We start from the raw sequence: 70,615 nt of genomic DNA, 5'->3' as shown, positions 1-70,615 counted from the left end.
TAAACATATTTTTAAAAAATTTTATTTTAAAAAAGGACTATACAGTTTGGTATTATAATTGGATGGTCCACTCCAATCAATTTTCAATATCTGATTAACTTAATTTTTAATACTTTAAATTACAATATCATTTATTTTTTAAGATACAAATGTGAGTGGATGAAAGGGTTAATGATATTCGATTAACTTAATTTTTTATAGGTATTTTCTAGTCGATATATTCTAAAATGTGAACGGTTCAGATTATCAAAATGGACCTCGAAATAAGCCCATAAGTCTGCACAACAGTGCCTTATGGGTGCACAGTAGGCACCCCAAATCCGTTAAATAAAGGGCCAAATAGAAAATAGGATGACAAGCTGAAAGATAAAGTGGGGAGATAAAGCCAAGCCATATATACATACTAGGTAGAATATAGGAAGCCAAGCTGAAAGATAAAGGCTCCGTTTGGTGTAGCTGTTAAAACAGATTATAGATTATAACTTAATAGATTATAGATTATGACTTTAATCAGAAGCTGTTAATCTGTTTGGTGTAGCTGTTGGATTATAGATTTAAGTTGCTGAGTAGTGTTTGTTAAATAAGTTGTGAAGTTGTTTTTTCAATTAATTTTTTTTTTTTTTGTTATTCACTACTTGTCTACATTTCTCATTAAAAAAAAAATAATAATCTATATTCCATTTGGGTCTTTTTCTATTTTAAAAAAAAATGCAAAATAAAAAATCTAAGAGTATAACCGTAAATTAACATGTCCATAGTAGAAGCTGATAATTAGAAGTAAGGGGTTAGCAGCTTCTTAGAATTTGCTTTTTTAAGTTAAAATAAGTTGTTAGAATCAGAAGCAATTTGAAATAAGTTTAATCAAACAGTCCAAAATAGCTTTTCTAAAGCTAGAAGCTATAAGTTGACTTAGAAAAGTCCAAACAAACACCCCCAAGTGGGGAGATAAAGGCAAGCCATATATACATACATACTAGGAAAAAAAGGCAAGCTAATTGACGAAGGCAATTCTTATATACATACTAGGTAGGTAGGCATGCAAGGCACGGGCGAGTCGATCATTTTTTTATTTGTTTTTATTAAAATTTGTTTTTTATTTTATTTTAAGGTAGTGTTTGTTTGATGAAAAAAATAATAGTGGAATAATCATTTGGTAGAGGTTAAAGAAGAATGATTTTATTTTAATTCAATGAAAGAAGTTAAAAAAGAATGATTATTTGGTGTGTACAATAACATTATCCATATATATACATTTATCTCCCTTCGTCTCAATTTGTTGGTTCCTTTTGGGGATTCTAACTTTATAATCATTACACTTAAATTTAAATTTCAAAATATTTTTTCTCTAATGTCCTTATCTTTTCAAGTTTTTAATATATTTATAATTACTCAAAAGGAGTAGTTTTGAAAAATCTTTTTTTTTTTTTTTGACATTTTTTTCCTAATATGTTTTTTTCCCCCTCTAAGAGTTTGTATGATGTCACATGTAAATAAAATTTCCCATATTTTGTTGGATAAAAAGGCCTCTTATTTTTGAAAAATTGCATGAAGTTCTTTTGAACAATTCAAAGCATATCCGATTAATTAGATTTTTTTTTTAAATGATATGCTCGATGAACCCTACAATATGAACATTTGATTTGTTTAATCTTATACTCTATTCAATTTCGAGAAGAAAAATCTTATTTTGTGATAGTAATCTCAAATAATAGTTAATTAATTGAAATAAAGGCCAAATATCATTAAATTTAGTGAAATAGAACAAAATTATTAATTTTTAGAAGTTTATATCTGAACAGTATTTACGATGTGTACTAAGAGTTTGTACAGTGTGTAAATATAATTATCTAAAAATGATACTTTATGAAAGTTGATATTCCAAAATAATCCCCAAAACTCCACCCAAAAAAAAAAAACAAAACAAAACAAAAAAAAAAAGACACAAAAAACAAAACAAAAAAGAAAGAAAGAAAAAAAAAAAAAGGCAAAATGGAGAATTGAAAAACAAGCCAAGGACAAAATAGAAAATTGAAAACCCTTACATAATTGATCTAAAAATCTTACATAATTTCTAAAAACTCTTCACTCAAATTCAATCCACCAACTAATAAAGGATAAAATAGAAAATAGAAATCGTACAAGCCACCAAAATGAAAGAGATTCTTATATATATATATATATAGAAACAAAAAAAATTGCAAAATGCAGAATTAAAAAAGAAGCCAATGACAAAATAGGAAATTCAGAATTCTTACATAATTGATCTAAAAACCTTACATAATTTCTAAAAACCCTTCACTCAAAGTCATTCCACTAACTAATAAAGGAAAAAATAGAAAATAAAAATACAAGATAAGGGGAAAATAGTACAAACCACCAAAAGATTTATATATATATAGATATAGATATATGGTAGTGTCTACCCAACTTTGCCTTCCAAACTTCATTTTTCAAAAAAAAAAAAAAAAGAGAGAGAAAACCAAAATGAATCGACTTGTGTTTCTCTTTGCTCATATCCTTCTAGCATTGTAGCTTACTTCGGGTGTCATAACTTTGGCTTTCCATAAAAAGGATTCTTATTACGCCAACACAAATCCCATACTGGCTATAATGTTTCTCATCACTTTGTTCTTGATTAACATCATACTGGTATGGGGGTGTCTCCCCGATCCCGGAAATCGAGGCAAGTCCCAACAATCTTTAGCACCATGCCCGCGCCGAAAATGGATCAAGAAGACGACAGTGGATGTAGTCATGCTTCTATATGGGTTTGTGCTGAACAAGGCTTCAGATAACAGTATTCTAAGCTTTGTGATTATAGTTGTATTTAGCGCTTGCACTATGATCTTGCTTTGGCTTGGTGCTCCTTATTTTGAGCTTGGTCTCGGGGTTACTTCTGGAGATTACTGCATACGCTCAACACCCCTTCATGCGAGTGGTTTTGATTTTGATGTTTATGTTTCTTGTTATGCTTTGGGCACTGGTTCATTGGCGTGAAGAGGGCTAAATGAAAAGGTTTATTACTTACTACACATACATACATATATGTATGTATGTATGTATGTATGTATATATATATATATATATAGAGAGAGAGAGAGAGAGAAGGGTATAAACTTGTTAATGCTCATATGGTATGAGGGATGTAAATGCAAGAGTTTAATGCAAAATGAAATAAGTTGTACTTATGTTATTTGTGAATATTGTAGTGTTTTGGAAAGTTGGTAAAAAGTTGACTTTTTTGCTTTTTTAGTTTATTTTGTTTTTTTGTAGGTAAAAAATATGAGAAGTGATATAACCCAAAAAGGTAAAAAGTTAAAAGTTACCTTTTTTTTTTCCCTTCCCAAAACACCCCATTATATGAATTTGGGTTTATTTTAACACATGCAATCATGTCGTGATGCCATCCCAGTTGAGTTATTGGATGATGTTTCATCTATGTATTATCATTGTGTATTAATCAATTTTATTTTTATTATTTTTTATTTATTTGTGTGTGTGTGTGTTTTAAATACTAAAAAATAATTAAAAATAAAAATAAAATATAGGTAAAGAGGTCAAGTGTTTTGATTTTTCAAATGACACTGATTAACCAGCTCCAAATAATTTATATTCTTTTTTTTATAAAGTTACATATCATATATATATATATATATAATAATAATTTTAAGCTTTTGTTAAAAACAATGCTATTAGGTTATTTATTAACAAGATCCAATATCATTGTGTTTGTTGAAAACCAATCAGCATGTGCATAATAATTTGATGTATAAAATTTGAACCAGAATGAAACTAGGAGAAAATTATAGGGGTCTGGCTCTCCTATTTCAGTAAAAAAATTTATTTGTCATAGCATTTTAAAAAATATATGTATCTTGTTTCATAAATAAAATACCCTCTTAGTTTGAAAGGCATCTCATTATTCTCCTATCTTGTGTTTTCTTTTTATTTTTTATAAAAAAAACTTTATTCATCCTATTAAAGATTGTTTGTATGGTATTTGAAATTTTTTTATGTGTATATATTTAATTGATATATTGTATTGTATATATATATATATGTGTGTGTGTGTGTGTATTTGTATATATGGTGAAAAAATATTATTCATTTTCTGACCGCTTTAATGAAATTCTAATTTTGTCTCTGAATTTGAAGATGTGGTTCGAATCTTTTCAATTAATGAGGAAAGTAAAACTTAATAGCTATTTTCATCCAATTAATAGCAATAATTTTATTAAGATCATGAGATCCATAACATACCATATTTGTTAACTCAAATAATTGCGTTTTGTGGTTCGAATCTTCTCTCATAATTGCGTTTCTTATATTCTTTTTTATAATTTTTATCTGTAATGCTACATGCACCAATTAGTGTACTAACTAATTTACCAATTAATAATGTGGCATAATTTAAGATATTTTTGGTATTTGTAATTTGTATAATGAGTGGAGCCAATAATAAGGTCATAACTAGTGTTGGTACACTAGTTAGTACACTAATTGGTGCATGTAGCACCACTCAATTTTTATTGTTTGTCAATTTTTGGTGGTTGAACTACGTATGCAAAACTTATACAAAAATAAAAAAATACTCAAAATATTTAATATATGATCAAGATTTATTTAAAATATAAATTCTATCATCCAAAGTCGAATCTTAATTATCTATTATCTTTCTTGGTACATTTATGTGCATGCGTTCTATGTAAATAACTTTACTATTGGTGGTTACCTCAACTTATGAAAATCTTTTTTTTTTTTTAACTTTCATTTGAAGAAAAAAAAATAAAACAATGAATTCTACAACTTCAAGATGGATGATTCTATTCGCACCTAAATAGTATCTCAGTAAGTCCAATTAAAATCTTATAATTTTAATTCCTATTATTGTTTTTTAGGACATCAGGGCCGATACGGGTAAACCAAGAATGGTTGTTAATTGGATTCTAGTAGTAAAAAGCTTGAGTAAAAGCGTCAATATAGTCCCAATAACTATATCGAGTTTCCTGGTTACGGATGTCAAGTTGACGAGTGGTATGAGGATGAATGCCCCAAGTGGTAATGGGCATAATGTTGCGGATAGTGATTTTACTATACTGAATAGGACTAGCGGTTTTAGAGGGATCATGCAAAGTGTGCTTGATCTCACAACAATAGTTTCCACAAGTATATGTTCATAAACATATCTATACTGGTCAAAATGAGGAGGAAATTGTTGCGTGGTAAGATATCGACACTTGATTTCCCATGGATCTGACATCCACTGTTCATCAGCTGGTTCAATGTAAAGGACTGTCTCCTCAGTGATACTGTTAGTGGTATACTGTTCTTCAGGTTTAAGGAGAATATCCTTAACCGTTTGATTGGATTCACCTTTATTGATAGAGGCTTAAGGCTTGGGAAATTCTTTTTGCTAGGGATTGCAACCCCGACCATGGCCTCTACAGCCTCGGTCTCTGCTGGTCATGAGTTTGCTGGGCCCTGCAAATATTCACGAGTTAGAAAATCGAATAAAGAATTCTGGTCACCTTTCATATATTCTATGTCAAAGTCAAATCCTGATAAAATACTTTGCCAAGTGGCAAATATCTGTTTGGATACTAAATTTAAAAGAACTTTTTTTAAAATCTATTTAGTTGCTGAACAATCAACGCGAATAAGAAAATGTTGATTGAGTAAATCATCCTGAAATTTTAAAACACATTTAACAATGGCTAAACATTCTTGTTTAATAGTTAGATAGTTTAAAGCGGGTCCTCGCCAACTACCAGAGTTAAAATGTAGAAGTTCTTCTGTTGCAGTGGTAAGGTTAACCTATTTTAAAATCCCACCATATCCTTGATTAGAAGCATCTGTTTCAACAATTTTCTTCCATGTTGGATGAGGAAGATTAAGACAAGGAAGTTGTTTAACTTTAGCCTTTATTTTCTGTACAGCTTGGGTATGTTCATCGGACCAAGGGGAAGGATTTTTCTGTAATCTAGTATACAAGATGGATGCATTGTGAGATAACTGATGATAATAGTCACGAATATAATACAGACTACCTAAAAATCTTTGTAATTGAGTTTTGTCTTTAATTTCATCAGGAAATTTAGATGCAAACTCAATACTTCTGTTAATGGGTATAATACTACTATTATGAATATTATGTCCCAAAAATCTTATAGTTGTTTGGAAAAGTTTCATTTTTAGTGTAGAAATAACCAAACCATTTCTGATAATAACATTCTTAAAAATATTAAGATGTTTGATATGTTGATCAATAGATGAGGAAAATATTAAAACATCATCAATATAGCAGATAACAAATTCTGTATAAGGAGTGAATATATCGTTCATAATATGTTGGAATTCTGATGGAGCATCTTTTAAACCAAATGGCATAACAGTCCATTCAAAATGCCCAAAGGGTACTGTAAAAGCAGTTTTATACCGATCTTGTTCAACAATCTAGACTTGCCAATATCCTGGTTTAAGGTCAAATTTAGAAAAGATAATAGCATCTTGTAAATGATCTTAAAGATCTTTTTTATTCGGAATTGGATATCTAATCCATTTTAGAACATCATTACGAGGTTTGTAATTAATTAACAATCTTGGCACACCTCGTTCTATTTCTACATTTTTGTTAACATAAAATGTTGTACAACTCTAAAGTGAGTGGCTAGGTTTGATTAATTATTTCTGGAGAAGAGAATTAATTTCTGTTTTGCAAAGTTCAAGATAGTCTTTTTTCATTTGACTAGGTCGAGCTTTGGTTGGGATGAATTTTTCATCAAAATCGGATTCATAAGGAAGAGAAACAATGCGTCTTTTTCTTTCCCAAAAAGCATTTGGTATATCACTACAGATTTCAGTTTGAAATTATTTTTCAAGAAGCTTAATTTTATTCTGTAAAGAGGGTTGTTGTAGCCTTTGTTCAATTGTAAGAAAATGAGTTTTTGTTTGTAGAAAATTAATTTGTTTTTCTTTAAAAGTAACAAGATCACGAAGTTGATCTAATTCTTTTGTATAGGGTTCTGTTTATAAATTCAAAATTAAGTGGTTGATTACTGATATTTGTGTGAATTCCTATGGGATCAATTTTAGTAATAGGCATTAACAAACATAAAAAAAGAGTTCCTAAAATAATAGTAGGACACATATTTTTGCTAAGGACAAAAGATGTTGATAAACAAGTGCCCTGGTTGTAGATAAGAGCTTCAAGTATTTTATACTTGATATGCATAGAATTACCACTAGCACTGGTAAGTGACTAGGTAGTTTTTTGAAAATATCTGGTTGGAACTAATCCTTCTTGTATACAATTAATGTCAGCACCACTATCAACAAGGGCAACTGCATCTTTGATAATAAAATCAAGTTGAATAACAAAAGTAATACAAATATACCATTTTTGGAATGTAACCTGATTAACAAGTATCAAATACTGGTTATTTTTCTGTTCAAAAATTTTATTATTTTGTTCAGAAGCTTCTGGAGTACTATTTTTATTTTTCTGTTGTGCATTTTTGAGCTGGTGTATATCAGCTTGTATAGCCTGATTGGCAGTCTAGAGATGCCTAATTTCTGTTTTTAAGACATTGATTTTCGTTTTTAAGTCTTGGATAGTGACCGGTTTTTCAATAACAGGTGAGGACTGTATTCTATACAAAATATCCTTCATGTTGTATGATTGAGGAGGAATTAAAGGAGGTTCAGTAGCAGCTTTCTGTTGTTGATAACAAATTTCTAAGAATTTTAATTTCATTGCTGGATCTTTAATTTGGTCAGCCAGATCTAACATAGATTTCTGATCATCTGTTAGAAAATGAATACTGGGACCCACAAGGTCCAAGCCATTCATTTCAACAATAGATTTCCAATAATTGATTTTGGAAATCTGATTCAGATTTGTAGAACAAGAACAATTAGGTTCTGGTGAATCTAACTCATCACTAGAGGTAGATGGAGAGTATAGCTCAGCAAGTCCATCTGACTCAGAGCTAGTGCTGGTTTCATCTTTAGATAAAGTTTGTAATAGCTGTTGAGCTATAGTAGGGTCTAAAGACATTTCATTAATTTTCTGTTTTAATTTCGATCTACATCGATTAGCATAATGTCATGTTGCACCACACATATAACATTTAACATCTTTCTTAGAAGTGCCCTTTTTAGTGGTGGTTTTACGGGTTTGAGGAGAAAACTTTTTCTGATGAGAGGTTGAAAGAATATTTTTGAATTTTTTATAATATTTCTTATACTGTTTAGAGGGTTTTTTGTGATAAGGTTTTTGAGGTTTGGAAGGATACTGTATGTTGGTATCATAGGCAAATTGATCACAAAATTCACCTAATTCTTTTTTACCAGTAATATTATGTTTTTTTCATCTAGTACTGAAGTTTAAGGTCATTACACAAAGAAAGACCTTCTTTTATAATTATGGCAATAAGTTGGCCATAAGAATACTGGTTATAAGAAATAGCCATACGATCATAGCGATCCCTTAGTTTTTCCCAACTTTTTCAGCAAGAGAGTGGGAAGGCCATCAGTAAATTGGGCTTTCCAATGTTCACTGTTAGCATCAGGTCTTTGCATAACTTTCATAAGATACACATCTTTATACCAACGAAAATGGATTAAAGAAGGACATCTAAGATTTTAGAGAAGTTCGCAGTTGCGGTCATTGCTAACATCGCTGGTTTCAATGAAATGATAAATAATGGTTTGGATTAGAGTATAAACTGCATCTTCGTGATGAACAACAGTATGAGTAATCGGGTCAGTTTCTATTTTTATGGCTTGCAAGACTTCCTGTTGTTGAGTGAAAGTGAGAATATTATCCCACCATCCTTTAAGGATTCTGGTAAATCCAGTGACAATGAATTTAACTATCTGATGGTCAGAAGTATTATTCTGTTTACATATTGTGGCGTACATAAGCATTTTATGTATTTAATTCATATATCTGCTATTCAGAATAACCATCTAGATTCCATTCATAGATAGTTTTTCCATGATAAGAGTCTTGAGAGTGAAAGAAATCTTCTTCATAAAGAAGATCATGTGGGGTAGGTCTATGATAATAATACCTACTGGATCCTGTTAAAGTTGTTCTTCTTGTGTGTTTAGAAAAGGCAGTACGGTTAACTAATTACATCTCCTGAAAATTATTCTGAATTTCATAAATTAGTGAAGGGGCAATTTCTGCTTCTTCTGGATTTAATTCTGGAATTTGTTGAGCAGATATCATGTGTATAGAATTAGATCCTGGTTTCCCTATATTTAAATCAGACATTTTTTTTAAAAGGGTATCCACGAATTCATTGCCCTGTTTAGAAGAGCGTAACTTAAAATTAGTTACTTCTAGGGGTGGTTTAATACTTATTGGTTGAAGATGAGAAGCTAGTGATGGAACCAATTAATGATTTTTAAAAGTGTCAATAGTTTCTTCTATTCTAGTCAATTGGTTGCCTACTGTTTGAAAACATAAATTAGTATAATTATTCTGTTTAATGATTGGAACAATATCTTTTACCTGTAAGGACTCCTTTTGAGCCATTCTGGAAAAAGTTTCCACATAAGCAGTGATGGTCAAAGGCTGTTGTCAAACATCACTGGGGGCTAACTTTAAAGACTGTGGTGGTGGATAGGTAGAAACAATACTTTGGCCACCTACTGTTTTCCATGCCTTTTGGATATTTTCCAAAACATTAATTTGGAAATCTGGTATAGTTTCCATTACTGTACTAAATTCATAATACCATTCTAGAAAGGATTTTAGAGTTTGGTACTTCTCTAAATGATAATAATACTGGTTTTTTAAATACTTGAGTTGTTGTTCAGTATGATTATAAAAATACCATGTTCTAAATTCTTGATATTTATCTTGCATAAAATCCTGGTTTAATTGTTTTCTTATTTCACCTCCTGGTGTAAAATCCATTAAATTGCAAAATTCATATCACTAGTGTTTGGACTCTCAGGCCTTCTGGTTTCATAAACTCCATGTGGAATTTGATTTTCTCATATATGAATACCCTGAATTAGGGTTTCAGGAAGAGGGTCATGAGAAAGCTGACTAGGAGGCCGTGAAGGCATCCCTTGGTTAACAGATTCTATGGGTTCTGACATAGATGTCTAGATGATTCAGGTAAGTCTACACGATAAGGAAAATGTGCAGAGTGATGACTCATACTGGACAGACTCCCACTGAGAGGTCATTGAAATTTAAGGTAAACATTACCTCCTTGTGTCTGAATAACATCGCCAAGAGTTTGACGGATAATTGGCTTGACGGGTACAACGTTCTGAATTTGCCATCTTTCTAGAAAAGTAATATTGTTCCAAGGAATCATTTTAGGAACAGCTACCTGGTTACTGAAGAAGTTAGTATCAATTAGGACAGTTTGCCCCAGCTCACTGTGTTTTTTGATATAAGGATTTAAAGTACTTAAAACTTTAAGATGAATTTTGAAGATAGCTGATAAAGGTAGTGATCCTGGCATGTATTGATAACCATGTGTCAAGATTCTTAGTTCAAGAACTTTAGACAAATTAGGATTAATGAGTGCTATACTCAAATTTGGATAAATATTAAAATAAACTGGTCCATGAGATAAACTGGTTTCAATTGCTTCCATTAAAGAAGCTTTCCAATCAAGACATTGGCCATCCCTGAGTGTACAAGTAAGATTGGCATTTTGTCCTAACAATGTTAAGGGCTTAAAGGCTATCTGGACAAGTCCTATATGGACATATTTATATTTTTCAAAAATGGTATTAAATCTTGTATCTAGAGTAATTGGATTACTTTATCATCATTCTGTAAAGGTACTTCATGTTCAAAAGTTTTAATAATCTTCTGATTGGTAAAATCAAATGTTCCGCTTTTATATATGGTTTCTAGTTTGACCTTAGGAATTGTCCATTTGTCTAAGGCTTCTTTTACATCCTGGTAAGCTACTAGTTCTGCTGCTTCTGATGTAGAAGTTACTGTATTGGCTACTGTTGTAATGGTTGCTTCTTCTGCCATTGTGTGTGACCATATATGTATAATTTAATTATCATATATATATATATATATATGTATTATATCTACATATACACTTGGCTCTGATACCAACTAAGTGCTCAAAAAGGGTTGGTCAAAGCACGTCTGTCAACGGTTTATAAGGTACAAGGTCCTATTTGCAATCTCTGCTTATGGAAGTCTAACCTAAACATGACTTGGGTGACGTCCCACTTCTCCTAGCTCCATTCTACCCTTATTTGGCACAAACCCGGGAATATAAATACACATAATACAAGTATATAACAAACAAATTATAACATATATGGTCTCATAATTTACTGTTGAGGTGGAGGCCTAACAATGGCTACCCGCACACATATATGTTCCTGTATTTGTTGTTGGATTCTGTTTATTTGTTGTTCACAGAATTCTACCTGTTGAGTTGCCCACGGCTAAAGATACGGATCGTTAAGGACTGGCAAATAATTGTTACGATTGGTAATATAAAATTGTAAAACATGTAATAAATCAACAAGTAAATTTACAGAGGGCATACTTTCAAGAAAGAAATACTTACAATTATAAACTTCGAAACAACTTAATTCTTCAACACTTAATTTATATATTGGAGAAATTTTTACAATATGAGAGAGGGAGAGCTCACACTGAAGGAAAGCGAAATTTATAAAGAAAAACTCTGAAAATTCTAAAAAAAACTCTGTCTCAACAAGGGTGAGGACCTTCCCTTTTATAATACATAAAAGAAAATGGTAAGATAAGGATGAGGACAGGTAGCGTGTCCTGGATGATTGGAGTCGTTCAGCCTTATCCTCTGGCTGAGTAGATATTCATTATCTAATTAGTATCCTTATCTTATAAGTGTCAGCAAGGAGGTAGATATTATTCTCCATACTAGTTGGCTAACCAAACTTCTGCTTTTGAAAAGTTGATATACTGGTTGTCGTGTTGTATCGACGATTTTACTGATGGAGGACAAAGTATATCATGCTTTGCCTTTTCCTTTTTTATCTTTTTCTTTGTCAATTTTGTCGACAATCATGCCGGCGCAGGAATCCCAAAAATCACCAAAATTGGGCTCATCATCTTCTAGTGCTTGTGATTTGCTTGCTAAAACAACAAATTCATTTTCATCCTAATCTAGATCCTCATGATCTTGACTACTGGTAACAGATTTCATGGAGGTATCATCTCCAGAAATAGTTTGAAGGAACTGTTCTTTCATAAAATCCATACTTTTAACAATTAATTCTGTTTCTGACAGAATGTGATATTTCTGTCGTAATTCTGTTTGAATTTGCAAAAACGGATTTTGTGTAACTGGTTGATTGGGAACATGTTTTGGAATAGCATCCCAACAAGCTTGAGAATGTGCCTCGATTTTCTGGATAGTTTCTGGTAGAGTAGGGTTCATACCCTTATCCCACCATCCCATTAAGAAAACCCTTTTGAGACGTGGGATCTTATTCTGATAATCACATTGAAAGTCCCATTTCTAAATCCATGGAATACCAAAACTGATTGTGAAATGAACTCTGGATTTTGTGATAGAAATATCCTTATTTGCTGGTAAATTGGAATATGCAACATGCCATTTATTGTAGGCTTCTCTGATTGGTATTGGTAAAACTTATAATTGTAACCCAAATTTATCCCACCAAATGAGGAATTAATTTGTACAAGGGTATACTTGTGTTAATTTGTTTCCTTTATGAGAAATATCACGGAGTTCTCTAAAACTAAAACTTTGTGTAAAAAACAAATGAAGCAATTTGTTGGTATGCAACTTCAACTGAAAATTATTAACAATATCACTTTTACACTTGGGGCCAATTGTCTGTCAAAAGAATAACCAATTCCAAGTTGAACCCCATCGCCATTCATTTTTTCGATTGCCAAACTCAACCTTTTGCCTTTCTTTCTTGCCTCAACCCTTCGTTTCCATTTACTACTGCTCAAAATTCTTAACAGAATAAATGAGGTGGACATTTATAGACCCCGAGATCCCAACAGAACAAAAAGGTTTCATTGATGTAAAGAATATTTGCACAAGAATTTATTAAATTTGAGTTTGCAACATCGGAAACACAATCTTTATCCTCTAAAATGTTAAAAAGCTTTAACCAAGCGAGAAGGAACATCTTACAAGCCTCAATAGCAGCTTAGAAGAAAGTATCGGAAATCTATAAATAATAATCTTGATGCATCTAACAAACATCTACCATAGAGCAAAAAGTGTCATCATCTACCAAGCACAAAATTAAACATCATAGGAAATCAAGATTAAGATAAGCTCAAATAACTTTCACTTGGATCACATTTAGACATCACCACAAAAAAAAAAAAAAAAAAAAAAAGAAGAAAAAGAAGAAGAGAGAGAAGAAGAAGAAAACGAAAAAGAAAAAGAAAAAGAAAAGGAAAATCAAATTTTCTATTCCCTACCTTCCAATGATCATACCATGGTCCTCTGTAAGCTTCATGAACTAGAAGAACATTGATTAATCCATAAAAACAAAACAAAAATGATCACAAGCAATCAAAACATCCAATTTGCAAAAATATAGTGAAAATAAGTGCGCTAGCAAGCTACTGAATTTAACGATTCAAATACGGTCCATTACACAAGCATCAAACATTGTGCTCGAAAACAAGTTATAGTCTTAATTCATAATAACAAATTTGAGCAAGAGAGATAGAATTGAACCTTTCAAAGGCTTACATTTTGCGGCTTCGGAATCACATAATCCAAAACGATGACACTCTCGAGAAAATCCCTAACCTTGTCTCTTTGCAAATTAACCAACTCCGAATTCGAATCCAAATCTTCCAATTCACTCAATCCGGGCAAAATCGCAATAGAAGCGATCGAAAACCCCTTGGCCCTCGCAAGAGAGAAGGTTTCCCCAAAATTAATCTAATCAATCGATGGAAAAATATCTTTGATTCCTCCAATCACACCCAAAATCTCTCTCTTCTTCTCAGTATCCACCAAACCCTCCTTTAACTTGAGGAACATCACTCTTATGGCCGAACCGGAGGGAAACCAAGGGGTCGAAGAGTCGGCGACCCAATCAACGGCCATGATGTCATCGCAGATTAGCGTGACGAAGTTGGTAACAACGGTGAGGTGGCTGGGGTGATCGGAATAGGCGGTGAGGTCGTCCTTGGAGTTGTATCGACTGTGAAGCAAGTGAGTGAAAGGGAAAGGAGAGGATCGGGTGCAGAGGAGTGGACCGGCGGTGAGGTGGAGGACTTGATGGGGGGAGATGAGAGAGTTGAGTCCGGTGGTCATGGAGTCGATCTTTGATGGGTCAGTGTCGGGTTTGGCCTTGAAGAGGATGATGTGTTTGATGATTTGAGTTGACATTTTGATGGGAGAGATGGACGGTGGTAATGAAGAAGAGTGTAGTTGTTTGAAGCGGCATTAAAGGAGGATTCACTTGGCACACCACCCTGCTGAAACCTGTTCTTTGTTTGCAGGAATACTATGTGAAGTGGATTGTCCTCTTGGTAACAACTGGGCAGAAATTTTGATCTACCACAATTGGCGCTATCCGTGGGAAAACCTCCGCCAGTGCAACCTGTCAACGGTTGATGATTTACTGAATCAACATTTTCTTATTCGCGTTGATTGTTCAGCAACTAAACAGATTTTCAAAAAAGATGTTTTAAATTTTGCATCTAAACAGATATTTGCCACTTGGCAAAGTATTTTATCAGTGTTTGACTTTGACATCGAATATATCAAAGGTGACCAGAATTCTTTACCCGGTTTTCTAACCTGTGAATATTTGCAGGGCCCCACAAACTCATGACCAGCAGAAGCCGAGGTCGTAGAGGCTGTGGTCGGGGTTCCAATCCCTACCAAATTGAATTTCCCATGCTTCAAGCCTCTATCAATAAAGGTGAATCCAGTCAAACGGTTAAGGATATTCTCCTTAAACTTGAAGAACAGTATATCGCTAATAGTATCACTGAGGAGACAGTCCTCTATATTGAACCAGCTGATGAATAGTGGATGCAAATCCATAGGAAATCAAGCGTCGGTATCTTACCACGCAACAATTTCCTCCTTATTTTGACCAGTATAGATATGTTTATGAATAGATACTTGTGGAAACTGTTTCGACTGAGATAAAGCACACTTTGCATAATCCCTCTAAAACCGCTAGTCCTATTCAGCATAGTAAAATCACTATCCGCAACATTATGCCCATTACCACTTGGGGCATTCATCCGCATACCACTCGTCAACTTGACATCCGTAACCGAGAAACTTGGTATAGTTATTGGGACTATATCAATGCTTTTACTCAAACTTTTTACTACCAAAATCCAATTAACAACCATTCTTGGTTTATCCGTATCTGCGCTGATGTCCTAAAAAATGATGTCCCTTCTTGGTTCCTCGTTTGGTGGGATAAATTTGGGTTACAATTAGAAAGTTTTACCAGTACCAATCAGGGAAGCCTACAATGAATGGCATGTTGCATATTCCCATTTACCAGCAAATAAGAATATTTCTATAACAAAATCCTTTGTCTATTTCGCAATCCGTTTTGGTATTCCATGGATTTGGAAATGGGACTTTCAGTGTGATTATCAGAATAAGATCCCATGTCTCAAAAGGGTTTTCTTTGTGAGATGGTGGGATAAGGGTATGAACCTTACTCTACTAGAAACTGTCTAAAAAATCAAGGCACATTCTTAAGCCTGTTGGGATGCTATTCCAAAACCTATTCCTAATCAACCAATTACGACAGAAATATCCCAATCTGACAGAAATAGAATTAATTGTTAAAAGTAAGGATTTTATGAAAGAACAGTTCCTTCAAACTATGTCTAGAGATGATAACTCCATGAAATCTGTTGCCAGTGGTCAAGATCATGAGGATCTAGATCAGGATGAAAATGAATTTGTTGTTTTAGCAGGTGAATCACAAGCACCAGAAGATGGTGAGCCCAATTTTGGTGATTTTTGGGATTCCCTTACCAAAATGATTGCTGACAAAATTGACAAAGAAAAAGATAAAAAAGGAAAAGGCAAAGCAAGATATACTTTGTCCCCCACTAGTAGAATCATCGGTACAACACGACATATAGCGATCCCGGTTGACCCTTTACTGTTCAGTTGTATTCCGGACTTGGTTCCGTGGAGTTGGTAGTTGTATCTATCTTATTGTCGTCCTTTAAATCCATTTGTTTGAGTTTTAGGATGTGCTGGGCTTGGTTGTTATAGGTTGGTAGAGCTTTGGCTCCCATTGTTGTTGCCCAGTTTTTGAATGGTCCGCTCGAGCGGGTCATTTTGCGCTCGAGCGGGGTTTACACCCTTCCAGCATTTCGTGTCCCCGCAAAACTTTCTGCAGGTGTGTTTTCTACGCTCGAGCCGGTTTCTTGCGCTCGAGCGGGCTTGTTGGAACTCGAGCGGGTAGTTCTTTTCTGAAAAAGTTCTGGGAGATGAAAATCTACGCTCGAGCGGACTGGTTCTTCGCGCTCAAGCAGATGTGTTTTGCTTTTGTTTCTTGGCGCTCGAGTGGGCCTCCTTGCGCTCAAGCGTGTCTAGGTTTTTGTTCTTAACGCTCGAGCGTTCTATTCTCCGCTCGAGCGGGAACGTCATATATCAGTTGACAGCTGGGCGTTTTAAAATCACTTTCTACATTCTCTCTCTCTTTCTCTTACTTTCTAAAAACACTTTTTGAGAGCTTCTCTCTCTAGGATCTCCCTTCTCTCTAGGGTTTGATCTAGTTAGAGTGTCCCCCTATCCTTCGGCCTTTGTAAAAAGGGTGTTGATCGTCGAGGGCTTCGTTTTGATCCGTGGATCTTGGTATTTGGAGCATTTTGGTTTTCTTTAACTTCCCTGTTTAAGCTCTAACTTCGAGGTAGGGATATCCTACTCCTCTTTATGAGCTTTGTCTTTGAATTTTAGCATTTTGATATGTTGGGGGTTGTTGGGTGATTTTGAGAAAGTTTGGGCCTTCGTGTAATTTTACAAAAGATGGGATTTTATTTAAAATTAAACCTATATGCATGGTTGGCATAGAGAAATGAGATGGATGATGAGTTATGGATGAAAAGGGAACCTTGGGGTCGTTATGTTAATTATGGGAAAATGCCCTAATTAGTTGGATAAATTAATTTGTATAATTAATTTTGAGAAATGAGGAATTGAATTGAGAATATTCAAATTGAAAGATTATGGGATAAAAGGGTGTAGTTGGATCATTTATCACTCACCTGGTTGAAATGTTGATATTGTATCCATTTGGTGCATTTATTTTCTGTTTAGAAATAACTGCTTTGGGCTATCGGTGGAGGATAGTCTTGAATGTTGTAGACAATGCATGATGATTAGGCAAACTAAAACTAATCAATTGAGTAAGCCATTGAACATGGTGGTTGGTACAATACAGCACTAAAATGTGTATTGACTGATTGAATTTGTATGTGATAATTGTTTCTATACATTGTATTGTGTGGGAGGAGATAGGGGATGTACTCCACGGTTTATTGGAAGATGGGGGATGGACCTCTAAATCGGATTGTGTGTGACATTGATACAGCACTACAATGTGTATCAAGTGTTGATTATGGAAGTGTTTAAATTGATTTGATATAGCACTAAAATGTATATCGTTATCAATTATGAAGTATAGAAGTGTTCCTATGTTATGTTGATACAGTACCAAACTGTGTATTGTTCGTATAGTATGGAAGTGGTTTACGTGTTATTGATACAGCATCAAAATGTGTATCCATCATGAACTTCAAAAGTGTTTTAAAGATGAGTCTTATCCTCATTAAGTTATTTGGTAAGTTTTGAGCCTTGTTGTCAAACTCAAGGTTGAAAAAGAAATGAGAAAGGAAATGTAACATGGATTTAAATGTCATGAAACAGGAATGTGATATAAGTGGGTGTATCGGTGTTGACCATCTATAAACTGCTAATCTTTTAGTCATTGTTCATAACTGGTTTAGTGTATTTCTGCTGGGCTGTGGCTCACCCTTTATAGGACATCATTTTCAGGTACATGTAGCATGCCACCTCCAAAGACATAACTTGGGAGGCTAGAGGCAGACAGACTGCTTTTGTTGTTTGCTTTCTTTTAATGTATTACATGTAAATTCAAGCCAAGGGCTTAATATGTATTGAGTTAGCACTCTTCTTTTTGTAACCAAGTCTTAACTTGGAAAGCTGTAAGCCCGTAGGGCATTTGCTTTTGTTGTTAACATGTAATACTTTTGTAAAAACTACTCTGATTAATAGAAAGATGGTTATTTTCTTATATCATTGCATGTCTAAAATGATGGGTTTTGCGCATTATTTTGAGGGCGTTACACGGCAACAACCAATATATTAACTTTTCAAAAGCAGAAGTTTGGTCTGCCAACCAGTACGGAGAATAATGTCTACCTCCTCACCAACACTTATAAGATAAGGACACTGATTCAATAATGAATATATACTCAGCCAGAGAATAAGGCCGAACGACTCCAACCATCGAGGACACGCCACCTATCCTCATCCTTAAGCCATTTTCTTTTCTGTATTATAAAAGGGAAGGTCCTCACCCTTGTTGAGGTAGAGTTTTTTTTAGAATTTTCAGAGTTTTTCTTTAGAAATTTCATTTTTCTTCAATGTGAGCTTTCCCTCTCTCATCTTGTTAAAATTTCTTCAATATATAAATTAAGTGTTGAAGAATTAAGTTGTTTTGAATTTTGTAATTGTAAGTATTTCTTTCTTTAATGTATGCCCTCCGTAAATTTACTTGTTGATTTATTACATGTTTTAGAATTTTATATTACCAGTCGTAACAATTATTTGCCAGTCCTTAACAATCCGTATCTTCAGCCATGGGCTACTCAACATGTAGAATTCTGTGAATAACACATTAACAAAATCTAACAACAAATACAAGAACATATTTGTGTGTGGGCGGCCACCATTAGGCCTCCACCCCAACAGTAAATTATGAGACCATATATGTTATAATTTGTTTATTATATACTTGTATTATGTGTATTTATATTCCTGTGTTTGTGCCAAATAAGGGTAGAATGGAGCTAGGAGAAGTGGGACGTCACCCAAGTCGGGTTTAGATTAGTCCTCCATTAACAGAGATTACAAATAAGACCTTGTACCTTATAAACCGTTGACAGACGTACGTTGACTAACCCTTTTCGAGCACTATAGCTCAACATCAAAATCGAAACCAGTCGCATGAAGGGGTGTTGAGCGTATGCGGTAACCTTCAGAAGTAACCCCGACACCAAATCGGCGAGACCAAGCTCAAAATAAGGAGCACCAAGCCAAAGCAAGATCATAGTGTAAGCGCTAAATACAACTATAATCACAAAGCTTAGAATACTGTTATCTGAAGCCTTGTTCAGCGCAAACCCACATAGAAGCATGACTACATCCACCGCCGTCTTCTTGATCCATTTTCGGTGTGGGCGTAGTGCTGAAGGCTGTTGGGACTCGCCTCGATTTTCGGGATAGGGGAGACACCCCCATAAAAGTACGATGTTGATCAAGAATAAAGTGATGAGAAGCATTATAACCAGTATGGGATTTGTGTTGGCGTAATAAGAATCCTTTTTATGGAAAGCCAAAGTTATGACACCCGAAGTAAACAACAATGTTAGAAGGATATGAAGAAAAAGAAACACAAATTGATTCATTTTGGTTTTCTCTCTTTTTATTGAAGAATGAAGTTTGGAAGGCAAAGGTGGGTAGACACTACCATATATATATATATATATGGATGCGTATGAGGAAGCTTATATTTTATTAATTCTTAAATATTTTTTTAATTTGTTATTTTAAAAAGGGACTATACAATTTGGTATTATAATTGGATGGTCCACTCCAATCAATTTTCGATATCCAATTAACTTAATTTTTAATACTTTAAATTACAATGTCATTTATTTTTTAAGATACAAATGTGAGTCGATGAAAGGGTTAACGATATTCGATTAGGTTAATTTTTTACAGGTATGTTCTACTCGATGTATCCTACAATGTGAACGGTTCGGATTATCAAAACGGACCCCGAAATAAGCCCATAAGTCCGCACAATAGTGCCTGCTGTGCTGGGTGCACAATAGGCACCCCAAATCCGTTAAATGAAGGGCCAAATAGAAAATAGGACGACAAGCTAAAAGATAAAGTGGAGAGATAAAGCCAAGGCATATATACATACTAGGTAGAAAATTGGAAGCCAAGCTGAAAGATAAAGGCCCCGTTTGGTGTAGCGATTAAAACATATTATAGATTATAACTTAATAGATTATAGATTATGACTTTAATCAGAAACTATTAATCTGTTTAATGTGGTTGTTGAATTATAGATTTAAGTTACTGAATAGTATTTGTTAAATAAGCTGTGAAGTTGCTTTTTTAATTAAATTTTATTTTTTGTTATTCACTACTTGTCTACATTTCTCATAAAAAAAAATAAAATAATAATCTATAGTCCATTTGGGTCTTTTTCTATTTTTTAAAAAATAAAAAATAAAAAATAATCTAAGCGTATAACTGTAAATTAACATGTTCACAGCAGAAACTGATAATCAAAAGCAAGGGGTGAGCAGCTTCTCAGAATCCGCCTTTTTAAGTTAAAATAAGTTGTTAGAATCCGAAGTGATTTGAAATAAGTTTAACCAAACAGTCCAAAATAGCTTTTTCAAAGCTAGAAGCTGTAAATTGACTCAAAAAAGCCCAAACAAACACTCCCAAATTAAATTCATAGTGTTAATATGAATAGATAACATGCAATGAAATTTTTTTTGAATGTGCAAATGTATAGATGTCTGTTTAATTTCATATTATTACCTTGATATTTGTATATAATCACATATTGATTAACATAAGAAAAGTGGTAAAAAAAAAAAAAATTAAGTACATTTGAAGAGAAGTAACTAAAATATGAACTTCATCTACATGCAGAGAAGTGTAAAATTCTAGAGGTGTACTTTATGAAAAGTAACAAAAGCTAAAGGTATAAAATTCACTTGAATCAACAAATCAAGATAATGGTGAGAACTTTATCTAATTATATGCAGAGAAGTAACAGAAACATGATTAATCACTTCATCTAATTGATCAGCATCAATTCATTTTATTTGTAACGCCCTCAAAATATTGACATTCGATAGATCTAGATTAACTCACATACATAGTCTAAATCCCATTGCTTCCAATTATTTACATACATAAACATTGAGCATTATAGGTATTTCAATGATCAATATTCACACTAAATTTCCATATTTCTCTTAACAATATTCAACATGAGATTTAACAAAAGAGTAACCACATGCATTAACATTTTCATCATCCCTAAGATATAAATCATAAGTTAAAACAATCTAAATACAAATTTATGCCTTAATAACTACGAGTTTCAAACTCATACATAGATAGCCATTGGCTTGCCAAACCAAAACAAATGAACAACCGAGCCTTACACTCCAAAAAGATCCTTTATGCCTTTACTTTGGCAGAGGTACACCACAATCATTTGAAAAATAGTTTCCACTAAGGGATGAGCATAAAGCCTAACAGAAATAACCTAAATAAAGTGTATGTAGTTTAACAATATCATGAGATTTAATGCATATGAGATGCCAGTGCCAAAAATCATAGATTTTCTCATTTTGAAAATTGCATGCCATGTACTTGTTCGAAAACATAACCAATTCAATCATCCATTTAATAAAACAAGAGGCAGTGAATATGTCACTGGTAATCCCTAGGCTAGTGTTTGAAAGTAGGCTCTCAAAGCACTATCAAAATGACTTTACTGGCTCTTAACCAAAAAACACGTGGTACCTACTCCATGCGTGTTTTCGAACTTTCACCATGGACTTCAAGCCAACTTAGTTCTCAACTCTACACTCCATAACTGAATTCACCAAAGTATTTAGCCCATAACTCTTAACACATTTAAAAAATTCTCAATGAATCAATTTTAAAATCAATTTCTCAAATCCAATGCAAGAATTAAATCATGAGATTATGCAATGTTTAATGCTATGCATGAATTTGCGAATATTTCAATTTATCTAATTCACATGCAATTTCTACAACAATTAATACAATTCTTTACCAATGGCCCAAACAATTTTCTCTATACAAAATATAAATTTTAAGAGACAAATATAACTCATAATCTAATATCTTTAATAATTTCAACATAAAAGTAACTTCAACCTTCTCTTTCCCAACTTTGTATCTATTCATAATTCATTCAATTATATACAAGAGTTTTCTTTCTTTCCTCTCTCTACCTTGCTCTCATAACACTTATTGTGTTTGAACTTGTTAGATTATTTCGTCTAGTTATTTTTGTTTGAATATTAGTCGGTTATCTTGTTCCATTGAGTGCTTTTGTGCCACAAATAATGGGTCATGGAAATGTGAATTTTAGTGAATTTGTTTAATTCAGTTTTTTGTCTCATATATATTTCTTTGTGTATGATCATCAACTTTGAAACATAAGGTATGTACAAGATGTACAACTATGGATATCATGAAAAAAATAAAATCAATAATTGATTCCATAGAAGACTTAAAAAAAACTTGTCGACGGTATGGAGTTCTCAGTTAGTCTTTTTGAATGTACCATAAATTATGATTTTATTTTGAAATATAATCTATGAAAAAATATTTAGTGTATTGAGAGTAAATTATAACTCTAAATATCTCATAGTATTGAGTACCCTAAATATATTAGTTAACAAAACTTAAACAAATTATACATTATAAATGTATTTAGTAATTATTGTTATTATTTTTTAATTTGGGCTTGAAAATACCTAAGATTATGAACCATACATGTTCGGCCCAACATACTCAATTTCTGTTGGGTTCAACCAGTAAACATGAGGGTTCCAACCCCGAAACCTGGGTCGTAGACTCATAGCCCAACCCAACAGCTCTTACTCCAGTTACTATATATATATACACACACACATCCAGCAAAACCCTAACCCTAGAATTCTCCATATCTTCTCTGCTCTCTCTCTGTCGCGCGAAGTCTCCAGTCGAAGAAACAACACAACCATGGGTGAGCTCAAAATCACCGTTTCCAATCTAGGGTTTCGAATTTGTAGCTTAAAATCTATATATCTCAACCTGGATTTGATGATTTTGCAGGTAAGGTTCACGGATCGCTAGCTTGTGCCGGTAAGGTGAGAGGCCAAACTCCAAAAGTAGCCAAGCAGGGCAAGAAGAAGAAGCCCCGCGGCCGTGCTCACAAGCGTATGCAGTACAATCGCTGCTTCGTCACCGCCGGTAACTTCGTCACCGCCGGTAACTTCGTCACCGCCGGTAACTTCCGTCATTCTCTCTCTCTCTCTCTCTCTACAAGTATTATAGATATATCATGTTATGAATTGCTTCAATTTTTATCGTTATGTTCGGTGATTTTAGATCTGCTAGTAGATCTGAAGTTCTCCAAAATAAGCAGTGTTTGGGTGCTGAGAAAGACGGAAAAATTCTCTTAATTGTGTCTGTAAATTTGTTGAGAACAAAATCAAATGATACCATTGGCTGAGTCAGGGTTGAGAAAGTGTAGCAAAAAAAATAAGAACTTTTAACGAAGGGTAAATTTTAATATAAGCTTGAAGAAAGAACAATAATAATAAGGAAAATAATAAATTTATATCAGTTGTTTCTTAATACTAATTCCAATTATTTGACAAATTTTGAGTTATACAATTAGGATATTAGCCATTTGAAGTCATTTAGTTAATTAAAAATTTGATCTTTATGAATAATCTATAAAATAATTAAATCCATAGGATTGATACTATTATATAATAAACAAATGTTTTGGGTTTGTCATTTCATATACAATATAAATTTTTTCATAAAATATGGGGTTGCCTAGATAATTTTGAAATTTTAGGGGTAGCTAACTCCTACTGCTAACTTTGTCCTTGGGTTAAGTGGAACTTTGTAATCTAAAACCCAAAATGCTGAAAATTTGAGATTGAATTTTATTATATATATATTCCCTATTCAACTCTTTTTTTCGCAGCAACAATTAGTGTTATAAGTTGCTAGCCTTTAGTTTAAGCTTGGACGCTTGACTGATGACTTATGTACTTCTTGTTTGCGGTTGTTGGCTTTGGAAAGAAGAGGGGGCCCAACACTTTTGAGAAGTAAGCTCACTGTAATGGGAATTAAGCTCAAGACATGTGTACTTAATGAACTATTGGTTAGCAATATGTGATAGTGTTCTTAATTCCCAGCTTTTGCTATTGTTGTAATTTTCTATTTTTACTGAACTATGTTGAATTAGAGCTGCAAATGAACCGAGTTGTTAATGAACAAGTTCGGCTCGGCGCTCGAGCTCGACTATTTGGCTCATTTAGTAAACGAGCCGAGCTTGAGCTCGCATAAGCTCGGCTCGTCAAGCTTGGCTCGTTTATTTTTATTTAAATAATAATATAAATACATTATTTATATATTAAATAATATAAATAATATTTTTAATTTAAATATTTTTATTTAAATAATATAAATAATATTTAAAAAAATTATCGAGCCGAGTTGAGCTGAGCTTGAGTTTCATTAATGTTAACGAGCTGAGTCGAGCTCGAGCCCAGTTTCTTATTGAGCTGAGCTTGAGCTCAATAAACGAGCTCGATAAGTAAATGAGCCGAGCTCGAGCTCAGCAAAACTTGGCTTGGCTCGGCTCGGTTCGTTTGTAGCCTTATGTTAATTTTATTATTATCTTATTAGGTAAAAAAATTGAAGTTGTGTTTCATTGTGTTTTGAGTTGAAGTTTTCAACGGGTTTGATCCTTGATTATGTTTGTCTCAATGGAAAAATTTTGAAGATTAAATTTGTCTTGGTCAATACGTGTTATCTGTAGTCACTAATAATCTTGAGAATGCAATGATGGTGGAGTACCTTTCCCATTTCTTGTTCAGGAGTTAAATATATCTCACTTCCAACATGCCTGAAAAATAGTGGCAAGTAGAGACAATGTGGCCTTGAAGTTCATTTGTGAGTTTGGGGATTGTGCACCAGTATTTTGGGTTGCTCATGTTTTCTGCTACCAATGCAACAAATTCATCACAGCACCTCTTCAACTAAAATTATGAACGACAAAGTTCTTAATAAAACAATTGAGACTTGAGTTCTTATTGGTGTTGTCTAGTGAAAATGCAGGAGCCTTGATTAGTGATGTATTGTGTGTTTGTGTGTGAAACAAGCCCAAGGACTTGTAGCCTAATTTGATGTCTTTTATGTGGGAATTGACTGGAAAGGGTTTATTATAAGTTGCTAGCTGGTTGTTGCATGACAACCATGGATGGATTAAATAATTAGGGCAAGTTACAAGTTTTATATATATGTTCAATTTTGGGCTGTTGTCATTTCAATTTCAACATTTTGTTAGGAAAATGGTGGAAAATGACTTTTGAGTTGTGGACACACATATTTCATGTTGCTTGTCTTTTCATAACAAAATGGTAGCAAAAAGTTTAGATTGAAACAAATCAAAATATTAAAAATATAAAATTTAGCAATTTTTAGTTGGAGGAAAGAAGTAACAATGGCTCATAGTTGATGGTGGTATGTGTAGTTTTTACTTATAATTACATCCATACTATTAAAAAAAAAGAACTGAATATTTGAAGTTTCTTGTTAGTAGGGACTTGAAGACTTGAATGCAAGCATTGTTGCAACCAGTGTTTTAAAAGGTGCACCAAAGTGCTTGCTTATGCGCAAGGCCCATCGAGGCTCACCTGAGACGCCTTAGATAGGAAAGGCGCATTTGAGGCGCTTGAGGTGCGTGCCTTAGGCTTAGGTGTGCGCCTCGCTTCAGACAGCTTGAGGCGAGGCACAGTAGGAAAGGCGCATTTGAGGTGTTTGAAGCGTGCGCCTTAGGCTTTGGCGATTTTTGCTCCATCCTTATTTTGTGTGTGTAACCATATAGAATTACAACCCCTTTAATATAAAATGTAAACACATGTTTTGATCCCCAATTTCATATCAAAAAAAGCTCTAGACATTAAGCAAAAGCTTTGGGATTGTAAGATAGGTATATGGCTTTGGGATTCCTTTCAATGTAGTAAATTACAACAGTTTCGAGCCAATGATTGAAGCTATCAGGCAATTGGGTCCCGATTTAAAATTAAAACCACTAAGATATTTTATGATGTGAGTTCCTTATCTAAAAATGATTGAAGCTATCAGGTAATTTGATCCCGATTTAAAATTAAAATCACGAAGGTATTATATGATGTGAGTTCCTTATCTAAAAAAAAAATGAATCACGTTAATAAATTAATAGAGAGATAAATAATACTATAGGGCAAAGTAAGATTGAATGTTATTTTTGAAATTTTTTTGAAACATTGAATGTTATCTTTCATAATTTTTGGAATATTGAATGCCGTTTTATTATTTATTTATTTATTTATAATTTTAAGAATATTTGTTTTATGTTAAAAACTTTGCATATATTAATATTTTGGTTATCTTCAACAACTTGTGCCTCGCTTCGGTGAGGCACGCGCCTTGCCTTGCGCCTCGCATTATGCCTCACGCTTGAGCTCCAAGAGATCTTAGCGTCTCAATGCGTCTAGAGTTTTTTAAAACACTGGTTACGATTATGTACTTGGTGTTGCAGTCACTGGACATGCTCTAGATTGTCATGTAATGGGAGCCATTGTGTGAATGATTACTATCTTTGTTTCCATTTCTTGTTCATGTTTGCGGATTATAAATTAGAAAATGCCAATATTGACTTGTCCATCTAGAAGAATCTGAAACAACATAACACTAACAGAAGTGCAAGTAACAAAATGATTTTGTTTTGTAGAGTGAAGCCTCAGCATATTTGTGTGCATATATATAAATAAATTTGAGGAGTATAAATTGCAGTTTATATAATTTGATATATTGGCCCTGTTTGGTAGGGCTTATTTCCAGCTTATTTTAGCTCTTAGCTTAATTTAAGCTATTTTGATGTGTTTGGTTCAGCTTAACAATACAGCTTATAACTTTTTGTAAGTCAAAAATCAACTTATTATTTGAGTGGGGGAGGAGAAGCTTAATTTATAAGTCAAAAATCAGCTTATGTTCACAGTTATAAGTTATAAGTTGTTAGGCTATAAGGCCCTGTTTTGTAGGGTTTATTTTCAGCTTATTTCAGCTTTTAGTTTAATTTAAGCTATTTTGATGTGCTTGGTTCAGCTTAACAATATAGTTTATAGCTTTTTGTAAGTCAAAAATCAACTTATTCTTTGAGTGAGGGAGGAGAAGCTTAATTTATAAGTAAAAAATCAGCTTATGTTCACAGCTGTAAGGTATAAGCTGTTAGGCTATAAGTAATAATCACTTTCCCACAGCTCTACCAAACGGGGCCTAAGTTATAATCACTTTCCCACAGGTCTACCAAACGGGGCTACTAGGGGGGAAAGGTGATTAAGTTTCTAGAACTTCTTGTTTTATATATGTTTTTGAAAAATTAAAAAATAATCTGACAAAAATAAACACAATAAGAATTTATATTTTTAATTATTTTTTTCATGAATCTAATTTTTGAAATGCGTTTAAAAAATCAAAAAAAAAAGTTTTTAGAAAATAAATTTTAAAAACTGAATGGAAGAGAGCCCTTGGCATTGACTTGACCAAAAGACATTTCTAGGTTTAAATGGCAAGAAAATGTCTACTTGCAATTAGGAGTGTAAAAATGACCTGCAGCCTGGGGCGGGCCCGACCCGTTTAGGACTGTTTGGGCTCGGGCTCGAGCCCCTGCGCTTGGGGGCTTGGGCCATCATTTGGAAGCACGGCCTGGCTCGCTTGGCCGAACCTGTGGCCCTGCCCATCGGCCGGCTTAAGGCCTACTCAAAGCCGACCCGGCCCGTCCGGCCCGCTTAAGGCACAGTGCCTTTTTTTAGTGAAAAATAATAAAATTTTGGTAAAAAAAATTAAAAAAAAAAATTGGTCAGGCCCGCCTAAGCCCGGCCCAAGCTCGAGGCCAGGCTCAGGCCCACTGGCTTGTCCAAGGTTTGAATACCCCTAGGCTTGGGCCCGAGCCTAATTTTTTTGGCCTGTGGGCCTGGCTCGGTTTGGCCTGAATTTTAGCGGGAGCCCACAAGGCTCGACATGGGCCAGCCCGGTCTTGAGCTTGAGTGCGTTGGGCAGGCTAGATTTACACCACAACTCAACCTCAACCTCAACTTGTGGACCTAGCAAGGTGTAATCACTAGAGGTTCTGGACATCGGTGACGCGGAAGCTCAAGAAGTACTTGACATGTTGCAAGCTGGCAGAGCCAAGAGCCAAAGAAAAATATAAAGGGAAGATGAGAATGAATTCGTGTTATTTGTCGGAGAAGAAAACTAGCCGCGGTGATGGTGGAAAGTTGCCGAAGAAGAATTGTAACTATTATAGCGAAATGAATGAAGAAGAGAGGAATGAGAAGCTGATGTCTGCTATTAGGTATTGCAAGGATTCAAAATGCCGGGTTAGTGAACCATCAGTCGCGGTTGCACGATGTAGTAGAAATTTCAAAATACGAAAATCTTGAAGTGTCATCGTGCGGCTGGAAGGTATTGGGGACACGGGTTTTGAGGGACAGAAGATCCTGTGTCCGAGTAAAAAAACTATGGGATGACCCAGATCAGGAAGAGAGGACTGTGAATTTGAATCTGGATGGGTATGGCTTACATGAGTTGAAGAAGGCTAGCATTGAATTTTAAAGAGTTTGATTCGTTTTCTGATTCTTTTTGCTTGTGAGGGATTTAAATTATGTATGCTTCTAGAGAAGAAAGTTAACAAAGATGGTTGTACATGACAATTGGTTTCATTTGAGTGTAGTTTAGTTGGTCAAATTTTTAAACAATATTCAGGCAATCATGAATTTTGAGGGCTTTTTTCCTTTTACAATTGTAGTTGCAAAGCCCTCAAATTTCATGATTGCCTGAATATTATAAGAGAATTACATTGTTTAAAAATTTGATCAACTAAACTACACTCAAATGAAACCAATTGTCATCTTTGTTAACTTTTTTTCTTTAGAAGCATACATAATTTAAGGGGTTGTTTGGGATGATCTAAATAAATGTACTTTTTGACTTTTTATGAAATATGAGTTCGGTTTGAAGTGATGTGGTAGAGAAGTGATGTGACTTAAATATGATAGTGACTTTTTGGCTTTTTTAGGGGATGCCGAACCTAGCCTAAATCTCTCACAAGCAAAAAAAATCAGAAAATGAAATCAAACTCTTTAAGATTCAATGCTAGTCTTTTTCAACTCATGTAAGCCATACCTATCTAGATCCAAATTCGTAGTCCTCTCTGTTCTTGATCTGGATCATCCCATAGTTTTTTTTCTCGGACACGGAATCTTCTGTCTCCCAAAACCTGTGTCCCCAATACCCTTCCAGCCGCACAATGGTGCTTCAAGATTTTTGTATTTTGAAATTTTTACTGCATCGTGCAATTGAGACTGATGTTCACTAACCCAGTATTTTGAATCGTTACAGTAGCTAATGGCAGAGGTCAGCTTCTTCTCATTCCTTTCCTCTTCATTCATTTCCACAAGTTGAGGTTGAGACATAGATGAAACAGAGCCATTTGTGGGTTTGTATGATGAGTTTGAATTTGAGGGCTTCATGGATGAGAGAGAGAGAGGGACGTAAAGATTCAAAAAGATGTTGCTCTCTAATATGCTGTGTACGTTTTGGTGGTTTAAGTAAAGCTTGGAATTAATTTTTGCTTCTTTAATTTTGATCCTTCAAGGCTATAAATACATATGTTTCTATGTATACAAGCTTCCTTGCCAAAATGGGTTGGGGTCAAAGCTTTTCAATAGGACATACATAACTTACCATGAGAGAGAAAGAGAATGGCCATGATAGTAGGACTTTCCTAATTGGCTTGCTTTGTAACTTCCTACTTTGGGAAAGGGAATAAAGAGTTTTCACAATAATGTAGAAAACTACAAATTCAATCAATTGAGTTATTTAAATTGGCTAGAATATTTGCACTTCACTAAGAGGTCAAGGGTTAAGTTCTCGCTCACCAAACTAAAAGGCTATAGCTTTCCATGTAACAAAAATAATAAATAATAGCAATAATAATACAAATTCTAGACAGGGCTGAGTTTAGGCTATAGGTCAAACCCATCTTGAAAGAGTGCCTGTAGCTCCTGTGTATTGTTGGGTCCGTCTAGACTCTTCTTGTCCAGTTCTCCAGTGAGTAAGGACTTCTATGGTCGTGCCCAAAGAGGATTCATATATGTTGGTTGCCCCCTCATATCCATTTTATCTAGCAAAAAGGAATCCTTATAGCTCACTAGCAACGAACCCAGATTACAACCTCCGATGTAATGAGAGAGAGTAGCCACTTGTATTGACCCCCATGCTTTCCCTTCATAATTGAAATGGGGATGAAGCATTCTGTTTTATCAAACTGAGGCGCTATTTTCTTCCTACCTTGTTAAAACACAAAGGTTCTATGTTTCACTATTTTAAGCTGGGCAAAAATTGATGGTGTAAAAAATTGACACCAAAAACTAAAAACTTTGGAATCTGAATATCTATATAACAATACAATACATATATGCCTTGCCAAAATGACTAATAAAAATCTAACCCCTTTGTCGGGGAGATTTCTGGTCTCAAATCTATGTATACATACAATTTAAGAATCAAATAACCTTACAATTCATCACGAGAACTTCCCTTAGATGAAGCAGACTTGGGTTGTTGATATTCAAGGAGGTATCTTGTAGCCAACGATGCATGAAATGCAGCACCATATGGAAGTACATCTTCATTTACAGTGAAGTACGGAGAGTGCCCCAGTTCAAGCTGGCCCTGAGTCTCATTTTGCATTCCAACCCTGTAGAAGTATCTTGGGCCCTGCTTGTTTGGAGAGTTAGAGGAGGGATTGGGATTGGGATTGGTAGTGAGGTGGGACCCACTAATATTGTGTTTGTTTTGAGAGATGGAGAGGGGATTGATAGTGAGCTTTGGATTAGGATGTGCCTCCTCAAGAGGATTCGGATGGGCTTCCAGGACTTGGTATTAGAAAAATAGTCTAGCGGACTAGAAATTTTTTATTTTTATTTATTTTTTATTTTATTTTTTACATGTTGGACATTTTTTTTTAACATTAATGTTTAATTTTTTGTATTTTTTTGTTATTCATTATTTTATTTGTTTTATTTTTTTCTAGAAAGTTTTTATTTTATTTTTATTTTTTTAAAATTTTTTACATGTTGGACATTTTTTTTAAAACATTAATGTTTAATGTTTTTGTATTTTTTTTATTTGCTTTATTATTTTATATTTATTTTATATAAAAATAATTTAACAATTCTTACACTAACAACTATTATCAAAACAAGCACAATTTTACTTAATCCTCTCACTATCAATCCCTTCCACTCTACCTCTGAAAACAAAAGGGGCCTTGGGCCCACCTCTGCAAAAACGAGAAGTCTTCTGCCTCCATCAATGTTTGCATCTCTAAATTGTTTTTCTCGCCCAGCATGCCCCTTGCACTACAACAAAGCTGGGTTTTTATGGCTTCACATCAAAGACATGCAGTAAATGTAAGCCGTGGTTTCTCACTTTTACGACTTACTTTTTTGGCATGTTGTAAATAACTTCCCAAGCACGACATGTCTATTGTGTATGTCGTTAATGTTAATAATGTATTTTTTTACGACTTGCAATGTTAGCCGTAAATTATGAAACTTTCTATGCTAGTGTACACGATACGCGTACACTAGCTGTTAAAAATATTAAACATTTCACGGCGCACAAAAAGCTTGCCATTAAAAATTACACTTTTCACGGTACAAAATGTCAGCCGTTTAAAATATTACACTTTTCACGACACGCAATTACTGTCACGAAAGGTAATATAAAAAAAAAAAAAAGCGCCAAATGAAAATTGATTAGCGCCAAAACAAAAAAATACGAAACTTTCCACCAAAAATATTAAAATTAAAAATTTAGAAGTAATAAATTTTCATCTCTATGTAAAGACTATCTCGCTCCATCTTCATCCCTCATCACCACCGACCTCTACTCACCTACCCTAAATCTCTCTCACTCACTCACTGATTGACCTTTCTCTCCCTCTCCTCCAACCCTCTTCACTGACCTCATAGCTAGCTTACACCCCAACAATTTTGGTTTCTCTAATCGCTGCTTTGGTTGCCCCTGGTGAGTGGAAAAAGAGGGAAGCGACGATATAATGAAACAAAAGGATGAGAGAGTAAAGATTAGAAGGCGGTGTGTTTAGGGTTACAAAGGAGGCCATGGTAGAAGAAGAACGATGATGGAAGTGGAGGAGACTCTCCCCCTGTTTTCACAAACAGTCAACTCTCCCTCTCCATCCTTCCCCAGGTATTTATCCCTCCAATTGTCTTCATATTTATTTGCTTTAGATTGCTTGAGATTTGTTGAAATTGCCTATTTTTTTAAAAAAAATTTCCTCGGTTGCTTCTTTTAATTGCTTCAGATTTGTTGATTTATAGCATAATTTTTGTTGAAATTTTTGTTCAAAATTGGTGAAACAATTTCTGTTTAAATAAAAAAAAAAAAAATTTGTTTTAAACAATCTATTTCTGTAAACAAATTTCTGCTTTATATTTGTATCCTTTCGTTTTTGTTTTTTTAATGGATTTAAAACTAATATGGGTGAGAGTATTTTGGTATTTTTGATGGTTTCTTATTAATTTTGATGGGTTTATGATTAATTTTGTTTGGTTTAATTGATGTAAATCCTTTTAAACTCTAGATTTATTTTTAGTGGGTTTATGATTTTTTTGTGCTAGTTTTGAATGCTGAGTTCTTAGTTGCAGGAATCGTGCAACTACGATTTCACGATTCCTAGAAAGAAACGTGTAAAAATCGCGTTTCTGTGGAGAGGGAAACGCGATTCAGTCTAAGATGGGATCGTAAAGGGGGGAGAGAGAGAGAGAGAGAAACCCTAACCTTCGACGTCGACATGAGAGGAGAAAGGGCTTCGATCATCTTCGTCACTCTCTCGATCGTCTTCGTCTTCGTCTTCGTCACTCTCTCTGTGCTTCTCTCTCTCTCTCTCTTCGTCTCCGCTTCTCTCCCTCTTCATCTCTGTTCGTTGTTGTCTTCATTCTCCCTCTTCGTCTAGATCATATATCATATATAATATATGTAATTTATCATATATTATATATGTAATAAAAAAATATTTAATTATTATTTCTTAAAATATCATATATAATAATAATTTTTATAAATTATTATTTCTTAACTTTTTAACATATAATAAATAAAATAAATCATCCAACTATTTAAAAGAAATCTAATTAAACCATATATAATAAAAAAAATTTTTTGTGCTAGTTTTGAATGCTGAGTTCTTAGTTGCAGGAATCGTGCAACTACGATTTCACGATTCCTAGAAAGAAACGTGTAAAAATCGCGTTTCTGTGGAGAGGGAAACGCGATTCAGTTTAAGATGGGATCGTAAAGGGGGGAGAGAGAGAGAGAGAGAAACCCTAACCTTCGACGTCGACATGAGAGGAGAAAGGGCTTCGATCATCTTCGTCACTCTCTCGATCGTCTTCGTCTTCGTCACTCTCTCTGTGCTTCTCTCTCTCTCTCTTCGTCTCCGCTTCTCTCCCTCTTCATCTCTGTTCGTTGTTGTCTTCATTCTCCCTCTTCGTCTAGATCATATATCATATATAATATATGTAATTTATGATATATTATATATGTAATAAAAAAATATTTAATTATTATTTCTTAAAATATCATATATAATAATAATTTTTATAAATTATTATTGCTTAACTTTTTAACATATAATAAATAAAATAAATCATCCAACTATTTAAAAGAAATCTAATTAAACCATATATAATAAAAAAAATTATAAAGTAAAATATCTAATTTTTCTTTTTATTTATTTTAACATAATTTATTATTCCTTATATATTATAATTTTTTATTTATAATATATATCAATTAAAAATAAAAAAAATAATTTAACAATAATAAATTATTTAAAAAATATAATAAATAAATAAAATAATTAATGTATATTAAAATAAAAATATTTATAAAAAAATTTCTAATGTGCATTAAAATATATATATATATATATTGCCGCTTTCCGAGACGCTCCCAACCTAAGAAACTTCTACCGGCTCACGATTACCCGCTCCCGCCCCCGCTCCCGCTTCGTGCAACTAAAGCTGAGTTCAATCTTTTATATTGGCCCTTTTGGTATTCTGTTTTCTAGATGCCAAGTCTTTACAATCTAAGATATTCAGGAGCAAACAATGAAATATTAGTAGGACTTTTGAGAGCTTTAAGTGGGTCACGGTCCCTTTTCCGCCCCCGGTTCTGCCTTTGTACATGCTATTGCTGGAAAAGGAGAGTTGGAGAGGCAGAGAGGCCTCCATATATGTCAAAATTAGTGAAAGATAAGATGTGTTTGCCTCAAGGCATCAGTAGAGGGGCTATTTATAGATATTTTCACTTTTGGCTTTGGTTGATGAATTGGTGACACTTGTTTTATGTTTATTAAAGTGCTGTAATCTTTTTCCCATCTGGCATCCCCGTGGTGCCTTCCAGTCACTAGCATTACCCTCTTATTCCCCCTAGATGATTAGCTCCTTGAAGCCCCTAGATCGATCCCACGGCATAACATGGAACAGTGTTTTTAAAGGCTCAAGGCGCACTAAGGCGCTGAAGGTCTCTCGGGGCCTAGGCGCAAGGCGCAAGGCGAGGCGCGGGCTTTATTGAAATATGGCGCACAGTCTTAGTAAAAAATAAAAAAATTAACATAGACTAATCAATCATAGTACTAAGACAATTTTTTAAAAAATAAAAAAGTAATCAAGATTTAAGACAAAATATAAAATAATTCTCAAAGCCATGAAAGTGCATATTAAATAACATTTCAAACATCCAAAAATATAAACATTAACACTAAACATCCAAAACATTAATATCCAACAAATACTAATATATGTTTTAACACTTAAAAACATCAACATCAAAAGAAAGGATAGGTTAGGTCGGTCAGTCAATCATCATCCTCAACATCAATGGCAAGCAAATTATCATTTTCTTCTCCATCAGTTGATTTGTATCCCTCAACATCTTCCTCCTCTGTGTCATCTAAGCCCGCTTCCTCTTCATCTATTAATTGAAGTGGAGTTAATGTTGATGATTTAGCTATCCTTGGTTGTGCTTTTGAGCGTGAACTTGTTGCTCTACTTGCATGGCTACTTTCTTCTACTCCAGAAGCTCTAGCAATAGTGGCCCACGTCAAGCCATCATCGTCATCAAACACAGGCTCATTATCTTCATCTGATTCTCCATCCATCCTCCCAAGCAACCACTCATTGCTTTCATCAATATTTTGCAAAACTATGGGATCAAGAGTGTTGCGCATGTCATACCTAAATCTCAATGTTCTATTGTATTTGACACACACTAAATCATTGAGACGTCGTTCCAATTTATTTTTTTTCTTGCTATGAAGCTGCAAGTATTAAAAAGATATTAAATTCTATATAATGAGAATAAAAAATATTTGAATTGAACAAAAAATTAGTTAGAATGTTGAATACTTACATGTTCGAATACACTCCAATTTCGTTCACAACCCGATGAACTGCCTGTTAGGCCAAGGACTTTTATGGCAAAAGTTTGCAAGTTTGGAGTATAAGAACCATATGATGCCCACCAATCAGCTGCGATAATCCACTAGTTAGAAATAACTGTTACCAAGTATTGAGTTTTACTAAAAGTATTACTAAAAATAAACTCTATGAATCTATAATATATTACCTGGTGCTCTTGTATTTCTTTGCCTAATCGCAACAGACTTGCCAAAAAGACTCTCAGCCTTCATATAAATACTCATCTCATTAGTGATCAAATCTTGAACATTGACATCCGGGACCAACCTTTGCATGCATTCATAAAACCCATTCATTACTTCATCATCTCTTTGCACCTCTAACGCTTTTGGGTAAAAGAATTCTGGGTTAAGAAAATGCGCAGCTGCATGTAAAGGCCAATGCAATTGGACATCTCATCTTTTGTCGATGATTTCGAAGATTTCATTATACTTCTCTTCTTTATGATCAAATAAACTTGCAATGCATTCTTTTCCCCTATCCATTGCCTCATAAATGTATCCCATGGGAGGTTTCTTCTTGGTATCAACCAATCTAAGCACTTTGACAAGAGGACCCGAGACCTTAAGGGCAAACACAACAGTATTCCAAAATGAAGGCATCAACAAAGTTTGTGCCATTCTTTTACCTTGTGGCTCCTTTGCCCATTTGCTTGAGGTCCACTCTTTGGAGGTCACCATCTTTCTCAAATTGTTTTTTTGTTCATGCATTCTAGACAAAGTAAAAAAGGCGGTTGCAAATTTAGTTTTTGCAGGCTTGATCAAATTCTTCAAATTTGTATAGCGCCTCATCATGTTTAGCAACGTAGGCCGATTGTAAATGTAGCCATGTACTGCAATACCCCTTTCAAATGTCTTTTTTAGTCTAGGTATCTTGAAAATGTCTTCTAACATCAAGTCCAAACAATGAGCAGCACATGGTGTCCAATACAAGTGTTCATACTTAGCTTCCAAAAACCTCCCTATAATGTAACAATAACGAAGAATTATTATTTTCAAGTTTTTAAATTTTAAATACAAAACAAACTATGAATAAACAATTTTGATGTAAGGAATGAGAGAATATTCTTACCCGCCAACACATTAGCTGCAGCACTATCAGTGATAACTTGCACCACATTCTTTTTTCCAACTTTCTCCACAAACTTGTCTAGTAATTCAAATAGCTTTTGCCCATCATTTGAATAGCTAGAAGCATCAACCGACTCAACAAACATGGTTCCTCTTGGACTATTAACTAAAAAGTTAATCAATGTCCTTCCTCTCTTATCAGTCCAACCATCAGCCATTATGGAACACCTGTATTTTGCACAATCCTCTTTATGATACTTCATCAAATCTTCAGTATGTTTCACTTCTTTTTTGAGTTGGGTAACCCGCACTTCATGGTAAGTCGGTGGCTTCATACCAGGATCATATTGGCCAATGGCTTCAATCATTGGTCCAAAACTCTCATAATTTACTGCATTAAAAGGGATACCAGCATCATACATCCACCTTGCAAATCTTTGTAGTGCCTGAGCTCTCATTTCTTTTTTGTAAGGGTCATTTGCATCAATTTTGGTTTGTTTTCCTTTTGCTTGGTCTCTTCGATTTTTCACCACTGATTCAGGATTGGGTGTGAAGTAAACATCCATAGGCCGTTTTCTCTTTGGCATTTTTGATTTTGATTTGGATTTGGATGAACCTTGGCTACTACTTGTCAACTTGCGGTGTTCATTGACATTGATCTCAACGACATCTTCATCTTCCATGTCCATGTCATCAAAATCAGGCAACATGTTCATTTCTTCTTTTTGTGTCTTTTTTTTTACATGAACTCTTTAATCTCCTCTTACATGAGAAGGATGCTTCGAACAAGCAGTGACATTCCTATAACCTCTCGCAAGGTGTTGTTTCACCCGATAAACACCTCCATTTGATACTTTACCACAAAAATTACACTCGAACTTGTTTAAATTATTCTCCTCTACCAAATGGGCATATTGACACGCTGGATCTTTTCTATTACTTTCCGATGATGTCATTTTCTACACAACAAATTTAATAAATGGAAAATAATTTCAGTGTAATGTAAGTGTGATTAATTGTGTAATGTAATGGAGAATTACACATTAGCACATAGACAGTGTATTAATTGATGGAAAATTAATTAATAAAATGTAATAGAAAATAATGTAATGGAAAATTACACTCAGTGAGTGTAATGTAATGTAATGGAAAATAATGTAATGTAATGTGTGAATTTAAAAAATAATTAATGTAATGTAATTTAATGTGTCAATTAAATTTAGAAAATAATGTAATGTAAACAGAGACCAAAGGCATAATGTAATGTGTAATGTGTAATGTGTTTATTTATTTTTTAGAATGTAATGTGTTTAATTAATGGAAAATTATTTTTTTAATGTAATGTAATGTGTTTATTAAATTTAGAAAATAGTGTAATCTGTTTTTATTTTTGTTTAAATTATTCTATTTATTTATTTATTATTTTTTCTTTAACAGAGACTCAAAGGCATAATAAATAAATAAATAAAAAAAAAAACAAAACAAAACACAACAGAGTAGAGCAGAATCAGCGAAAGAGAGAGACAACCGAAGTCAAAGAAGCCGAAAGAGAAGAAAAAAAAAAAAAAAACAACACAGACCTGGAAGTCGAGAGAGGAAGACGACACACACCTGGAGGTCGAGAGAGGAAGACGAAGTCGAAGCCCAGCCAGTCCAAGTCGAAGTCGTAGCGCAGCCAGTCCGAATTGAAGTCGAGTGAGGAAGTCGAAGTCGAATTGAAGTCAAGAGAGGAAGTCGAATCGAAGTCGACACAGATTAGGTTAGGGATTTCGTTTCAGTCTTATTTCATTTCAGTCGAAGTCGTATTGTATATAAGTTGTAATCCTCTGTGTTAGAGCCATTCGAACGCACACCACCACAGCCGTTAGATCAAAATTAGGGCGTAAATCATCAACCGCGCCTAGGCGCGAGCTTTGCGCTTCTCGCGCCTGCTTCCAGTCGCACCTAAGGCGCGCGACTTCTTCAACGCGCCTCGTCTGGTACCAGCTCAGGCGCACATGCTGCGACTTGATGCGCCTTGCGCCTAGGCGCGCCTTTCACAACACTGACATGGAAAATGGCTTCCTAGTGCTTGCACCTACCTCTTTGATGGACCGTACTAATAAAATTGTCAATTTGTCTAAGGTTCCATTTCATCTTTGGGTTGAATTTGCATCACTGACCTAGGTGATCATCTGTTGGCTGTACTAGAACTTGTTATAAGTAGTTGCCTTGTTAAGGTAATGCCTGTGAGGTCGCAATATTAAATTATTTCTTAAATGAGTGCACTTTGTTTTGATCATATTAGATGAAATGATACTTGGTTATGAGCAACCATTTATTTTGGAATTCTGGTGCTGTAATAAACTTTAGGCCAAGTTTGGCTAACAAAAAAAAGTGCACTTATTTCATCTTTTTATCTTTTTTGAGTCACATCAATCAACATCTTCTCTCTATTTTTTCTACACATAATACAAAAAAAGTCAAAAAGTACACTTATTTAGTCTTCCCAAACTTGGCCTTAGTTTAATGTTATTATGATGACTATCTACCATAAAGAAAAAACTAATCTGGTGAATATCGTGTTTTTTAAAGGTTCGTTACAATGAGAATCTTCCTATGGTGCTTCATGGCATAACCTGCACATTTCCTGGTGGGAAGAAGATTGGAATTGTTGGGCGTACTGGAAATGGTAAATCTACATTGATCCAGGCATTGTTCAGATTGATTGAGCCTGTAGAAGGCAGAATTATTATAGACAATATTGATATTTCAACAATTGGTCTTCATCCGTAGCCGTCTAAGTATTATACCCCAAGATCCAAACTTATTTGACGGGACCATTAGGGGCAACCTTGATCCCCTCCACGAGCACTCAGATCAAGAAATTTGGTAGGTCAAACTCAAGTTGCTTACTCTTTTTGTCTTCATTTTTCTCAGTTTTGAAAAAGAAAATCTTAAACTATAACAGTTCGACCAAGTGAAGTCCATAAAATGAACTGTTAGAAGAAATATCCCAGATATTGTGGATAGCCACAGCTATTTTAAATTGTTCTGAAATCATAAGTGATCCCATTTTTTGTAATATGAATTCCTCAGTTCCTTCTATAAATTCTTGCCAAAAATTTGTTGTTAAAGTTTGGCTTTCCAGTGTTTATTCCCAAACTTTTTTGCCAGTTTAATGTATGGGCATGTTATGATTTCCAGAAAGACTCACCTTCCTAGTGATTGTATTTTGATTTGGATCAGGCACTTGAGAAGTCTCAACTAGGGGATATTGTTCGCCGAAAAGAGAAAAAGCTAGATACACCAGGTCTAAGAAACATGGACACGGACACGTGACACGACACGAATACGACACGGACACGCCGACACGTTAATTTTAAAAAAATGCAGGACACGACACGTGGAGGACACACATGAAATATATAATTTTATATATTTATTATATGTTATATATATGAATATATCATTCAAAGATAATAAAAAATGCAATATAGCACTAATTCCTATAAATTTATATGGTTTTTGTTTTATTATTGTATCTTAAGTTGTTTTGTTCAAACTTATAATTAGTTTCACATATGTATAATCAATAGACAAATGTGTTTAAACAATTGACACGTGTGTCCTCCAAGTGTCCAAAGAGTGTCCGGGTTTTTAAAAATATTTGAAAAATAGGACACGTTTTGAAGAGTATCGGACACGTGTCCTAAGAGTGTCCAAAGAGTGTCGGTGTCCGACACGGACACGACACGGATACGCCACCTTCTTAAAAGTGTCCGTGTTTCTTAGCACAAGGTATTTGCACTAAATATTTGAGCATTAAATTTAAGCTTTATTATTAATATTACATCTGGAAGCTTTCCTTACGGCATTTGTCTAAGACCAGTCGATAAATTGTGTTTGTCTGAAATTCGTAGTTCTAGAGAATGGAGATAATTGGAGTGTGGGCAGCGGCAACTTGTTTCCCTGGGCCGGGCTTCACTAAAACAGGCAAAAATTTTGGTTCTTGATGAAGCCACTGCTTCAGTTGATTCAACTACAGATAATCTTATCCAGAAGATCATCCAAACAGAGTTTAGGGACTGCACTGTGTGCACTATTGCTCATCGTATCCCAACTGTTATTTACAGCAATCTAGTTCTGGTCCTCAGCGATGGTGCGTACACTAATACTTTCCATTTCTTCTTCCATTTGGTGGACATAAGTGTTGTTGCAATCTGTAGAACTTTTTCCTAAGAATTTTAGTATAATCTGCATTTGGTAATGTTATTAATTTTCACAGAGTATTCAAAAAATTGTCATTTCTTTTTCTTTTAAACTTTTGACAAGATAAATTAAATGAGTAAAAGGCCCTAGAAGAGAAAGCCGCCCTTGTAGATCTGTAGGAACAATATCAACACCCACAACTCTTTAGATATCTTACGATGAATAATTCCCTGACTCTGCATCTTCTTTTTCACTAGTAACACCAACTAAGCACAATGTCGCTTGCATTGAATCAAATTTTCCAAGATTCATCAATTTTTTTTGTTCTTGAAATGATGGAAACTCAAGGAGATTATGGTATACAAGAGTATATCTATTCTTGATCCTCAGGATATGCAGGTGAATATGTATCTTGATTAAGAGTTAACTTTTAGAATGTAAATAAGGGTTTGAGAGAGTTGTTGGTCTTCGAAGTCAAAGTCTTAGGTTTGATATTTTACATTGTAAAAATATTAGAGTTTTGCTTCTCATTTCTCAACTTGAGTATGATGGTATGGCAAGCATTATCTAAAAATGATTCTCTCTCTTTGGCTCACGGTAATTGCTGGAAGCTGAATGAAGGCTGTTGCTTCTTGATCCTTTTGTGACTTGTCCCATCAAATTTATTAACATAATGTTTCTACAACTCCAAGGTTGTTTGTACAGTCGATCTTTATTTTTATTTTCATCTCTCTGTGAAGTATGCTGAGTATCAAAGTCACTTATAGGTCATATTCCATTACGGTTCTGTTTTCATTTTTCTTTTTGCTTTTCACTTCTATGAATTTATGCATTTGAAATATCCAGAATTTATTAGATTTGGAATCCATTGATGCCAAGTTTTAACTGGTAATCTTTCTTATAGAACATCAAAACTTGAGTTTAATATTTTGGAATTTGTTTTAGAACAATTTCTCAGTTTTTTATCACTTAATTCCCAGTGAAATTTTAGTCTATGTAGTGTTTCTGCTGCACGCCAACAGAAAGCTCATGAAACTTAGTTTTGCAGGTCAAGTGACAGAGTTTGATAGTCCAGCAAGGTTATTAGATGACAAGTCTTCCGTGTTTCTTAAGTTGGTGTTAGAGTACCCATCTAGATCAACTAGCTGCTCTTTGCATAACCATTTAGCCTTGTTTTATAGATGGAATCCTTCACAAATAGCTTGGTTCTTTCTTTCCTTTGATCACTTGAATTTCTAAATTCAAGGGCATATTTGGTTTCTATTTTAGTCAACCAACACTTCACCCCTCAAGAATTCAAGTTTCTTTTTCATCAAAAATTGAGTATATATATATTTATTTATTTATTTATTTGTCAGTATGTATTTCTGGGTAATATGAAGTGTATTGGGTGAGAATTAGCTTCTTGTTGTAGTAGATGTATTGGTTAAATTATCAATTTTAGTGCTAAATCTGATTCGTTGGCCATTTCTGTTGTTGTTTGTTATGTTTAGCCATTTGTTTTATTTGGGTACTTGGGACTTAATTTGTTTATAAAATACTCTCTTTGGTTTATTTTTCTGTCACTAGTTTGCTTTTTTAGGTGTGCTATTGATGTGTAAGTAATGGGTTTGTGACATTCATTTCAAAGGTTGTTTCTTGTAGCGATTGATTTATCTTAATCTATTATGGTTTAATGGTAAGGGAGGGTGATAACAGCTGACTATTTGCAAAAAATTTGTGCTCTAGGCAGTAATGTTAATGTCTGCCCTTTTTTGTAAAAGTGAAGTTGAATTTAGCAACCATGTTCTGTTACTGTGCTCTAAGTCTGAGCTACTAAAGTGGTGGGGTTTTCAGTGGGCAACTCCAGATTCACTTTAGGGTGTGCGCTCCAATGGTGGTCTGGAGTGAAGTGAAGCTAAGTAAATTGGAAATGAAAGTTTAGGTTAAGTAAAGAGTGCTAGATATGTATATAAATACTGTCATTACTGTATTACTTGTGACTTGATTTTTGGGTTTGCCTTTCATTAATTATGTCATTGGTAATGGTCAATCTACTTTTCATTTGTAATTTAATTTTTAATCTCAGTTTATGCTGCCAAAAAAATCCTCTCAATTTTTTTATCAATTTTTTTTTGTCTCACAACAATTCCTTTCAAGTTGAACAACTTGTCATTCTTGTTGAATTGCAGCATAAGCTCTGCTAGTTGAGGAACATAGTGGCCTGTTTGGAAGCAAATAAAAAGTAAGTATCAGCACTCCTCAACTCTTAATCTTTAATTGTTTTCCACTTGTTACAGAGTGAAATGCTTTCTGGATTTGTTCTTGAAAATATAGCTTTGGCGGCACTTAACATTTTCATTTTATTTATTTAATATATAACATTTTCAGTCCATGAATAGTTATAGTTAGTACTCAGTTTTCTTGTTTCAAATATTTGAGCTGTGATTGGACTAGTAGTGATGCTACGAATATATTTTGATCCTCTCATTTAGACAAAGAAAGTAAAATCCTCTCATTTGTCAGCTATCTTGTTTTGTAATCCCCTTCTGTTGCAATATTAGCTCTTTGGTTTGATACTGATCTTCACCGACATAGTCCTATCATTTGTGTTTCTACAGTTTTTTATTACAACACTTTATAAATGTGGTGTTTCCATTTGTGTTTCTTGTACTCATTCTCACAGATTGTGAGACTTCCAAATCAAGCTGCCAAGTTTTTTAAAGTGGACGTTGAGGTGAGCCTCTTCTTTGTTCCTTAGGCTGCCCCTTGAGGGGATGATATTTCGACATGGCCCGTAATAAGACAAAAGGCCTCTCAGCAGCGGTTTTGAATATAAGTATAGTTTTTAGATGGTTTAGCACTTCAGGAATTTTTTTTTTTTTTTTTTTTTTGAACGTTTTGGACGGTTTTGAACTAAGGATAGTTTTTGATGTCTAGAAACATTAGTTTTGGATGGTTTGGAATGAATAGATAGTTTTTGGATGATCAAAAGTTATGGATAGTTTTTTTTTTTTTTTTGGATATTTGAAACAATATTTTAGTAGTTGATTGTAAAACTTGTTCGTAAAACTTGTTTGTAATGTTTTCTTATATTGTATAGGTGAAATAAAACATGTTGAATTTTTTATTTTTTATTTTTTATTTTTTATTTTTTAAATATACACATTCTACGGCATGCAAAAAATGTCGTGAAATTTGGATTATTTACGAAAGGCAAAATAGGTCATTGTATTAAATATTCAATGAATAGCAATGAACGTCGTGATTTGTCCCTTTAATTAACAACATGCAATAGTAAAAAAGTCAAACACGACACACAAGTTCCTCTATTAAAAGTTTTTAACGGCATGCTAAAGTGAATGACTTTTCATGACTGGTCATAATACGACGTTACTTTGTGTCTCATAGAATTGTATTCACGACATGTATTTGGTATCGTAAAAATCTTTTTTTTGTAGTGGCCTAAGTTCTCAAACCAAGATATTTGGTTCACACATTAGTGCCTATGTTATGTTTTCAGAGTTAAAAGGTTTTTTAATTTTCCACAAAAATTAAATAGCAACTCTTTTAATAAGAATTGATCTATTTTGATAATTTATGAGATAAACGATTAGTTACCATTATAGATGACGTGATTCACATTCGATGTGGGATTTAGAGTTTGGTATAATGTGTGAAAACACACCTAATACCCAAAAAGACACGGTATTCACACTAGGAGAGAGACTGGCGAAATTTCAGTTGAGGATATTGTATCATATTTTAAATTTTGGCTTTAGTAAATGAAATCTTTTTTGGTTTGTCTTTTATACAATAAAACCTGTGACCCTTGTAATGATCTCTAACAATTCCAATTAACATTATTCGTGCTTTCAATGAAAAAATGAATTAGGATATTAATTGTGATTTCATGCATATTGTTAAGGGCGTTTAAGTTTACGTTATAATTTTCACTTTGTATTTTAAAACATTGAAAACTGTAAACAAAATTTTTTATTTTGTTTTATTTTCAAAAACTTATAAATAGTTTACTAAAATTTTGAAATCATTCATTCTTCTATGTGTCGCTCATAACTGCCACTAGCCTCCACCACCTCTAGACACCATCATTGGTGACCTCAACTACCTTCAACCACCACCTTCTGTCACCACCACCTCCAGTGGCCGACAAACATCTCTGGTCACCACCTCTAGCGGTCGACCCTAACTGTTAATAATCATAGTCAACCGCCTTTTCACTTGTTTTCAAAACATTTAAAAAAAGAAAAAAAAAAAAAGAAAGAAAGAAAAAGAGGTGTATTAAACATGTTTGTTTCCTTATTTTTTATCAAAAAAACTAAAAATAAATACATTTAATACTTTTTGTAATAAAAAAAAAAAGAAGTGAATTTTAAATATTATCAAACAACACTTCAATATTTTATGACTTTTTTTAAAAAAATAAAAAAAAAAATTGACCAATTTAATATTTACGACAATGGTTTGCTGTATTAGGTGGATTGGAATGGCTGCAACATGATTTGAAAGTGTTGTCAAGATATAGATTAAGGTAAGAAGATTTATTAGTTAAAGTAGACTTGAGTGAAGACAGTGAACTAATCACACAGCATACATCAAATGATGTATGTGAAATTATAAAATAATATTAATTTAGCATTTTTTTTTTTTTTTTTTATTTTGATAAACCGAAGATATGTATAAACTAGATGAGAATTTTTGAGTTACATAATCGAGGGTAATTTTGTAAAATGCGCACTCCCTCAATAGTATGACTTGCTCCATTCGCCAAATTATTTCCTTCCCCAACTTGCAAAGGAAGAACCTACAGTCACAAACCAGATTTCAAAGATGTTGATGTGAACTTATACCTTTCTCAAGCAAAATCTGCAAAGCTAGAGCATCAGTTTGAACAGTTAACTTGGAAATTTTTAGATCTAATGCAAGCTTCAAACCATCTCTCATGGCCCACTGTTCAGCTTCTAACCATCTCCGATAAATCTCTGGAAACTCATAATCCAATTTCCTTGGCTGTTCCTAATAATTCCACCACCCAAGGCTTTTCCCAGATGACCTTTAACTGCACCATCAATGTTGAGTTTAAAAAGAGATGCTCTATTTGGTTGGGAGATTCAGAAAAAGATTTCGAATGGAAAGGAAAAGATGTGTGAAACTATGTGAAATATCGATATATTTTATTCACATTTCACTTACATTTTCTCTTTTTCTTTTCAAATTTCTTCCTAAATTTTCGAACCGAACACAGGGAAAGGGATTTGAGGTGGAGAAACAAAAAAGAATTGCGGGCTTTTCAAATGAACCAGCAACACCAGGAATAGGACTGCCCAAATAACAAAAAGTCTTTAAAATTCCATTTTAAACACTGCGCATATAAGAAAACATTTCTAAATTTCCATTTTCAAACTTTAAAAGTGTCCAATGTGTACAGTTCCGATAGGGCAGTGAAGATAGGAGGTAAGACTCCATCAAACTTGGTGAGCTTGATCAATATAAAATCCCCACAAATAGTTGGTCACACAATATTATAATGATGATGACATGTAATTAATATATATATATATATATATTAAAGGGAAACAAAAAAAGGCTCAAAATTTTAAAAACAATTTTTGATTTTTTTTCTTTTATTTTTTTTTAGAGTAATTACAAATCAGTGCAATTGTAAAAAAAGAAAAAAAGAAAAAAAAAGAATTACAAATTAATGTTAAATTTATAAATTTTAATAATTAAAAGCATAATTATTTCCATATACTTGTAATTACATTTTTTTTTTTATATTACACTGAATTATAATTTTTCCTTTTTATTTTACTTATTAGATCTAGTTAATCAAGATAACTTTAAAAGTAAAATATTTGGGAAAAAAAAATAAAAAAATAAAAATCAATAAATACAAAAAAATAAAAATAAAACCCTCAAATAGTCAAAGTTTTAACATTAAATATTCAAACTTTTGGTGAATTTACAAATATGCTTGTTGGTTCCCAAGCTATTGCTTTAATTTATCAAATTTATTATAAATGTATGAAGGCTAATCTTAATGCTCATGCTTTAATCAAAAGTTCAAAAAATAAAACCTTACTTATTCAAAGTAATACTTCTGAAGTTAATGTTGACGTTCCTATACCCATAGTCTGGAGTGAAGTAACTCTCTCAAAAAATTGATTAACTGTAAATGAAAATTATACTCACAAAATTCAACATGATATTAACGATTTAAATCATATTCAACAATATAGGGATGGTTCAGTGAAAATAAGTTTTAATCATCTACGTTTATAACATGACTCTCATTAGTCTTCACGAAATAGTCAATCTTCTCAAGTCAATGACAAATATGAAACTTTTAGTAATCTTTATTTACTCAAAAAGATAGACATCTTTTAGAATCACATAGTAAATTATAAGAATAGATACCTTCTCAACATCTCAGATGATGATGAGTCTCAAATATCTCCGACTCAAACAAACTTTGAAGTCAACCCCCTAGTTAATCCACAGCTATTAACTATTTACACCGACTACACACCTAATCTAAATAAACTATATAAAGAATTTAAATCTAAAGAAAATAAGTCTAAATGAGATACCTATAGATCTACACATACTAAAACACAAATGCTTAAATCATGGTATACGTTTATTTTAGAATATTGAACTGAAATCCAATTTTTTGATTATCACAAATAAATACTATAACAAAAACTAAATGAAAAACTTCTACTAGTACTTCTATTTCTTCTAGTCATCCTCCTCTTGAAACGATTTTAATTGAACATAAGGATCAACTATTAATGCTTTGCCTTTTAAAATATCTGGTGATGAAATTGAAATTAAGAAAGTTATTGAACAAAATAATTATACTAATCAATGTTTAAAAACTATTAGTAGACAATTAGATAAAATTGAAACAACCTTTGATGATTATTCAAATAGCCACACTTCCACTAGTAAAACTATAGAAAAGCCGCTTATCAATTTACCTAGTGACCGCCGTAAACTTAGTTTAGTCACACAAGATACTCATACAGTTGACACAATTGAAGAAATATTTAACAAAATTGCCACATCTTCTAAACCTTCCAAGGAAAAAGGTATATTAGTTATCACTCAACAACCTATTCTCGATGCTAATAATGAGTCATCCACCTCCTTTGATGATGAAATAAGATTAATCGAAAAATAATTTCAGTCTACTAATCTTAATAGGATAGTACACCACAAGATTAATCCTACTAGTCTTACCAAAAATTGGTATACTAAATCCACTCCACCATAATCAATTTTCCGTTTTTGCTAAAAAAAAATTATATGAATGGAATATTGATGGTCTTCGTGAAAATCAAATCCTCCAAAAGTTAAATCACATGTCTATGGTCGCTAATAGTTATCTTAGTAATTATCCTGATTATACTCAATCTAAAATAGTCTCCCTTCTTACTTCCTATTTTACCAGAATGCTTAAATCATGGTGGGACAAGTATCTCACTTCTGGCATACGTGATGCTATTCAACATGCTATTCAAATTGATGATAATGAATTTCCCATCTTTGATGAAGAAATATGGATGAGTAAACCTGATGGAATAAATACTTTAATATTTACTATAGTCAAACATTTTATAGGAACACCTAGTAATATTCATTCTAGAAACATGATCAACTTAGTAATTTAACATGTAAAACATTAAGTGACTTTTGTTGGTATAAGGATGTCTTTACATCTAGAGTCATACTCCAAGATGATTGTACTAAATCATTTTGGAAAGAAAAATTCATTAATGGCTTACCCAATCTTTTTGCTCATTAAATCAGAGATGTCGTTAGTCAACCTAAATGAATAATTGAATATGATAATTTAACGTATGGTGATATAATTAGTACAATTCAAAAACAATGATTAAAAATGTGTATAGATATGAAGCTTAGTCAAAAAGCTGCTAAAGATAAACACAAATCTAAAGTATGAGTTAGGTAACTTCTACGAACAGTACAGTCTACCTTTTGTAACACCATCGCGTCGAAGACATCATAAAAACAAGAAATCCAAATCTCCATACAAATATAATAATAAAAAATATTCACCTAATAAATATTATGATAAACCCAATAAAAATCAACTCAAAATATTATGATAAACCCAAGAAGTATCATAAGAAAAATACGAACTTTAATCAAAAGTCAAAATCAACTCAAAATATTACCTGCTACAATTGTGGTAAAAAGGGGTTATTATTCTAATAAATGTAAAGTTAAAGAAAAACTTAATCAATTACAAATTACTAAAGAAAATCAAAGTAAAATATTTGAAATATTCAAGTTAGCTAATACTAGGGATCAATCTAGTAACTTATCTAGCGATAGTAACCCATCTATCAATAATGACCCATCTAGTGATACTTATAACTATTATTCTCCTAGTAATAATACTGATAATGACCAAATAGAATTAGGATGTGACACCAGTTGTAAACAAGTTAATGTCCTTAGTAAATTACAACAAGAAGAAGATTCATTACTTGAATTAATTAGTAAGTTAGACAATCTTGAATTAAAAAGAAAATATACTAATAAATTAAAATCTTTATTAATTAACAAAGAAAGTAAACCTTCTACAAATGAACCAATTATTAGTCTAACGACTACTTTAGAAAGATTTAGAAAAGATAAACATAAAGAAGTAACTCTGCACAAATTACAAAATGAAATTAATCAAGTTAAATTAACTATTAAAGAATTAAAAATTAAAGATAAATCTTTAGAAGACGAAATTTATATTACAAATCAACAAAAATCTTAATGATTTTGAAAGTAAAACTAATACATCTTCTGATGAATCTAGTAATACCCCAAATCATGTAATTTTTGACAATCATTCCAATAAATCTAACAATGAAGCAAACAATCAAGAAAAATAACCGATTAAACACAATTAATAAAATAAATATCCAGAAATGGCATTCAAAAATAAAACTAGTAATAACTGATTATGAAATGGAAGTCATAGCCTTAATTGATGCAAGCACTGATCTTAATTGTATTCAAGAAGGCTTAATCCCTACTAAATACTATCATAAAACAAGTGAACAATTAAGCTCGGTAAATGGCAATCAAATGCGTATTAAATATAAATTATCTAAAGTTCATATTTGTCAAAACAATATTTGTTTTAAAACATCATTTGTTCTAGTACAAAATATGACTGATCAAGTCATTTTAGGTGTCCCATTTATTTATTTATTATACCCATTCACTACTAATAATCATGATATTACAACCCAAGCCTTTGGTCAAAAAGTAATTTTCAAATTCTTAGCTCCTCTAGAAATAAAAGAATTAAACCAGTTAAAAGATTACTCACTTTCTCAATCAATCAATATATTAAACCAAAAAAACTAAACAGTTACAATTTCTCAGAGAAGAAGTCAAACATAAAATAATTGAATCTCAATTAACTAAACACATTCTTATTGAAAAAATTGAAAATTTTAAAAATCATTTAGAGAAAACTGTTTGTTTTACTCTTCCCAGTACTTTTTGGTATAGGAAAAAACATGTAGACACTCTTTCCTATGTCAAAGACTTTAATGAAAAACACATTCCTACTAAATCCAGACCAATTCAAATGAACGTTGAATTAATGAAAATGTACAAAAAAGAAATTAATGATTTACTCAAAAACAAAATCACTAGTAAAAGTAATGGCTCGTTTGGGATAAACTAAAAAAGTTAAAAAGTTATTAAAAAACTAAGAAGTCTATACTATTCAAGGGCCAAATTTCGATCCTCTTGGGCCAATTTTCCAGAAAACATCTCAAAACTCATAGTTTAACATGATTCCAAAGCTCAATTGTAAAATCAAAGCCCAAGGGTGTTTCAAACAACTCAATTTCAAACCAATTTTCAAGAATATGAAAAATATGCAAACATGCATGAACTTAAACCATTTCAAAGCTTCAATTTGATGCTCTAGTGAGCCAATTGTTTCCAAAACAAGATGAAATCATGGACTTAAGCTTAATTATGAACATGCATGTGACAATTTGCCATGAAAACAACTAGGGGTGAGCATGGTCCGGATTGGACCGGATTGGGGTAAAACCAGGACCAATCCGTTATCTACGGTTCCGGAAAAATTGGAACCAATCCAATCCATTTAAATCATGGAACCAATCCGAACCAATCCATTTAAACACGGATTGGATCGGTTTAGGACCACGGATTCACATAATTAAATAACAAAAAAATATATATATAACACTTTAATTTCATAAAAACATAAACATAGCATTATATTAGTTTCACAATAGCAACATGTTTTTTTATAATAGCGATATATTGTTTTAGAATTTAAACGACCATAAGAAAACTGGTTTTACCATAAGAATTTAGACCATTATAAATTAAAAGTAAAAACTAACAAACAAAAGTAATAAAAGAAAATATTATACGGGTTTAGGTTTGAGTTTAAGTTTTATATAGAATAAGAGAAGATACTATAGAGGAAGATGTATAATAAAAATATAGACTATTTGTATACGGTCTGGATCGGTTCCAATCCGGAACCATGAGGTTCAATCCGGAACCAATCCGTGGAGTACGGATTTTTAATTCTTCAATCCAGAACCGAACCACGAATTCAAAAAACCAATCCAAACCTATCGGATTGGACTGGACTGGATCGGATTACGGATTTCACGGATTCCTTGCTCAGCCCTAAAAACAACTTAAAATTCATCAATACAACCATGCATGCATGAATTAAGTTATAATTCAACATGTGAAGCTATTTCATGACTTAATCCACTAAATTTGACATGAATCATGTAAGAACAAGTTCAATTCACAAACAAGAGGGTAATTACACTACCTTAGGTCTTGGATGCAAGATATACAAGCTCAAATATGCACTCAATCCTTCAATTCCTTCAAATTTCCAAGCAAAATTCAAGATGAAGCTAAGTTCCTCTACCTCTCTCTCTCAGTCGGTTTTGTGTCTCTCAAATGGCTGATGAAAAGTGTTAAGGCTCACATATGTGAATCAACTAAAGGCTCATGAAAGTCCACTAAGTGGCAAAATGGCAATTAAGTCCAACTAATGCAGTTTAGCTTAATTTAATCTAGTTTAATCATACCAAATCACATTTTAACTAAATATGCCATAAAATCACATTAATTCTAAGGATCACAAATCATCAATCAATTTCAGATTCGGCCGCCGATAAGGCCTTCAATTCGCAATTTAAATACAAAGGCATGAACAGATAATCAAACAGTCAACAGATAGACATACAATTAAACAGATATACTTAATCAATTCAGTTCCAGATTTCAGTCAATCAGTTCAGTACTTCAATCAATTCAGTTACCAATCATAATCGGTCTTAGTTTAGCAGTAATCAGTGGTTAATCGGTAAACAGTGACGAGGGTTGTTACAATAAATCAAGGAACAAGATTGCTAGGTTCAATGATAAAGGATGTTAGATGCCTAGATGATACACATCTCAGTCTAGGTGATGCACACCTCGGCCTAGGTGATGCACATCTCGGCCAAGGTGCTAGGGTGAAGGTGGAGGGGAACTAGAATGGTTCCAAGATGATCCTAAGTGTTGATGCACAACGGCCTAGGTGTAAGAGGTTCAAAGGTGTAACCTAGGCATAAGATAACAAAGATAGGTAGCCTATGTTCAACACACAAAGCAAGGAACAAAGCATGCACATAACACTTAGGCGAAACATAATAACACAAAACCAGACATGAACCTTTACTTAGGCAAAACAAATAAAAGTCTGCAGATGCAAGCTTAACAACGCAAAATCATGTAAATTCATATGAGCATGACTAAGGCAAGAATGAGGGTTGTTTTATTTACCCAATCAGTTAACATAAGAGTCAATTTCCTATATTGTTTCTTTTTATGTCCAAATACAAAGTCCCTTGGATATTCAAATGGCAATATAGTATTTCTAAAGACATAGTCATTCGACAACATTTTGTCAAATGGTGAGACGCATTCAAACACCATCACATTATTGAATAAGTCAAACAAGAATTCCCAGTCAGCATCGCTGTTCCTACAATCCCAAAGATTAAGTCTTCACTTCAGAACTCAACTGCTCTCGTCACTCAAGGAAGCCCATTTCCCGTTACAACAGTCAGACTTGGAAGCCCAACATCTAGCTCTAGGCCTTCCAAACCGAAATCATCCAAGTCCAAGCCCAAGTTAACCACCCGTGATGAACTTATTCAAATGGCAAAGTTATTAATGGCCCAAGCAAAGTCACAAATTGAAGATGAAGCTTAGGACGAATTAGCCTCCTCTGAAGCCTCAACTAGCCACGATCTATATAGTTCACAATTCCAAGATGCTCAGGACCCATATGCCTAAATCACTCATTAGATTATATATATATATATATATATAAGCTTCAATTAATCCTCTACTTTTGAGAAAAGCTTCTTATATATATATATATATATATATTCAGGCAGTACCCATGTGCCTTCACATGCTACTTTTCAGTTAGATTCTCTTGTCAGATGACTATGCAATTACACTGTAACGGCCTCAAAATATAACCATAGATATGACCCATAAGCATATATAAATGACAACATACATTAGAGTAAACAGGTTCTTCATTACATTAAGTTAATGATACAAAAGAGTTCAACACAAATAAATGCCCTTCGGGCTTACACCTTTCCAAGTCTTGACTTGGTTATAATAAAAGTGAGACTGGCCCTTACAATTAAAGCCCTAGGCTATACAAAATATAAGAAAACAAGAAGTTCTTGCTTCTCGCGTATCCCTCCAATGTTATTGCCTTGGTGGAAGCACCCCATCATTTCCTGAAAATGTTTTTCCCAAATAGGGTGAGCTACAGCCCAGTAGGAATAATCTAACACAATATATAGGATTTAACAAAGATATAGAAGCAATAAGCATAAACAATGCTAGGGAGAAAACGTTCACATTTCAAGTAGTTATCAATTGTCAAATCCATATTCCATTTCGTTCTTTTTCCTTCAATTCATTTCAATGCATGAGTCAACTTCATTATTATTCAATAATCCAAATGAGATTACAACTCAATGGTTCAACATTTTCACAATCAACACATAAACACTTCCAATTGCCATTTCACGGATATTTCGTCCGCGGGATCGGCACCCATGTATAATTTCGGGACTTTCACCCAGGATACTTCGGCCAACTTAATTATAATGGAGTCTATTTTCTTTCTCCTCCCAATCAATGGAGCATATCCCCTTTTCACTCCCAAATATTTATACATATACAATGCATTCTCAACATAATCATATTCAATGATAATCAACCATGGACTAGTTTCAATTCACTTAATTCACATGCAATTTCTACAACAATCGAAGCTATCCTCCATCGATAGCCGAATACAAATATTTCTAAATAGATATAAAATCTCAAGACAGATAATTTAATCAAAATTTCCAAAGATGAGACATATCATCTATTTGATTTCACCATCTATCTCCATACTTGTCCAATTCCATGCTTACAATATCAATTTCATTTATTTATACAAATTAAATATAATACTCATTCTAGGGCAAATCTCCATTTTTTCCCAAATCTTAACCAAGTACCAAAATCAACTATTTTGACACAACAAGACTTCATTTTCAAACCCCATGTTCTTTTATTTCATTTCTACCAAAACCCCTCTTTTTAATTTCAGCCAAACCCTAGGTTTGTGTTCAAAATACCCCCAAACACATCATTGTTACACAACCACAAAGTACCTAAGTTAAAAACCATAACAAAGTGTAGAAAAATCCCTACCTTGAAGAGAAAAGACAAGCCAAGCAAAGATGGAACCCCAAAAATGCCAAAATCCAACTTTAATCGGGTTAAGGAGAAGATCTTTAGGAGCTCTATCTTTTTAATAAAGGCTCAAGGGTGTAGAGATCAAAAGATCTAGGTCAAAATGTAGAGAGAATGTGAGTTTTAGAGAAAGAGTGGCACTCAACTTTAGGGTTTTGGGTGAAAAGATAAGAAAAAGTGATGCAAAAAGTGCTTTTCGCGATCTGATATATGTGCAGTCCACTTGAGCGGAAGGTTTCACGCTCGAGCGTCAGACGCAAAGATTTGATCCGCTTGAGCACAAGAAGAGACCCGCTTGAGCGCGGAATACACACATCAAGCATTTATGCAGGCAGCAGACAACCCGCTCGAGCGTAGAAAACACCCTTCCAGTATTTTGTAGATGTGTAAAGTACTGAGTGTTTGCAAACCCCGCTCGAGCGCAAGAAAGCCCGCTCGAGCGGAAGACCAAAATTCTGGGTAACAACATTCTAAAATAACTAGCAACCAACATGTTCCAAATATGCCCAACACATTCCAAAACTCAAACTCAAAGAGTAAAAAGGAAAAGAGACACAAATAACAACATCAAACCACGAGGCCCGAGTCCAGAACACAACAAAAGTCAGGTCAAAACTCGGAATCTCTATACACGCCTCGTCAACTTTTTCACTAAAAGAAATTAATAGTGATTAATATTGGAAAAAGTCACAGTTGATGAATAGTAAAAAAAAGAGTCTATTTTACTATTCATTATTCACAAATAAAGTAACAGACAACACCCATATGCATCAGTCATTTCGTCAATCATCCAAAGCAGTAGACAACACCCATATGCCTTCACATGCTACTTTTCAGTCAGATTCTCTTATCAGATCACATGCAGCACAGTCATTGGCTGTGTCTATAAAAGATATCCTTGGCCACAAAGAAAAGAAAAGGAAAAGAAGGAGAGAACTCATCGAATTCTGAAATATCCTTTCAACCTGTAGAAAATATTTTATTTTGTAATATGTATTCTGAAGTTATTATTTCAAGTTGCTAGTAAACAATTGTAAGTCACTTTTATAGTCTATAATTCCTATATATATATATATATATATAGTCTAGTTTGTTTGATTAATCAATTTATCTATCTCCACTGCCCTCTTTGTAATTCCCATATATATATATATATATATATATGTATATCTAATCTGTTTTGTTTGATTAATCTATTTATCTATTTCCGCGGCTCTCTTTGGTATCAATAAAAATAAAAATTATTATTATTATTATTATTATTGTTATTATTATTTTTATTTAGTACACTTAAAAAAATTCATAAAGTTTGAACTTTTTAAGTGTACTTAGATTAAGTGAATCTAAAAGAAAGTTACTAAAATATTAAAAAGTTTACTAAAAAAATAAATAATAATTGAAAACTTGAAAAACTATTTTTTGAAAATTCTAAACCAAACAGAGTAGTGATTCTAAAATTTTAAACTATACAAAATCAGCATAATAAATAAATAATTTTTTTATTAAAAAAGACAAAATACTCGTTTGTAATCTATTAAAAAATTTAAATATCATATCAACTTTTCTTTATAATAAAAAATAACTTTTTTAACAGCTTTCTAATAGATTTTAAGAAGTCAAATATCATATCAACTTTTTTTAATTCATAAAAAATATATATATATATATATATTTTTTTTCAATTTTCCGACCACATTTACTTTTTAAACTTTTTTTAAAATCACAAAGTTGACCAATGATAAACATCCTATCCTAAAATTTTAGGGTTTAGATTTTCTCAACTTGACCAATTTAAGAGAATAGTTGGGCAGATCATGCTAATTTTTTGTATGAATATTCTACTCAATAAATTCTAAAAAATTAGTGGTTCATATTATCAAAATCGGCTTTAAAATGAGCTCACCATTCTCAAACTATTCTCTCAAATTAAATAATTAACTTAAGAGAATCCAAACCCTAATTCTAAACAATCATGCAAGTATAAAAGTCATAACACGTATAACTACAAATTTTCTTACATTTAAAAGAAAATCGATGCTAAGAATTAATCACATTTCCATTTTTGGTGTATTACATGATAAAGTGTTTTTAAATAATCCTGATCCATGACACATTAGAATGAATTAATTGGGCTACCTCATTTGATCAACTATGTACGCTATTACTTGGAATGTATTTGGGATGTTAGGAATCAATTATTATTAAAAGCAAATATTGACAATTTTGTTCTCATTATGAAGGTATTTTATCGTATTAGTTTGTTTATTTTTGTTCATTTTAGACTTACACTATAATTATTTATTTTATGATTTAAACTCTAAAATTTTAAATTATTTTCAACTCTCTGTGTATTTTCATTAAATAAAACATACAGAAAATTTGTATTTTAGTCATTAAACTCAATATTATACATAAAATATCTAAAATGTCATTTTTCATTAACTTTAAGGGTAAATTACATTTTACCCCTTTATGTTTGGCCACTTTCCAAATTTAGCCCTTAAAATTTTTTTTTTTTTATCACTTTGGCTATTCATGTTTTAAATTTTTCTCAGTTTACTTGTAAAACTAAATTTTATTCAAAATTAGACAAAAAATACAACGATAACTGTCAGATAACATAAAAAATATAATATTATATTGAGATTTAAATTTATGTTAGACGTGTGAGTTATATATGATAGAATATTTTTGGGTTCATTACAAAAAAAATCTCAAAGTTTCACACATTTTTTACTTTAAGCCATAGTGTTTCAATTTCGACAAATTAAACCTTGGAGTTTCATCCGTGTTTTAATTTGCCCTCTCGGTCCAACTTCGTTTATGTAAGGTAACAGAGAGGGTTTAAAGTGAAACACACTAGGGTTTAAGTGAAAAATGCATGAAACCTTGGGGTTTTTTTTGTGTAATTAACCATTTTTTAAAATTAAAATCAGTAAAAGTAAAAGAGAATTAATTACAAAATAATGCCAACGGTTTCACATGTTTTTCACTTCCTATTACCTTACACAGACGAAAATGGACGGAGGAGGCAACTTGAAACACGGATAAAACTCCAGGATTTAATTTGTCAAAATTGAAACGCTAGGGTTTAAAGCGAAAATTACGTAAAACATTGAGTTTTTTTTTTTTTTTGGTAATTAACCCAATATTTTTATATCATGCAACTATCAATATGTCATTTTCTAGTTTTTAGCAGAAGTTAGCTTTAAGAGTAAACTGAGAAAAACTTGAAAAATAAAGGGTAAAAAAAAAAGAAAAAAAAAGAAAAGCCAAAGTGAAAAAGTGGCCAAACATTAAGGGGACAAAGTGTAATTTACCTCCTTTTTTTCTTACTAAAATACAATATTTTCTTTGATTTTACTTAACAAAAATAGACAAATAATTTAGATAGAAAATAAATTAAAATTTTTAGATTTAAAATTTTGGAAATTTGCAAAAAAAAAAAAATAATAAAAAAAAATAGAATTTGACCATTGTTACAAATCAAACCCTCGGGGTTTCAATTTCATCAAGTTAAACCCACAATTTTTCATTATGACACAATTTAAACTCTCCATCCATTTACGTTAAGTTACTAAATGGAGATATTTTTTGATTTACAGATGGCACTCTTACATTCGCTCAATTTTTGTAGTTTTTTAAACTAATTACACTAGATCATTACCACATTTGTATTGAATCAAAGGTAACTATCATCAGACTACCATGAACCTAAGCACATTTGTTACAACTCCAACCCGCCCCTAGAGGTTAGGGATATGGCCGGTCAGTAGTCATAGATTACATACGGCCTTCTAGACAAATCACAATTATATTTAATGATACAGGGCCTAAAGCGGAAGCAAACAAAAGATATAACTAGTTCATTGAGCCGTGCTTATATGATAAACAACAAAACACTCATATAACATCATAACATAAATTAAAATATTTACAATGAGTTCAAACTTTAACTTATACAAACACAAGTTCAAATATAGGACTTGACAAAACAAAATTTGGCAAAGCTTGGCCAAATACAAAGAAAAAGCCTTAACATGGAGGCACTTAATCGAATGCTTCTCAAAAGGTGGACTTCCCAAAGCAAACTCTATGGTTATTCTTCCTGATGCTCACCTACATATATATAGGGGAAGGGGGTGAACTAAAACCTAATGAGTAACTTCAATGTAAAGTGGTTAATCAATGAAATTCAATATTATTTGCAAAGCATATCTTATATTCACAAAACGAATCATATCTCGAATTCACAAACGAATCATTTATCTCAAACAAATTCCATTATCAAAACATGATACGTGGTAACATGCAATAGAGAAAAGCAAAGAGGCCAATCAAGCCTAAAACAAAGGGACCATTCAGGTCTACAAAACAAGGCATCAGAGATCTCTATAAATCAAATAATCAAAGGGCCGTGATATTATATCCTCCAAGGTAGAGACTCACTAAAGGATGCCACGAATACATTTTAACAAAAAAGACATTCATTCATTTATACAAAATAAGATTTCATAAAACATTATTCTCGAAGCATTTTCAAAGTGTTCTTTCGAACATAACTTTACAAAGATATTACTCATAGAAACTTGGTGCAAAAGCGACTCCTCGGTGGCTTGACCTACATACCACACACAAACATCAATAATAGACTATGTTTAATCAAATACTAATCTTTCTAATCTATTTTCTTATGTTGGTTTAATGAGGCTTAAACCATGCCTAAGAATGCTCGGAAAAAGAAGATAACGAAAATATGAACAAAGGATACCTTTTCAAAGTGTGCTGAAAACAAGGTAACTGCTCGTGTGGTGAATGCGAGTTCATAGTATTTTGGTTTGTAAAATGAGATTTTGGATGGCTCAAATGTTGGCTCGAGCGGTAACGTAACCACTCGAGCGGGTTACAGAGAAATGCTGGTTACCTCAAAAAGGCACTTGAGCGGTGATTATACCGCTCGAGCAGTCTGTAGGAAATCTGTTTTTCACAATCAACAAAAATGGTTTCCAAACTCAAATTCTATCATGACCCGAACCTACCCCTAGAGGTCTAGGTCATGACTGCCCAGTAATTATAGATTACCTACGGCTTCAAAGACAAAATCAAATTATTTAACAATAAAGGAGGGCTTAGCGGAAACAATCAACAAAAATAAAACAAGTCGATTGAGTTATGCTTACATGATAAACTTCAATATATTAAAACATTACATCTATAACCCATAATTTTTACAAAACTTAAACCTCAACATATATATATATATATATATATAGATATACACACAAACATGTCCAACATCTTACAAGACAAAAGGCTAAACAAAAAAGGTCTAACAAGCTTGACTCCTCTCGAGATGAAACAAATGCCTCATCACAAAGGCATTGCATGGTTGGCTTGTCAAAAGGTCGACTCCCATAGCAACACTAAGTCTGATTTTACAAATGCTCACTTACATATATAGGGAAAATGGGGTGAGCTAAAACCCAATGAGTAATACCAAAATAAAGAGGTTAATAAATGAAATCCCACATAATCAAAACATGTCTTATATTGTCAAAGCGCATCATATATCGAATTCAAACAAAGCATTTGCCATATCAAAGTCCATTATACGTGGTAACATCCAATAGAGTAACAAAGAGGTCAAAAAAGGCCTAAATCAAATGGGCCATCTAGGTCTAAGCAAAGGGACCATATAGGTCTAACGAAGGGACCACTCGAGTCTAACATCAGAGATCTCTGCCAATCTAATAATCGAAGGGCCGTGGTATTATATCCCTCAGACAGAGCCTCACTAAAGGATGCATGAATACATTAAACAAAAAGGATCTTCATTCATTCATATAAAATACCATTTCATAATATCATTCATATAACAATGTTCAAAACACATTTCAAACATATCTTTATAGAGATATTACTCACAGTGGGCTTGAACGAATGCTAGACTTCGGGTGTCCAACCTACACAAAACACATAACAAATACAAATTGAAACATACTATCGAAACAAATATCCAATACTTAATCCAATTCCTTAGGTGGTTTTCTAATTCATTTTTTTTTTTCAATGAAGCTTATACAATGCCTAAGAAAGTCCAAAAGAACATGAGAGCAAAAATATGCACACGAGAATGTTCTTTCAAAAGTTGCTGGAAACATGTTGTTTGCTTGAGCAGACTTTTAGTCGCTCGAGCGGTTGGCATGGTCTGCAAAAGTACTGGATGGTCTCAATGTAGGCTTGAGCAGACACTTGGTCACTTGAGCTATGTGCGAGGAAAAGCTGGGTTCGCTTGAGTAGACTCTTGGTTGCTCAAGTAATATGTAATGCTCTGCAAAAATATTGGATGTTCATAAAGTGCGCTTGAGCGGTAACTTCATTGCTCGAGCGATGGAGCCGAATTCTACGTTGAAAAACTAGAAATTTGAGTTTCAAAACATGAGTTTAAAGTGTGAGAGCTTGCATGGCTAGTTCAAACACATAAAAAACACTTGGTAAATCATAAATATTTGATCAATTACAAGTCATTAGCCCAAAACCTTCTTCAATTCACAAAACCAAACTCAAAAACTTCATGAATTAGCCATGCATGTAAAGAATTCCAATTATTTTCTTTCAAAATGTTTAAACATGAACTAATGAGTGAAAAACCATAAGAATTTCTGAAAAATAAGAAGTATAAACTAACATGCACGCAAGGGTTTCATGACCAAACTCAAATATGACGAAGTTCAAGCTTAGATGTCCAAATTCCTCAATTAAGCTCATGATCTTCCATTATCTTGTGAAATCCTTAAATTACATGCAATTGATCTTAATAACCTCTTGAATTCAACTGTTAGGTAGTTTAATTGCAAGGTTTAGAGGTCAATTTCTTACCTTAAGCTTGAATTTGATGATATACAAGACAATTCTCTTCAATTCTTCTTCTTATCTTTACAATTCTTCTTCTCTCTCTCTAGACTTAGCTCTCTTCCTCCTACTCTCTAATTCTCAGCACAAACAAGTGTAAAATGAAGAACAACTCCCTTCTCTTCTGTTATAAATAATGATAATTAGCATAGATTAATTAAGTACACTTAAGGCTAATAAATCTAACTAAAATCTAATTAATTATTTCTAATTAATTTTAACCTGAATTAGATTTTTAATAAAATTCCCAAAAGGCTCTAAATATTAAGTGAAACTAATTAAAGTCGCCAATTTCGGTTTCTGAATTCATCTAGGCTTTCAATTTTTGATTCGAAATAGACATTCTAACATATATTCCACAATTCATACATTTACATACAAATTAAGTAGATATCACATATTTAAACATTCAAATTTTACATAATAATATAAATGTAATAATGATATGCATATTGGGGTCGTCACAAATTCAAAGCTTCGGGTCTTGCATGGCTTGATCAAAAACATGGAAACGCATTAGAAAACATAAATTCATAGTACATTTTGAAATCATTTGCTTAAAACTTCACGACTTTGACAAGATTGAAACTAAAGTTCCTTGCATGCAAAGATTCTTCAAACTCTTTTTCTTTGGAGTAGGTGTAAAACCATAAAATTTTTTGGAAAATATGCTAGATATGAACTCACATGCATTACAATCTTCAAAATTCAACTATTCATGATGAAACTGAAAATTAACTTCCATAATTCATGATCCTAGCTCAATTCATCATCTTCTTGCCAATTTCTTACAATTTACATGCATATGATCCTAATAACTTCTTGAATTCAATCTTAGGTAGATTAACTATAAGAATTTGGTTTGAATTCCATACCTAAAGCTTGAATTCCAAAAATGATGTTGATTTCCTCTTAGTTTCTTTTTTTTTTCTCCTTCAATTCTTGAGCTTTCTCTCTCTAAGGTTGAGCTCTTTCGCTATTTCTCTAATGCTGTGTTTGGTTGGGGGATTTGGGAAGGGATTTGGATAGGGAAATGGAAAATGTGTGTAAAACTAGGTGAAATGTAAGTATATTTTATTGACATTTCACCTACTTTTTCTCTTTCCTTTTCCAAATCTCTTCACAAATCTCCTAACCAAACACATCATAAAACTCTCCAGTAAAGAAATGAAAATGAACTCAACTTCTCCTTCTCTTATGTTATATTATAATTTAGAATTAGATTAGCTTGAGACACTAATGACACATTGGCTTAATTAATCAAAACTTAAGGCTAATTAATCATAATTATGCCTAATTTAATTATTCTTAATTTTACTAATCTGAATCAAATTTTAATTAATTCCCCATAAGGCTCTATACGCCGAACTAAACTGATTAAGCTTGTTACTTACAGTTTACTAAATCATTTTAGCTTTCAATTTCTGATTCAAAATCTCTTATTCAAATTAAAATTCCTAACACTATAATATATACAAATAAAACACATAATATGCAAACAAAATTTAAAATTCAAATAATTAAACAAATGCAAAGATGATATACATGGTGTGGTTGTCACAACATTATATAAAAATTCATTACTCATCTTCTTGATACCGTCCATGTTCTGTACCCCTTTCTAGCGCCACCCCACCCTTCACCCATCCCTTTCCTAACGCCGCCCCACTCCTTCTCACCTGTAACGACTCGGGTCAAAACCTAATCCTTATTCCCTTTCGTATAATAGAGATTGTATTAAAAGGTTTGTCGACGAAAATTTGACATGGCACGAAATTTTTCTAAGTGTGAAAATTAAGTTTTTCAAAACTTACGATTTTGAAAACAGTTTTATCTGTAATTGTTCCTTATACTTTAAATAGTCTAAATTGATTTTATGGAATTTTTCTACGAAGTATTATCCCCTTTACTTCAACGTCAAACTTAGAAATTTCAGTCGAAAAATTATTTTTGTACTAAAACAGGGAGAACCACTTTCTGATTTAATTAGATTTTGATTTATTTATTTATTTTTGCTTTGAATCCAAATGGGGGGTATTTCTTTATTTACATTGTAAACTTAAGTAAATGAAATATAAATGTAAGAGACTAAATAAAAGTACTTACTTAAATGGTTACAAATGGAAATAAGGTTGATCTGCTGAGAATGTCTTAGAGTCTGTGCCTTTATGACTAACTGTATGCAGAATGACCGCTTGAGCGATGGGTTTACCGCTCGAGCAGCAAAGGGGGTACATCCAGTATCTGGTTTTGCAGACTAAAATACTGTGAGGTTGAGTTCACCGCTCGAGCGGTCTGCACAAATCAGCAAACTTAAAAGTCGACTTGTACCGGTTTTTCTTTCACTTTTTCATCTTCTCTCTCTCTCTCTCTAACACCCAGTTCTAAAACCCTAGCCCCCAAAACACTTGATTTCTCTCATTTCTACCAAGAATCTACCTTAGATCCTTCAAGAGAGTTGAAGAACAAGCTTTGATCATGATTTCTATCGATTGATTCGCGATTTTATTGAAGCATCAAATTGGGTTTTCATCTTTTCATCATCACCTTTGAGATAGGAATACTTTTGACCTTGTATATCTATATTTTGATTTCATTATGTGGTAGATTTCATAATATGTGTATGGTATGAGATAGATGATTTAATTTAAGGAGTATTTATGAAAAATGGAGGTTTTGCCTCAATAATTTTTGAAATGTTTGAATATTCTTGAATAAAACCAACTTTGATTCCATGATTCTTAGTTTGATAGAGAATATAAGGAAAAGCCCTAATTTTTACAAAACCCTAGATATAGATTTTGGTGTTTAAGAGAAAATTGGAAATAAATTGATGTTGTGTGGATGTGTTGAGACACTTTGTGATGAGGTAAATTTAGGAGTTTGTTAAATAGATATGTTATGTGATGTGTATGACACAAATGCGGGAAAATTAAGGTGTCCACTTGCCTGGTTCTGTGAGGATGACAAATGTGAGAATGTTTTGAGGTGTCCACTCGCCCAGCCGTGTAAGGACGACAAATGTGGAAGAATTGAGGTGCTCACTAGCCATTGTGTGAGGAAGGAAAAATGTGGAATTGGACAATAAATGTGAAAGTGTGAGATGCCCATTGGCCATCCGCGTGAAGACGGAAAAATGTGGAATTGGTTAATAAATGTGGGATTGTTTGGAAAGGTTTCATATTGTTTTATACACACACACACACACACACACACACACACACACACACACACACATATATGCTTACTTGGATTTGTTTTAAATAAAAGTCTTGGGACAATGTATTTTGGGTTACACATAATTACGTCAAATGTTTATATATCTTGTTAAATGTATTTTCTACTGGGCATTAGCTCATTTCTATGATAACAAACATTTCAGGTTTATGATGATGTGCCTCCACTCAACTAAGAATTTGTGGAGATATTGATGGAGCATGAAAGCTTACTTGAATGTATTATGTGATCACAGCCATGGGGCTTATCTGTTTAGGATGAAAGTTCTATTTGTGTGAGTAATCAAGGCCCTAGCCTTGAAGGTTGTAAGTCCTCTTTGGACATTTTGTTGTATCTCTTTTATTCAGTGAACTATAATGTATTATTATCATGATCGCTAGTGTTGTAAAGTTAAATATAACATCTATGAAATGGTTGTCCTTTGACTAATGTTCTATGATCTCTCCTTATATTTTGAAATTAGAGGTTAACGAAGGATTAGTAATTATAAAATGGATTAGAAGATCGAGGCGTGGCACCACCCATCTTTTCTGGTGCCATCTTACCCCTACTTACCCCTTTCTTAGAGCTACCCCACCCTCATCCATAATTTTTGCCGCTGCTTTAGCTACTCATTCCCTTTTTAACAGATTAGCTCAAATCCCTCAATGACTACGACTTCCTCAATTAGATCAGCTCGACTAGTCTAGCCTTTGCTTAAAAACGCTACTCCGCCAAGCCTTGCCGCAACTCTGCCTTCTCTCCCATTATTACCGCACCAGCTGCATATGGGTTCTTGACAAGAGGCCTCTCTCGGAGGTTCGAGTTTGCGCCAGTGATGGCTGTAAGTGGGGACAGAGAGGATGGAGGGGCTAGTTATAGAGAAGTGGGCTATGAGCGGCGACGGTTGATAGGTGGTGGTGTCGGCAATAAAAAGATGTAATGGGAATGAAGGTGTGGGTTACCGGTGGGTGAGTTGAGAGAGGAGAGGGGTTGTGGCAGTGATGATGGCAGTGGTAGTGATGGTAGAGGAGGTGGTGCAATCTCGAATCAGTTGTTTCCCACACGTTGCCTGCCCCGTCTCGTCGCCTCGTCTCGTCGTCCTTTCTTCTTTGATCATCTCTTCTGCTAATGCCCAACATAGTTCTATCTTTATGCATATATACGTTTAGTTGGGGTTTTTGGGGTGAGATTTGGAAAAGGAATGAAAAATGTAATCCTATTTATGTTTAGTTATAATAAAAAATATATGGGAAAAGAAAGGAGGTGAGAAATAAATAAAGAAATAAGAGACCTTTAGGACATCAATTCTATTTTATAACCAACACAACCAAACATAGTTGGGATTTGAAATTCTATTAATTCTTTCTCCTTTTCCTTTCATTTCCATTTCCCTTCCCAAATCTCTTCACCAAACACAGTGTAAAAGGCTAGTGGATTGACTAAAATACCATCAACTTTGTCAGTATAGTAATGAAAATGGACAGAGGGATTGAATTATGCCAAAATGAAAAATGGAGAGTTTAAATTGATGATCTTGAAATTCTAAGATTTGATTTATAACAATGGTCCAACTTTAGAGGTTTTATTTTTTTTTAATTATATATATATATATTAGTTTTCTTTAAATTTTTAAAATTAAAAATTTACGATATATTTTGTCATATAAATTAAACCATGAGATTTTTTTTTTAATATATTTTTTCTAAAATTAAATTATTAGTATAAGAGTAATTAATTAAAAAAGGTAAATTATAAATATATATACTCTCTGAGATTTGTTTAAAATACGAATTGTTTCATGTGATTTGAAAAATTACAAATACCTTTCTGTTAAAATTTTTTATTTAACAGAATTAATTGAAAAAGTAAAATTTCTAACTGTTCACCTATACAATAATAAAATTATCTGAATTATTAATTAAAATAAAATTTTTATATTATTAAAAACTGTTAATTAAGTTGATGATTTATTAAAAAAAACATATTTATTATGAAATTAAAAATATTAAGAAGTATAATATATTTTCTAAAATTATAAAAAATAATTTATAATTTAAATAAATTTCACCGAATGTGTTAGTAATTAATCCTGAAAAAAAATTGCTATATATTATCAATGTTTTCAGCATCAAAACAGAGAACCAATCAACACTATCCACGATTGTTGAAAAAGTGAAAAAAACAAAAAATAATAATAACAATAATAAATAAAAATGGCATAACAGAGAAATCTCTTTGGACAGGGAAGTGGGTCGGGGGGCAAAAATTATTTGACACTTCTTGGGCGCCACGTGAGTTTGCTTCACACCAATTGTAATTCATCATGTTTCTTTCTGTTCTTTAATTACTCAAAATAAAATCGTAAGCCTCACCTCCTCTACAAATTACAATATATATGGGCATTACTTGACGGTGGCCCAAAACTAACCAATAACTTCTCGTGGTAAGGAGGGAGACTGTCAAATCTATATATTCTGTCTTTCTCTCTCTCTACAATTCAGAATTCAGAGATGGTCTCTCTTTCCGGAGATTCGATCGCCGATATTTTCTAGTCTTTGTCGCGAATCCCTCTTCTTCTTGTTTCAATCTGTCTTCCTTCTATCAGTAATGTTCCCAGATTTTCAAGGTACGATGTTTTTATATATATATATATATATATAAAATTTATAGTAATAGGTTATGACTTCATAAGACAGTATCTTCTTTTGGAGTTTCAGCTGATAGTTTTTGTTAATCTTTGACCTACTAACGACGTTAATCTTTCCAAAAGTTATTGTATTGTTTTAATTAATTTAGTTTACAATTGAGAGAGTATGATATTTCGTAGATGAATTTATGTTGAATTCCCAATGATATCTAAAATATATTTTTTATGTTTTGGGGGGCGTAAATCTTCATGTTTAGATTTTCATTTTGATTTTCATTATTATTTTTAATCTTCTTTAATGGGTCATAATTACATGAGGGGTTTATTTTAATTAATTTTTGTTTCCTATTTTAGGACTTTAAAACGTTCTGCAACTGCTGCAAGCTTTGAAGTACGGTTTCAACATTTGAATTCCCAATTTCATCCTTGTTTTCTGCTTTTTTACAGAATTTCAAGTAAAGCCCATTTTGATTTAAAATTGATTTTTCTTGTTGGGTAATTTGTTTTCAACAATTTGGTCTCTTTTTGGCAGATATATTTATATATGTAAGTACCCTTCTTAGGTGATATCTTCTGTGCAATGCATCATTTGACTGTTTTTTGGGGTCTTGAGATTCTTCTTTTCAAACTCTGAGCTTTTAGGCCTTTTGGTGGGTATTTCTGAGTACATATTAAAAAGGTTCCTTTTTATGGAAATGGGATCTGCTTTTTTTAACATCTCATCATACCACAGATAATAATAATAATAATAATAATAATAATCAAATTAATAATAATGCTAATTATTATTAATATTATAAAACAGGTTTCTCCTCTGTGAAAGGAACAACTCCATGGATGTCATGATTCCTACTAGATCAGACTGTCTCTTTATGTACAAAAATGGCTTAAACAATATCATGTGCTGTCTGAGCTCTTTGTTAATAGAAGCAAGTACAGATGAGAAGATATAATCATGGCTTTTCTTTTCTTTTTCTTTTTTAAAAAAAAATAAAATTAATTAATTGAATTTTTTGATTTATAAAGATAGTCTGACCTTGTGTTTCTTCTTTTCATTCTCTTGTTTGTGTTCTTTGGTTCAGGATCAGTTTTGATTTGAATGAATAAAAAATGGAGGGGGGCACATATTCTGGGCTTGGAAATGGAGGTACAGATGAGTTAGATGGGAAGGTGTTACAGACATTTCAGAAGAGCTTTGTTCAAGTTCAAAACATATTAGATCAGAACAGACTACTAATCAATGAGATCAACCAGAACCATGAGTCCAAGATCCCTGATAACCTCAGCAGGAATGTGGGTCTGATAAGAGAGCTCAACAACAACATCAGGAGGGTGGTTGACCTCTATTCTGATCTCTCAACTTCTTTCACCAAGTCTATGGATGCTTCCTCTGAAGGAGACTCAATAGGACTGAAATCAGATGCAAAAGCCGGCAGCCACAAGAGGAATAGGCCTCCATCCGGGTAATTATGAATATTAAACGAAACGAAACGAAACAAAACAAATGAGCTCGGAGACAGACCAATTCTATTCCTCTCTCTTCTTTATTCTTTTCCATCGTATGGTGGGGAAACAAGAAATTCACAGTGGTCTTGAGGTAGTTAAACATGATTATTGATTAGAGCTTATGTAACTCTGCTGTATTAGTGACTTGTCTTTTAGTAATAGAGCTTCACATTTCTCAAAACAAATAATTGCGCCAACATCCTACTCTTTCTTTTTAACTGTGGATCTAATTGAATTCAACCATATCTGTGCCATAAATTATAATCTCTTCATTTTGTCATTGTTCTTGAAATGGGTAATAATTATAATGATTGCTCTTGTTGATAGATCATGGTCAGCTGTTCTCTTCTTTTGTATGATCAACAATCAGTGTTTATTCATTTAAAGTTTCTTGATTCTATTAAAAACTGGTATATCTTTTATGTATGAGCTGTTATCATGATTTCACTTTTTCAGTGTGTCCGAAAGTTGTAATCTGATATGGCTCATTATTTTTTATTTTGTTTCTATACATCTGGAACCCTTGATTGCTAGAGTTTTAGTTAATTGACCTAAGTCTCTTAGCACTCGTTTGACATGGGTTACCCCACTAAAATAGTCATAAAAAGATAAAATAAATTAAAAAGTTAATAAAACAAAATATCATATTCAAATCATAATTATTTTATTTTTTCTCTCACAAAAATAAAAAAAACTAAAAAGTCCAACCCAAAAGATACTTTTTAACTTAGGATTAAAATAATAAAAAAGTCAAAAAAATCAACTCACTTTCCAAACGAAGCCTTAATAATGGCTATTTTATTGATTTTCTTTATCAACCTCTTTTGATGGAATTTGTTCATCTACTTTTAGTGGAAACTCTCTATATATTCCCTTTTCAACCTTAGCCCAAAGACATTTTCAGTTCTCTGCTATGAACTCCAAACCCTTCATTTGTTTTAACTTTGAATGGAAATTACTGTTCATATTCTGTGTATGTGGAGAACCGAACTGAGTATTAGCCTGCCCTACAGGCTTACATCTCTGAAAGATGCTCTGAAACAATGGGGGAGAGAAAGCAGCTTTTTAGATAATTTTTTTGGTTCCCAATCACACACAACCACAGGAATAGAATCTCAGATAAGAGATGATGGGCTTTTGACCATTTTTATTTATTTATTTATTTTTATGTTTTATTGTTTGTTCTAACCAATGAGGATCTGTAAGATGGTATTGATTGATAGGGAAATAAATAGATAATAAACAAATCAATTGGGGAATAAAAAGTTAGCTTGTGGGTAGTTCAAAACAAAGCAGTACAGTTGCAAGAGACAGACAGATATATGTAAACAGTGACCCCCAACAACATGACAAAGAGGGGCCCAAACTGGGATGGAACTGAGCTCCATGCTTATCCCCCTTATGGGTGTTATTTTTCAATTATTTATTTATTTATCTATTTTTTTTATAAATTTTTATTTTAACACAAGATAGCGGTTAGTATATTAATAATTAGATTACAATACA

The 70,615-nt window shown here is 33.0% G+C and overlaps 2 protein-coding genes, 2 long non-coding RNA genes and 1 pseudogene across 5 annotated transcripts; 3 read left to right on the top strand and 2 right to left on the bottom strand.

Moving 5' to 3' along the window:
- Positions 1 to 13,498: 13,498 nt before the first annotated feature.
- On the bottom strand, positions 13,499 to 14,441 carry LOC145790678 (stress-response A/B barrel domain-containing protein UP3-like; annotated as a pseudogene).
- An 8,539-nt stretch (positions 14,442 to 22,980) lies between these two features.
- On the top strand, positions 22,981 to 25,463 carry LOC145790677 (small ribosomal subunit protein eS30z/eS30y/eS30x-like). Its single transcript, XM_082869048.1, has 3 exons — positions 22,981 to 23,085; positions 23,175 to 23,348; positions 24,959 to 25,463. The coding sequence occupies exons 1-3, from the start codon at positions 23,082 to 23,084 to the stop codon at positions 25,006 to 25,008; spliced, it is 228 nt and encodes a 75-aa protein (XP_082725174.1). The 5' UTR covers positions 22,981 to 23,081; the 3' UTR covers positions 25,009 to 25,463.
- A 3,520-nt stretch (positions 25,464 to 28,983) lies between these two features.
- Positions 28,984 to 44,141, top strand: LOC114290846 (uncharacterized). 2 transcript variants are annotated; one of them, XR_014329606.1, is made up of 6 exons: positions 28,984 to 32,402; positions 39,340 to 39,640; positions 39,994 to 40,057; positions 40,668 to 40,906; positions 43,128 to 43,180; positions 43,622 to 44,141. It is a non-coding gene; the product is annotated as an uncharacterized LOC114290846 (long non-coding RNA). The 2 variants fall into 2 exon arrangements; XR_014329607.1 differs by lacking the exon at positions 28,984 to 32,402 and adding an exon at positions 38,340 to 38,524.
- On the bottom strand, positions 36,091 to 37,481 carry LOC114290861 (uncharacterized). Its single transcript, XM_082868100.1, has 2 exons — positions 36,767 to 37,481; positions 36,091 to 36,656 (listed from the first exon to the last, which is right to left on the bottom strand). Exons 1-2 carry the CDS (start codon positions 37,479 to 37,481, stop codon positions 36,091 to 36,093), a joined length of 1,281 nt encoding a protein of 426 aa, XP_082724226.1.
- A 23,049-nt stretch (positions 44,142 to 67,190) lies between the features above and the next one.
- On the top strand, positions 67,191 to 69,294 carry LOC114290809 (uncharacterized). The gene is made up of 2 exons (XR_014329605.1): positions 67,191 to 67,582; positions 68,686 to 69,294. It is a non-coding gene; the product is annotated as an uncharacterized LOC114290809 (long non-coding RNA).
- Positions 69,295 to 70,615: the final 1,321 nt, after the last annotated feature.

This window comes from Camellia sinensis, chromosome 5 (assembly GCF_055761805.1).
Source record: "Camellia sinensis isolate YWXY chromosome 5, ASM5576180v1, whole genome shotgun sequence".
Classification (NCBI taxonomy): Eukaryota; Viridiplantae; Streptophyta; class Magnoliopsida; order Ericales; family Theaceae; genus Camellia; species Camellia sinensis.
This window is presented reverse-complemented; position numbering and strand designations above follow the sequence as displayed.

What these genes read in the sequence shown, in the direction of transcription:
- LOC114290861 (XM_082868100.1), bottom strand. Translation starts at nt 37,481, where the DNA reads ATGAACATGTTGCCTGATTTTGATGACATGGACATGGAAGATGAAGAT. An exon ending in TGCAGCTAATGTGTTGGCGG is followed by an intron (nt 36,657 to 36,766) that starts GTAAGAATATTC and finishes GTTACATTATAG; the next exon opens with GGAGGTTTTTGGAAGCTAAG.
- LOC145790677 (XM_082869048.1), top strand. An exon ending in CGGTAACTTCGTCACCGCCG is followed by an intron (nt 23,349 to 24,958) that starts GTAACTTCCGTC and finishes TTTCTTGTTCAG; the next exon opens with GAGTTAAATATATCTCACTT.